Here is a 72,089-nt window from a genome sequence, read left to right on the forward strand (position 1 = left end):
TACAAAATGAAGGCAGACATTACAGTTACGATACAATTTGGTACAAGAGGAAACAGAGGGCCCTGCTCGTTAGATATGTTGCATTATTACCATCTCAATAACTAATAAAAAGCAAATTTTCAAAAACTAACTTTTTTTCAGCCTTCTGGACATGTCAGGGCCCACACTTAAAGTGATATTAAAGGCTATAATTTTTTTTGTTAAAGTAAAAAAAAGAGACAACCTTTAAAGCTCTCACCCCCAGAATTGCTCCATGGATTGAGCCTAACCATACTGTATCTTAAATCAAAGGAATAATATACGTTAGTTTGACTAATGTACCACGATATGATTGGTTTAACAGTAACTACTTAATAATTGACCCCCCCCCTTTTTTTTTTTCCTTCTCTCCCTCCCCTCTATGACATTATCTTTCCTATCTTTTCATCTGATGCTCCCTTCTCCTTTCTTTTCCTTCTTTCCTTCACACCTTTTTCTTACCCAACTGACTATATCTCTTATAAGGGATGGAGTGTCCTCTCGCATATAGGTGTGCATGTCCTTTATAAAAAAAAAAACCTACATTTTTTGGATACGGACACATACGATATGCACGCCTTTAGATGATATCGTTGTCCTATGCTTCATTGTCCTATTATGTGAGCACTCCCTACTCAATAGATCAGCATCCATCCTAATTTTCTAGACTACCATTTATAATCAATACTTTACTGGTTTATATCGTTCACCTGTTATAATGTGTTATTTTGCTTCAGAACGATTCACACTTCAAATGAATATCTGATAACCCGTCTGCGTTACGGGAGAATAGGCCAGATGTATATACGCGGACTGTGCTCCGTATCTGTATATGACCTGATATGCCTTTTACTTCAATAAATACCTTTTGGAATTAAAAAAAAAAAAAAAGAGGTTATACTTACCTGCTCTGTGCAATATTGTGGCTTTTATTTTAAGGTTTTATTTAAAAGGTCCCTTACCTCCTCTTTGGCAATTCCCTACTGGCACTGTCTGATCCTCCTGCTCCTCCTCTGGGTGCCTCCCCAGCAAGCCGGATGCTAAGAAGGCACCCATGTGTATGCGCTCCCAAGCCGAGCGGTGTGCATGCATAGATACACACAGCGCTGGTAAGCCATGCCCATGCTCCCTCCTTGCAGGAGTTTGACTGGCAGCAGAAGGAGCTCCCTTCTATCTGACACAAAAAAATGTTTGCTTTTAGTTATACTTTAATTCCAGAAATAAAGATTGCAGCACTTCGGTACTTAAGAGTATAGTAACAACTTCTGCTTACACCATGTTATCCTGGAGAAAGGGGCCCTAAAACATTTCCCAGTCCTTAGCTGCATAATGATGTGAGGAAGCATAACTTATCAGATAGAGAAGAGTCTGGGCCTTCTTCAATTTAAATTCTCAGACCACTGAGAACCATACAGAAGAAGTTGGACAGTTCCCCAATAACCCTTGAAGTCTTCATCTGTTATATTTCAGTTTCATACATGCGATATCACCTACAAATAATTTGTATTTATTCATTCTATGCAGGCAAAAACTGAAAGGTTATTTGCCCAGCGTAAACCTTGATTGGTATCATATAAAATAAAAATGGTGAAAAATAAGAAAAAAACTTGTACTCTTCAATGGGCTTTTGGCTACTGGCAACCATTAGAATTCATACACAAAGACCATTTTTATTTGTTAGTTGTATAGTTTTTTTATTTTGAATCTTTAGTAAAATCTGCATGGCGGCACCACGTAAGTTCACACGGTAGGTTCTGGCACTGTTCGCTCAGTTGGGCTACTGATGTCAGTGAATCTTGCTTCATTTTGCCTTTCAGTTCTGTATTGACTTTATATCCATGTACCTATGCTGTAAAAAAAAAAAAAAAAAAAAGAGAGAGAAAGTAAAAATATTCAACAGAGAAATACTATTTGCTATTTGTTTTTGCAGCACTACCTGTATATACCCAAGACAATCCAAACTATTGTGTTAGAAATTGTTAACTAAAGCTGACCGTAGACAGTTCCTCCAACTACACAAACGGGTTGGATGGAGGAATCCATCAACCCCTCCTACCCAACTGGGATATTGTATTCTGACAGTGGGGCCCGGCGCTGTCAGAATACACTAATTAGCAGCTGCAGCCAATTGACTGCAGCAGTTGATCATCAAAAGTTTTCCGGCTTGTTCATTTGACAGTCATCAATCTAAGGGAAGGTCTCACACTAATTGAAATTTGTCCGGTCCTTGCTGAACTGGTCAAATTTTGATCCATCTATGGCAAGCTTTAGTCTCCAGACTAAAAAACCCTGTATGATGACTATATAAAGTCTCCTGAGGAAAAGGACATCATGCTTATAAACTGCACATTCAGACCTATTTATCAGATAGGGACACAAAGGAAGAGGGGATATTTGCCTGCAGCCCAGCCTGGTTCATATCTTCTTACTGACATACATATGTATCTGCATCTTTACTGACCTGGGGCCCATTCTGCTTTGCATAGATCTCAGAGGATCCACATAAACCACCAATAGTCTAATGCATTTTATAAAGAAGATGTATACTATGTATGTATGTGTGGTTATATTGGTGCTGATATCACATTTTTATAGGCATTTTTGCACACTACATAAGCACTATTTAAAAGAGACAAAGGGTCAAATTTATATCCATATGTTGATTGGATGGCTGCATAGAATTTAACAAAACAATACAGTTTTTAGCACAAACAACACTTTCTTTTGATTATATTGTCTTGCAAAAAAATATTTTATTGTCTTTTAAATCCATAGAATATCTATCTATCCATTCAGTTGTATCCGACCCTTGGCAATTGCATGGACCATCACTCGCAAGCGACTTCTTCCATGAATTCTCTTAGCAATTATTGTACAGGGTAGGTTTCCAGGTCTTTCCCCAACCCCTACCATGCAGGAAATCCCGCATGGCCAGGGATAGAATATAAATAAATAAATATATATATATAAACTGTTTTGTTTTCTACTTTGAAAAGTATTTTTTTAAAACAACTAGTGTAGTAGATAAAAATGTCTACATTGTTCTTTGATTTGTCCAATTTATAACAACACTAAACTTACAATAATAGAACAAAGCATTGGTGGACCTACTTATAATCAAAATAAAAGTTTTTTTTTTTTTTCATTTGGAGCATTTTTAATGTGATAATAAAATAATTAGGGAAAAAAATTAATTCAATCATTAGAGAAATAGCTAAGGGGGGGGCGCAAGGGCCCAATCACAAGTGTGACCTTTGCGACCTTGGTAGTTCCGCCACTGGTGTCAGTAGTTTTCTTTATTGTTGTTGTTTTATTTTATTTATTATTCTTTTTACCATTTTTAAATTTTTTAAAATTATTTTTTACAATTTTGTTTTTAGGAGCTCTTTGGCTTTGGTGAGATATCAGGGGTCTAAACAGACCTCTGATGTTCCACCTTTGGGACAGAGAAATGAGATTAAGGAGACAGCCCTCAATCTCATTCTCTGCATCCTCAGCTGCACAGAATGAATGGACAGGAATAGGTCTGTACAGATGTCCCTGCCCATTCATAAACTGAAGCATAGTAAACACAGTTTACTGTGTTTCAGTTATGAATAGATAGAGTCAGTGATTGGTACTGATCACTAACTGTCTGTTGAGAAAATGAAAGGGCCGCTAAATGACAAAGCAGAAAGAAGCTGGATAGGAGGAGATAAGGGGGAAGCTGCATATAGAGGAAATGATCTCTCGATTTTCCTCCTGTAACCACTGAATTCCTGCGGTCGAAGCTGCCCTGCCTCTCCTCCTATCCAGGCGTACAATTGACCACATGGGCTCCCTGAAGCATGGGGCCAGGTCTCAGTTGCGACCCCTGTAGGTACACCTCTGGATACAGGCATGCCATAGAGTATAAAAGAGTGCCTGCCTCCCTGCATGTCTGTAGATAGATGGGCATTCCATTATACTCCACAGCAGAGAGTGCAATATTGCAGGAATGCATGCCACATTCAAGGTCCCATTCACAGTGCTATGTCACATTTGTCACCCATGTTTTTCTGTGCTTTTTCCGCAACAGAATATGGCAGTTTATTCATTTGAATGGGCTGCCCTATGGGGGACAAACGTGCCAAAAGAAGCTCTCGGACGTTTTCGGGCATTAAGTTTCGCACACGTTTTACCATGCCGCAAAACACGTGTTTGCTAGCCATATTTGGGGTACCATTAACAATTAATGGCAAAACAAGTGTGATGTGCATTTTTAACACATTTTTTGAGCATTTCAAGAATGCACATGGAGAGTTTCCGGAATGTGCGCCTTAAAGTGAATGTGCCGCTATAATAAAAAATTCCTGAAATTGGATTCAGTGCCCACTGGATAGGTAAGTACCGTGTTTCCCCGAAAATAAGACATACCCATAAAATAAGCCATAGCAGGATTTCTAAGCATTTGCGCAATATAAGCCATACCCCGAAAATAAGACAGTGATAGGCGTGGCTATGCAGTGTACGGGCGCGGAGCCGGGCAGCCCTTCTCATCTCCCCCATTGTGACAGCTGCTATCTCGGAGGTGAATGGAGAGGTTGCGGGCAGCCCCATGAACAAGGTCGGCTCCCAGTCATTCTGTGCGTGCTGCAAGCCAATTCATAGAGGGAGATGGTGAAGAGGTAGAAAGTGAAAGTAAAAGTCTTCTCAGTGAAGTGAGGATCAGGACGCTCTGCTTTAGGTACCATATTGTGTGGCCTCGGGGAAGAAGTAAAGCTGTGCCTGCTGTTTTACTCGGCACTGTGGGTCTCTCTCCCCCAGCACCAACCAGCAACAGTCTGTGGGTCTCTCTCACCCCCACAAACACCAGTAAAGCTGCTGCTCCCCAGCACTGACCAGCAACAGTCTGTGGGTCTCTCTCACCCCCACAAACACCAGTAAAGCTGCTGCTCCCCAGCACTGACCAACAACAGTCTGTGGGTCTCTCTCACCTCCCACAAACACCAGTAAAGCTGCTTCTCCCCAGCACCGACCAGCAACAGTGTCGGTCTCTCTCACCCCCACAAACACCAGTAAAGCTGCTGCTCCCCAGCACCGACCAGCAACAGTCTGTGGGTGTCTCTCACCCCCCACAAACCAGTAAAGCTGCTGCTCCCCAGCACCGACCAGCAACAGTCTGTGGGTCTCTCTCACCCCCCACAAACACCAGTAAAGCTGCTGCTCCCCAGCACCGACCAACAGTTTGTGGGTCTCTCTCACCTCCACAAACACCAGTAAAGCTGCTGCTCCCCAGCACCAACCAGCAAAAGTCTGTGGGTCTCTCTCACCCCCCACAAACACCAGTAAAGCTGCTGCTCCCCAGCACCGACCAACAGTTTGTGGGTCTCTCTCACCTCCACAAACACCAGTAAAGCTGTTGCTCCCCAGCACCGACCAGCAACAGTCTGTGGGTCTCTCTCAGCCCCCACAAACACCAGTAAAGCTGCTGCTCCCCAGCACCGACCAGCAACAGTCTGTGGGTCTCTCTCACCTCCACAAACACCAGTAAAGCTGCTGCTCCCCAGCAATGACCAGCAACAGTCTGTGGGTCTCTCTCACCCTCACAAACACCAGTAAAGCTGCTGCTCCCCAGCACCGACCAGCAACAGTCTGTGGGTCTCTCTCAACCCCACAAACACCAGTAAAGCTGCTGCTCCCCAGCACTGACCAGCAACAGTCTGTGGGTCTCTCTCACCCCCACAAACACCAGTAAAGCTGCTGCTCCCCAGCACCGACCAGCAACAGTCTGTGGGTCTCTCTCACCCCCCACAAACACCAGTAAAGCTGCTGCTCCCCAGCACCGACTAGCAACAGTCTGTGGGTCTCTCTCACCCCCCACAAACACCAGGGGATAGGGGAAAAGCTTCAGCTTAAGACAACTTAACTATATTTGAATAAATGTAGATTGCTGTACGATACTTAATAAAAATAAGACATCCCCTTAAAATAAGCCATAGTGTGTCTTCTTGAGGAAAAATAACTATAAGTCGGTGTCTTATTTTCGGGGAAACACAGTATTTAGCTTCTCAGTGTTCTTTCTCTTCCAGAGCTAGTGGCATCACTGTTTTTCAACACTTCCGGGTTTGTAGGTTAGTGTTTTCCCTGCCGTGTTCTGCAGTATCACCTATCTGCTCCTACACTACTTTAAGGTGCTGGAGTGACATAGTGACCAGCAGATGGAACCACAGAGTGCAGTGAGTACACACTATCTGACACACCCAGAAGTGTCAGATAGCAGCAGCACCCTTTAGCTCTGGAATAAAACAAATACTGGACTCTCTGCCCACCGGACAGGAAAGTATTCAGCTCCTTCTTTTACAGAGTACTTTGGGTTTATATCCTGGTATTACAACAGGGTCACTTTAAAGCTTGGAATTGCATTTGCTCTGCAACATATCATATGCACAATATTCTATCATCAGTAAGGGCAGATATGGCTCACAATTATGCCCTTTTGTGGGACATTGTTCTATATCACCAAAGAATACATGGGCAATGAATACACTTACACAGCTGGTTCCTGTTGCTTCTGGCATTCCCTACAGGTGCGCACACAGGACAGTCACGTCGTGTGCAATTCTTCCAATGAGAGATTATCTGCCTGGAGGAAGCGCAGTGGGGAACTAAGGGATGAAAAGGCACAATATTCTGTAAGTGCATACTGTAGGGTAAGATATAAATAAAAACTTTATTTCATTTAATGTGGCCCACCCACTACACGCTGCCTGCAAAATACAATAGGGGCAGATACAAGACTAGTCACCCTGCACAGGGAGAGAGATTAGCAGTGACCAGTCTTTATTAGGTCTTTATTCATAGCCATGGCTATGAATAATGTTTTTTTACCAAAATGTGTAAGCTGCTGTAACTTGCACACTGTACCCTTTATTAACCATTTCCCGTCCTGCTGTTGTATATAAACGGCTGGACGGTGGCAGTGCAGGGTGGAGTGGCCGTTTATAAACGGCCTCCCCGCACCCTGCTTGTGCGCGCTCCCTGGGAGCACGCAGCACCACGATCTGGAGCCCGCTGTGTCCTCCGGACACAGTGGAACACCGATCGTCAGATGGGACTGTCACGATCGCGGCGTCAGACCCCAGGCCTTCTCATTAAACTTGTGACCGAAGGACTAGCTGATCTAAAACCGCGATGTCACGTGCGTAACAATGCCACACCCAACTGCACCCTGCACAATGATTTTCCAGCTAATTGGACCACAATCGATGTACCGGCAGCCTGAGCGATTGTTACTGGGTCAGGTTAATTACGCAATTAACCCTTCACACTGCCACTACCTCCTTTTTGTACAGAGAAAGAGGAACCTCGGAAATCTCAGCAATAACACTATAATGGTTGAGGTAATCGTCTGCATAACACAGTTATACAGAGGATTAAACAAACAGCAGCATTTTCTTTAGAGGCAGGAATTCGTAAATTGCAATAAAAGCGCTATAGAAACAGTTCAACACTTTCAGAAGGAAAGATTTATTACTAAAAGGTCAAACGGGTGCAATAAAAATATTTACAGAAAAGAGGTAACTAAGATATATATATAAACATACAGAGACCAACAGCACAGCAAAGAGATATCAGAGAGAGGTGAAAGGGTTAAGGTACTTGCCAAAATCCTGGGTTAGCAGATCCAAGTTTCAGAGCAAAAGGGCACGGGTCTCCCCAGGTGGCATTGATGTTAAAATGGGAGACGTCTTCAACTCCCACTCTTAGGCCTGACAGCCTATTTTGTAGTCCCCAGCAGGGGGTGTCTCTGAAGTCAAGGACCAATACCCCGTGTAGGGCGTGGAGGTATGGGTGGATACCTCAACTAGAGCCAAAATCTCCCGTTACTCATATTTTGGCCCTTAACTTTCCATCTGCACAAGTGACATTCCACCCGCAGGTAGATTATTATGCAGACACGTCTGAGGATTGATTAGAGGTGAAATATGTAATTCTATACTGAACGGTTCACGAGATCTACTTTTCTGCTTTCCTGTGTATTCGAGACAAGGCAAGTAATCCAACAAACTGTTCGCCTTTTTGTAGCCAATCTGACGATATGTCAGGTTTTTATGTAAGTCTCTCATATTCCAAGATATGAGACATAGGGGGAAAATGGATTTTAACAATGGTTATCTGATTCTGTCACATACGCTGAGTTAGGTTTATTAGGTCGGAATCTCTTTCAACTCCTGGGAAAGCTTACCTTATCTCTTCTGAGGTGTTACAATTTTCAGGATCTTTGGACAGGGAGGCCCCGGCTCCCTTGGGGGGCTTTATAGCTCCTATGACCCTTCTGTGACACACATACACACTGGCCAAATGTCGCTGGGACTCTCAGAAAGGTAGGGGGGAAGAATGAGGGAGAAATATATTTGTCAGGATGGTTAATCCCTTTGCCAAGATGGAGGTTGAAGCCAAAATGGTTGAACTGCGTCCATTTCTGGGTATACGCTGTTACAGGGACCTCTGTGCGAGGTCCCGATCATGTGATCACTGATTGGCAAGAGTAGTAGGGAAGATGTCACTTCTGACATCACTGCTTACTACGTGTGAAATCTGTGAATGATCACAGAGGTCACATGGTACAAGGCTATTTACAACAGCTGTGACCAATCACAGCTCACACAGTAGTTCTCAATGGCTGCAAGAATGCAGCTACAGAGACAGAGAAATTATTGCTTTTACAGCCTTTATGGGTGTAAAAGCAATCAGTGTAAAAAAAAAAAAAATCTTCATCACCCCCCACAAGTAGTACAATGTCACCATGGTGACACTGTACTGCTAAGGTGACAGTATGTAAAAAAAACCGATAAAAAAGAATATAAAAAAATAAAAAAAATGTTTAAAAATTATAATTTTGGGTTATAAACTAATTTGGGTTATTTTTATTTTTTTACTAAAAAGATAACGGAATAAATTTTGGCCAAGATTTATGATGAAATACTATTTATTTGCAAAATTTTATAAGAAAAACACTTTTTTTCAAAATTTTTGGACATTTTCATTTACATAGCAAAAAAAAATAAAAATCCCAGTGGTGAATAAATACCACCAAAATAAAGCTTTATCTGTCTCAAAAATATGCTAAAAAATTCATATGGGTAAAGTGTTGCATGACCGCGCAATTGTTATTCAAAGTGTGACAGCACTGAAAGCTGAAAATTGGCCTGGACAGGAAGGGGGTAAAAGTGTGCGGACTGGAAGTGGTTAATAAAGTAGTTTTATCTGGAGAGCGATTGCTGGCTCTTCACCTTATACTCTCATGCTATTTAAAGTGCCAAGAAGACACTGTCCTTTGGAGCACCGTCGGTCTACCTCAAAGGGAGAATTCACTTAGACCTATATCTTCGTTTGTGAATCCCACAGGTTTATTTCAAAAGTTGAAGAAGAAGCCTACAATTCTTTAGACAAAGCTCTGTTATAAAATAAAACACTCTTAAAACATTCAGTTTTAGCCTACCTAAAAGCTTAAAATTGTTTCATCTCAAACGGGCAACCAAATCATAAGCAAGGTGGGCTATTTAATGTAGAATTGAAGAGTCAAATTTGGTTTCCAGCAGCAATTTTATGGAACCAAGAAATATACAGTAAAGACATCGAAAATGATTTAATAGCTGGCTCCTGAACGCTAAGATTTACATATTGGAATCCTATTCACATTCTGCATCTTTTTTCTTTTAATTTCATATTTTACAGGCACTATGATGTCACATTCAGAAGCTACAATGACTGAGCAGCCTGACAGTTTTTGCACTGAAGGCAATGGAAAAAAATATCTAAAAGTAGGGAGTCAAAGGTTGGGAATAGAGATGAGCGAATCGAACCAGGCGAACCGGAATTCGATACGAATTTCAGGAAAAATTTGATTCGCGGCGAATCCGAATATTTGCCTACTTCGGGTGCGCAAATCGGATTTTTCCCGATCAGCCGGCAAAAGTGTCCCTGCAGAGAGCTCCGCTATTTCTGACATTTCTCTGACAGTTCCTTCACATGTACAGCGGTTGAAACATTGTATCTATTAGTTTCCATTTAGGATACAGATGTTTTTATTTGGAAACAGATGTTTCAACCGCTGTACATGTGAAGGAGCTGTCAGAGAACTGTCAGAAATAGAGGAACTCTGCAGATACACTTTTTGCCGGTTTGGAATTCTTATTTTCATCCTACTTCTTCTTCTTCTTCTTCTTCTTCTTCTTCATCCTCATCCTCAGAAGAAGAAGAAGAGGATGAGGATGAGGATGAAGAAGAAGAAGAAGAAGTAGGATGAAAATAAGAATAATTCCAAGCCGGCAAAAAGTGTATCTGCAGAGCTCCTCTAAGTGTATCTGCAGAATAGAGGAGCTCTGCAGATACACTTTTTGCCGGCTTGGAATTATTCTTATTTTCATCCTACTTCTTCTTCTTCTTCTTCTTCCTCTTCATCCTCATCCTCTTCTTCTTCTTCTGAGGATGAGGATGAAGAAGAAGAAGAAGTAGGATGAAAATAAGAATAATTCCAAGCCGGCAAAAAGTGTATCTGCAGAGCTCCTCTATTCTGCAGATACACTTAGAGGAGCTCTGCAGATACACTTTTTGCCGGCTTGGAATTAATCTTATTTTCATCCTACTTCTTCTTCTTCTTCTTCTTCATCCTCATCCTCAGAAGAAGAAGAAGAGGATGAGGATGAGGATGAAGAAGAAGAAGAAGAAGAAGTAGGATGAAAATAAGAATAATTCCAAGCCGGCAAAAAGTGTATCTGCAGAGCTCTTCTAAGTATATCTGCAGAATAGAGGAGCTCTGCAGATACACTTTTTGCCGGCTTGGAATTCTTCTTATTTTCATCCTACTTCTTCTTCTTCCTCTTCATCCTCATCCTCATCCTCTTCTTCTTCTTCTGAGGATGAGGATGAAGAAGAAGAAGAAGTAGGATGAAAATAAGAATAATTCCAAGCCGGCAAAAAGTGTATCTGCAGAGCTCCTCTATTCTGCAGATACACTTAGAGGAGCTCTGCAGATACACTTTTTGCCGGCTTGGAATTATTCTTATTTTCATCCTACTTCTTCTTCTTCTTCTTCTTCATCCTCATCCTCAGAAGAAGAAGAAGAAGAGGATGAGGATGAGGATGAAGAAGAAGAAGAAGAAGAAGAAGTAGGATGAAAATAAGAATAATTCCAAGCCGGCAAAAAGTGTATCTGCAGAGCTCCTCTATTCTGCAGATACACTTAGAGGAGCTCTGCAGATACACTTTTTGCCGGCTTGGAATTAATCTTATTTTCATCCTACTTCTTCTTCTTCTTCATCCTCATCCTCAGAAGAAGAAGAGGATGAGGATGAAGAAGAAGAAGAAGAAGTAGGATGAAAATAAGAATAATTCCAAGCCGGCAAAAAGTGTATCTGCAGAGCTCCTCTAAGTGTATCTGCAGAATGTCATTTATGGAAACAAATAGATACAATGTTTCAACCGCTGTATGGAGTGAATGTCCCAGAACTGTCAGAAATAGGCTATTTCTGACAGTTCTGGGACATTCACTCCATACAGCGGTTGAAACATTGTATCTATTTGTTTCCATAAATGGATTCATTTATGGAAACAAATAGATACAATGTTTCAACCGCTGTATGGAGTGAATGTCCCAGAACTGTCAGAAATAGGCTATTTCTGACAGTTCTGTGACATTCCCTCCATACAGCGGTTGAAACCGCTGTATGGAGTGAATGTCACAGAACTGTTAGAAATAGACAGAAACTGTCACAGAACTGTCCTTCTTCTCATCCTTCTCCTTCTTCTCATCCTTCTTCTCATCCTTCTTCTCATCCTTCTCCTTCTTCTCATCCTTCTCCTTCTTCTCATCCTTCTCCTTCTCCTTCTTCTCATCCTTCTCCTTCTTCTCATCCTTCTTCTCATCCTTCTCCTTCTCATCCTTCTTCTCATCCTTCTCCTTCTTCTCATCCTTCTCCTTCTTCTCATCCTTCTCCTTCTTCTCATCCTTCTCCTTCATCTCATCCTTCTCCTTCTTCTCATCCTTCTCCTTCTTCTCATCCTTCTCCTTCTCCATCTTCTCATCCTTCTCCTTCTTCTCATCCTTCTCCTTCTCCTTCTCCTTCTTCTCATCCTTCTCCTTCTTCTCATCCTTCTCCTTCTCCTTCTTCTCATCCTTCTCCTTCTCCTTCTTCTCATCCTTCTCCTTCTCCTTCTCCTTCTCCTTCCTCATCTCCAAGGGCATTTAAATTAAAGGTACAGTGTTCTGCACTAATTTAAAGGCTCTCTGAAGCCTAGAAACCCTTTTTATAAGTTAACTTCGTAGCGAATAAATTCGCATCGAATCGAATTTCTTCCTGAAATTCGCCGAATCAGCCGAATCGAATTTTTGAATAATTCGCTCATCTCTAGTTGGGAACATGGTACAGTGAATACGGAGCAGCAGTAAAGGTTATTTTAACAACTTGGTACATTTGATAACAGCTTACCCTGGCAGGTTCTCCCAGCTTTACAATGTGGCATGTGATTCAGAACATTCTTCATGGTAAGACAATGGGGAAGACTGCATACATGCATGACACCACTGCCTTTCTGCTGTCGTTGACACTTGTGTGCATGTAGCAATAACACCAACTGCTGCTGGATAAGCTTGCAACGTTCTAGGCCAGTAAAGGTTCTGGTTCCCATTGAGGAAAGTGTACCTGTGCTGGTTTCAGTGGTAGGAGTTGTGGCTACCGGGTGAACCCAAGCCTGTAAAGGGGACTGGAGAATGGAAAGAAGACATCCAAACACTGTAAAGTACATACGCTAAAAATAAAGCATACTTTATTCAATCAATAAAGTGTATAAGCAATAAAGACATGGGGCAGACATAGAGAGAGCTGACAAAAACTTACCCACTTCAATCAAAAATTAATAAGTGCAGTCAGAAAAAACAAAAAACCTACAACAAAGTGTTAGCTTTATGCTCCAAGCATTGCCTTGAATCTGTCGGGGAAGGCTCTTGATTTAACTTAAATACAAAACAGTCTTCAATCATATCAAAGCAAACCAAGCCCTAGCAACCTGAAGGTTGCAGACTGATAGTGCTAAGCCACTATCTTCCAATTGACAGTGGCATTGTCAGTCTGCTGTGCAAGTTGCCTTAGTTGTCCATTTGGCTGCCTCTCTGACAAATCTGATAGGCAGCCCTATGGCCAACTGAACGAATTCACTCATCAGACTGGAAATGGTAACTGGAAACACAAGGGAAATGTGAAAAATATTCTGAGAATTACATGGGACGAAAGTGATCAAAAGGTGAAGATTAGGTGGCCAAAGGAATATTGTACAAGTAGGAAAGATGACAAGGTGAGTTATATGGGGTCATTGAAGGTTTATGAGGAGTTACCTGGAAATAGTGAGTGAGGTGTGGTCAGGCAACAAAGGGTTCATGAAATGGTGTTGGTCAATGTGATTTAGGTGTGGACAGCCAGCACAGGTTTCATGGAGAAGTTCTGTATCAGAAATAGAGGAGTGATGTGTAGTAAGGTAGTAAAGGGTTCATGGAAAGGTGTAGGACAGAGGTAAGCAAGGTGTGGTTGGGCAACAAAGGATTCCTGGAATAGAAACGGAGAGGTGAGTGACGTGGGGACACGAATCAGAGGGTTCACAAAGAGGTGTCGGGAAGAGGAGAGTAAGTTGTAGGCAGGCAGCGGAATGTTCACAGAGAACAGACAGGTAGAGATGAGTGAGGTGAGTGATGTGTGGACACAAAAATAAGAGTTCATGAAGAGGTGTCAGGTTGAGGTAAGCAAGGTGTGGGCAGGTAGGAAGAGGGCTCCTGAGAAATGTGAACGAGAAGTGGGCAAGCAATAGATTGAGATTAGAGAAGGAGAGTGGATGGCAAAAATGGAAACATGAGCAGAATGCTCTTAAAGTAAAAAATATAGGACATATAGGAAATTAATAAGGTGTAGTCAGGCAGCAGGGGTTCATGGAGAGGTGTTAGGGAGAAGTGGGTCAGTTGTGGTCAGGCAGCAGAGGGTTTATGGAGAAATGCAAGTGAGATGTGGACAAGGCATAAAATAGCTAGTATTGGGAGGTGTGGACAAGCAGCAAAGGGTTCATAGAAAGGAAACAAAGAGATGTGAGTGAGGTGTAGATGGCAAGCAGAGGGTTCATGAAGAGGTGTCAGGCAGAGGTAAGTAAGGTGTGGGCAGGCAGAGGGTTCATGGAGAGGAAACAGGGAGAGGTGAATGAAGTGTGGGCAGGAAGAAAGCGGGTGGGAGAGGTGAGAGGTGGGAACAAGTTGGAGAGGGTTCATAGGGAGATGTTGAGAAGAGGTGAGCGAGGTGGGGACAGGTAGCAGAGCACTGATTGAGATTACAGAAGGAGAGTGGAGGGCAAAAATGGAAACACAGGCAGAATACCCTTATGACAAATATATACAGAACAGAATTGGTAGCAGGGGTTCATGGAGAGGTGTTGGGCATTGGTAGATTACGTGTGGTCAGGGAGCAGAGGGTGTATGGAGAAGGGTTGTGTAGAGATGAACAAGTTGTGGACAGGAAACAGAGAATTCATGGATAGATGCAGGTGAGTTGCGAACAAGGTGTGGTATGCCAGAAATACAATCTAAGAAACAACAAGAAGCTATTTAAATTGGCCAGTGAGCTCCTAAATCACCAGCCTGGCATGTCCTCTTCATACATTGTGGGGGACATTTAACAATTTTATTGCACAGCAAGGTAGTGCTAAATAGGGATGAACTCTGGTGTGTTTGGATCCTAGTCTAAACTCTACTACTTACTCCGCATTATATTCACATCATCCTCTGCCTCGGAGCCTCTATACTGGAACACAAGACTAAGATTCCAATACTAGAATCTACTTATCTGAGACCAGGGTTCAGAATGAGAGCCCTGCTTAAAGTGGTTGTGGGGTTGCTAAAGCTGGAGAAACACTCCCTGAGCACAAAAGACAATAAAGACTTCCATGTGATCTCATACCAACAGACTTAAGGATACAAACACGGGAACAGAAAATGAAATAGAATACATACATGATACCCCGGTTTTCTCCTGTTCTCTCTGCATTGATCTGAAGTATTCCACTATATTACGTAGCTTCCTGTTCTTCTTCAGACAAGTCCTCTTTGGGTACTTTCCTCTGCATTCAGGACAGGTATAAGATCTACCCCCTTCCTGGGTGTCTAGTGCCTTCACTATGCAGTCATGGCAGAAGTAGTGACCACATCTCAATGATACGGGATCCATGTAAATTTCCAGACAGATACCACAAGTCAGTTCTTCTCTCATAGCAGCAGACGCCATACTAAACAGAGCAAAATGAAAGTGAAAGAAATCTCAGGAATAGGTGACTTCTCAAGGACTCCAGATGGTGTCAATACTGAGCCACTGGCCTGAAATAAGCAGAGAGGTAGAAAAAATGACAGCACCTGATCCGCATTCTTGTCTTGGGTTGGTGATTCTTTACTTCTGACCTTCAGCCAGCAGTAAACTTGTACAAATACGGGTAGATAAGCGTTGCCTTATTGGATATTCAAACGCATAAGTGCAACACAACGTGTAAACAAATATCACTATAAAAAGTCCATCATATCAAAAGTACATTAATATCAGTGCCAGTGTGCTGTTCTCCATACAATTAGTGGCAAATTCACATGCTGTGCTCCCCACCAATGATCCCACTCACTCACCGACTTCAGCGGACTCTTAGACTTGGACTCTAAAGCACTTAGTGGGAAATTCTGGCTCTGCTGGGGCTTGTAGTGCTCCTTGATTCAGACGATATCTTAGAATGTAAGCTCCAAGGAGCAGGGCCCCCCTAACCCTCTTGTATTGAACTGTATTGTTGCTGTATTGTCTCCCGTTATATTGTAAAGCGCTGAGCAAACTGTTGGCTATATAATAATAATAATATAATCTCCACATATTTATTTATTTCAGGTACTTATACAGCACCATCAATTTACACAGCACTTTACATATATATTGTACATTCACATCAGTCGCTAACCCTCAAGGGGCGTACAATCTAAGGTCCCTAACTCACATTCATACATACACACACTAGGGCCAATTTAGACAGGAACCAATTAACCTACCAGCATGAGTGGCGGACCAATGGACTGTAGAGCCTGTGCAAGAGTTTGGAGTGGAGAACTAAGAGAGGAGAAGGAATAAGGAGTTTGCCAGGAGGGATATACCACTGAGGTGGAAACAGCTCTGCGGCCCTGTGAGGGTCAAGGAGGGGAGGTGAGCAGGCATTGCTGCCATTTGGAGGATTCATTTTACACCTAGAAGTGGAGAACACGAGTGGTTTTAAAAGCACAGAGTCACATGCATGGACATTTTATCACCTATGATGTATATATAATGTGTGTAAATTAGGCACGATATTTTAGTGGTTAATTGATATATTATATGAGTTTTTATTCACTTGTATATTCACTCTTAATTTGATTTGTGGAGTCCTTTTGATTATATGCCCTGCAAAATAGTATCTTTCACAGTGTGTGTTAATTCACCAATTTAATAAGTTTGGTTGCACCATTTTTCTTCCTCCACTAGAGGGAGATATTAGCGTATATTATATAGAGTTGTCACATATTATTATATTTATTATAATTTTTGAAGGCACTTTTTATTTTATATTAATTTTTATGTAATGTAAGCGCTTCACTATTTTTCTTTATTTATTGTTGCTGTATTGTCTCCCGTTATATTGTAAAGCGCTGAGCAAACTGTTGGCGCTATATAAATCCTGTATAATAATAATAATATAATCTCCACATATTTATTTATTCCAGGTATTTATATAGTGCCATCAATTTACACAGCGCTTTACATATATATTGTACATTCACATCAGTCGCTAACCCTCAAGGGGCGTACAATCTAAGGTCCCTAACTCACATTCATACATACACATACTAGGGACAATTTAGTCAGGAGCCAATTAACCTACCAGCATGTCTTTGGAGTGTGGGAGGAAACCGGAGTACCCGGAGGAAACCCAAGCAGGCACAGGGAGAACATGCAAACTCCAGGCAAGTGGTGCTGTGGTTTGGATTTGAACCAACGACCCTGTACTGCCAGGTGGAAGTGCTAACATTTTAGCCACTGTGCTGCCCAACATATACCAGGATGTCCTGGTTTGCACAATCACAGGTAATGGATGCTCATGTATGGAAAATAAAGGATGGGGGCCATGTAGTGTAATTTATGAAAAGCGACATGTTTACTTACTTTCCCTCACCCCACCCACCTTGCTTAAAGTGGAACTCCACTTTCTCAACATTGATTATTTTAATTTTTTTGCTGCCAGCAAATGAGGTCATACATCCCAGGAGTCTTCGGGAGGGGAGGAGGGGTTTTCTCAGCTAAGCACACCTTCCTGCCTGTATCCCTGAGCTAAGGGCAGATAAATTCCAGGAAGTGAATGTTACATGAATCATCTGCCCTTACTCAAGATGGCAGCAGCCAGAAACGCTAGGGAGTTGTTTTTCAAAGTGATTTATAAAAGGACAATAAACCATGGAGACATGGCTTGATGGGGGAGTTTGCTTTGCATAATAAAAATGAATTAAATAGCGATCTTGGTTTGTGGTGCTCAAATGCAGTGTAGTTCCAGTTTAACTTAAAGGAATATTTTACTGAAATGAAACAGAATATAGACAGATAGCTAACACTTTGTCTGAGCCTACCTTGAAGAAGAATTTCATTAAAGTGCTTCTAAACGCAAAACCTTTTTTACCATTAAAGTTAAAAAAGTACTGCAATACCTGTCCTAGCCCCCCTGTCCCTAAACATCTAGCTGGCTCATCTCACCAATCCCGTGCTGTCTTGGCTGCAGCACTGCCCCTCCACTTCCTGGGTTCAAAGGCTCCTACTGCTGTCATCAAACTTCTGAGGAGGGAGCACAGATGTGGCTTACCAGTGATGTGTGTGTCTATGGATGCATACAGCCTTGCTCGGAACCGCTGCTGCACGGGTGCCCCCTTAGCACACGGCTTACTGAAGGGGCACCCAGAGGAAAGGGGAGCAGACAGCACTGGCAGGGGACCCCAAAAGAGGAGTTAAGGAGCCGCTCTGTGCAATATCACAGAATATCCTTCTACAGAGCAGGGAAGTATAACATCTTTTTTTATTTTAAAGCAAAAAAAGTATCCTTTAGTATTGGTTTAAAATAGTTACAAACTACACAGCAATGAGCAACTTTTGAGAAAATAAACACTTTATGCATAATTACTGTATGTAAAACATAACATAGCATATCAGGTCTATGTGACGCTCTAAACCAGTGGTTCTCAACCTGTGGGTCGCGCCCCCTTTGGGGGTCAAACGACCCTTTCACAGGGGTCCCCTAAGACCATCAGAAAACACATATTTCCGATGTGTAAAGAGCAGCTACTGTGCAGAAAGCAGCTGCTGTGTTGAAAGCAGCAGTATTGGAGGTAAAACGACACTCATGAATTATAATTACTGGATAAATAATTTTATGGTTGGGGGTCAACACAACATGAGGAACTGTATTAAAGGGTCACGGCATTAGGAAGGTTGAGAACCACTGCTCTAAACCGTATATAGAGCATAGCGGTCAGGACTATGCAATGTACATAGCAGTGCTGGAGAATGTACTTACATTTCTGGTCAATGGCAGAACAAATACCCCAGCATCAGTGGAAGGAAGAAGCCTCAGCAGCAGTGGTCAGTAGGGGAAAATGCCTTAGCTTCAGTGGTTAGAAACAAATACTTGTGGTTAGTGGGAGGCTGAATATCTGGCATCATTGTCTGGTGGAAGAAGAATGCCCTGACTTTGGTGGTCAGTAGGAAGAAGATTGCCCTGGCGAACATGAGCAAATTAGTTTTTTTTTCAAAGTGTAAAATCTTCAGATCCCCCTTTACATTGGTGGTCAGTATGAGGGCTTTCTACCCCGACCACCAATGTAATCTGAGCATTACAATGACCACCAATATAATGGAACATTTACATTAACCACCAATGTAATGGAGCAATTACGCTGACCACAGAAAAAAAATGGAGAGTTCTACATTGACTTAAAATTTAAAGACGATCCTACACTGCCCCGACCTCCTTTCATCCACTGATCACCTCTGCACCCCCTCCACCTGCTGGTCAATTCTTCCCCCACCTCCATCCTCTGGTTACCTCTCCACCTCTTTCCTTAATCCACTGGTCACCTCTTTACCCACCTCCCATCATCTACTGGTCACCTCTGCACCCCCTCCATCCACTGGTCATCTCTGCACCCTCTCCATCCGCTGGTCACTGCTGTACCTCCTTCCTTCTCTGCTTACCTTTGCACCCCTTTTCCATCCATTGGTCACCTCTACCCCCACCTCCATTCACCAGCAATCTCTGCATCCCTTACCTTCATACGTTGGTCATCTCTGCAACCCCCCCCTCTTCTATCCACTGGTCACCTCTGCATCCTTCCTCTATTGGTCATTTCTGTACCACCCTCCATCCACTGGTCACCACTGCACCCCCCATATCACCTCCATTGCTCACCTCTGCAGCCACTCCCTTCCTCTGTTCACCTCTACACCCCTCCCTCCATACACACTATATTGCCAAAAGTATTGAGACACCCCTCCAAATCATTGGATTTAGCTGTTCCAATCATTTCCATGGCCATAGGTGTATAAAATCAAGCACCTAGGCATGCAGACTGCTTCTACAAACATTTGTGAAAGAATGGGTCGCTCTCAGGAACTCAGTGAATTCAAGTGTGGTACCGTGATAGGTTGCCACCCGTGCAATAAGTCCATCCGTGACATTTCCTTGCTACTAAATATTCCACGGTCAACTGTTAGTGGTATTGTAACAAAGTGGTAACAACAGCAATTAAGCCATGTAAAATCACAGAGCGGGGTCAGTGCATGCTGAAGCGCACAGTGCGCAAAGTCACCAACTGTCTGCAGAGTCAATAGCTAAAGGCTGCCTTCATATTAGTTCAACAACAGTGTGTAGAGAGCTTCATGGAATGGGTTTCCATGGCTGAGCAGCTGCATCCAAGCTTTACATCACTAAGCGCAATGCAAAGCATCGGATACAGTGGTGTAAAGCATGCCGCCACTGAACTCTAGAGAAGTGAAGATGTGTTCTCTGGAGTGACCAATCACGCTTCTCTGTCTGGCAATCCGATGGGTTTGGCGGTTGCCATGAGACTGGTATTTGGCAAACTGCATTGTGCCAAGTGTAAAGTTTGGTGGAGGGGGGATTATGGTGTGAGGTTGTTTTTCACGGGTTTGGCTTGGCCCCTTAATTCCAGTGAAGGTAACTCTTAAGGCGTCAGCATACCAAGACATTTTGGACAATTTCCTGCTCCCAACTTTGTGGGAACAGTTTGTGGATGACCCCTTCCTGTTCCAACATGACTGCGCACCAGTGCACAAAGCAAGGTCCATAAAGACATGGATGAGTGAGTTTGGGGTGGAAGGTATTGACTGGCCTGCACAGAGTCTTGACCTTTGGGATGAATTAGAGCGGAGACTGTGAGCCAGGCCTTCTCGTTCGACATCAGTGCCTGATCTAACAAATGTGCTTCTGGCAGAATGGTCAAACATTCCCATAGACACCCTCCTAAATCTCGTGGACAGCAGAAGAGTTGAAGCTGTAAAGGTCGGGGCCAACTAAATATTGAACCCTATGGACTAAGACTGGGATGCCATTAAAGTTCATGTGCGTGTAAAGGCAGGCCGAACAATACTTTTGACAATATAGTGTATATGGGAGTGGCCTCATAATTATTTTGAGGGGTATTTTATGTGGTGGAGGGGAGGGAGGAGAGTGGACACACGTCCACTCTCCTCCCCTTCTTGCTGTGACCCAGAAAACTATGTGTATGACATCTTTTCCAGGTCACTTGTCACTTTCGTTGGCTAGCAGAGTCGGGAAGGAATGTATTGCAGTGCGATTTGCATTGCAGTACACTCAGTGAAGTACAGAGGAGACATCTTTTAGACTGAGAACCTGTCACCTAAAAATCATCAGCAGGTAAGTAACTTCAGTGCAGAAGAGACAAAGCATGTCTTTTCTGCATTAAACTTCCTGCCTGTTTGCCCATTTTTATTATTTTAGCTAAAGTACCACTTTATTGACTGTAGGCATGTGGCCCTTTCATATATGATGTGTGGCCCTCAGACCTTAGTGGTCTATAGTGGAAACATCGATTGGGGCAATAGAATTGATGTTTACTAGTTTCATGTAACGTGTTCCCTGTTTTCTATTGTCTTCAAAAGCACACCCCCAGCCCAAAATGTGGCACGTCTACACTCTCTAGCCCTCATTTTCATCTATTAAAGTCTGAAGTCTCCGACAGTCCACTCAAGCATTACATATATTGAACAGTATGTGCGGTCCTTTGGTGATGTCAGGGGCCACATTTGATGCCCCCTTTATCTCATACGTTGACAACCACTGATCTAAAGTGACTAGAGATGAGCGAATCGAAGTATCCGAAGTGGAATTCGAGTCGAATATCGGAAAAATTTCGATTCGTGCCGAATCCGAAAAACAGCCTAATTCGGACGCGCGAATCGAAATTTTTCCGAAAATGGCGGCTGACATGTGCGGCGACGGAGCGGGGATGTCGGGGAAGGCGCGCAGACAAGGCGCGCTGCCCCATAATGCATTCCTCAACGACATGTGATCGCATCAGCCAATCAGCAGCCAGCCAGCCAGCACTGTGTAATGGTCGAGGTATATATAGCGGCCATTTTGGAAATCTTCATTTGCCTGCAGTCATTGAACAGAGGCAGACCGCTCTGTACTAGGGACAGGGACAGAGTTAGGGCCACAGAAACGAGAATTGGGGACAGAGAGAAGTTACTTAGGGACAGAGAACCATTACTCAGGGACACAGTCTTGTTAATGAGGGCCACAGAATCGTTATTTAGGGACAAAGAAACGCTAGTTAGGGCCACAGAATTCATACTCAGGGACAGACAGAATTTTCACTCAGTGCCAGAGAATTGTTACTTAGGGCCACAGAAACGTTATTAGGGCCACAGAATTTTTACTCAGGGACAGACAGAATTGTTACTGAGTGCCGGAGAATTGTTACTCAGGGACAGACAGAATTGTTACTGAGTGCCAGAGAATTCTTACTCAGGGCCACAGAATTCATTCTCAGGGACAGACAGAATTGTTACTCAGGGACAGACAGAATTGTTACTGAGTGCCAGAGAATTGTTACTCAGGGACAGACAGAATTGTTACTGAGTGCCAGAGAATTGTTACTCAGGGACAGACAGAATTGTTACTGAGTGCCAGAGAATTGTTACTCAGGGACAGACAGAATTGTTACTGAGTGCCAGAGAATTGTTACTCGCACAGACACAAAATTGTTATTGCACAGACACAGAATTGTTACTCGCACAGACAGAATTGTTACTCAGGGCCACAGAATTCATACTCAGGGACAGACAGAATTGTTACTGAGTGCCAGAGAATTGTTACTCAGGGACAGACAGAATTGTTACTGAGTGCCAGAGAATTGTTACTCAGGGACAGACAGAATTGTTACTGAGTGCCAGAGAATTCTTACTCAGGGCCACAGAATTCATTCTCAGGGACAGACAGAATTGTTACTCAGGGACAGACAGAATTGTTACTGAGTGCCAGAGAATTGTTACTCAGGGACAGACAGAATTGTTACTGAGTGCCAGAGAATTGTTACTCAGGGACAGACAGAATTGTTACTGAGTGCCAGAGAATTGTTACTCAGGGACAGACAGAATTGTTACTGAGTGCCAGAGAATTGTTACTCGCACAGACACAAAATTGTTATTGCACAGACACAGAATTGTTACTCGCACAGACAGAATTGTTACTCAGGGCCACAGAATTCATACTCAGGGACAGACAGAATTGTTACTGAGTGCCAGAGAATTGTTACTCAGGGACAGACAGAATTGTTACTGAGTGCCAGAGAATTGTTACTCAGGGACAGACAGAATTGTTACTGAGTGCCAGAGAATTGTTACTCAGGGACAGACAGAATTGTTACTGAGTGCCAGAGAATTGTTACTCGCACAGACACAAAATTGTTACTTGCACAGACACAGAATTGTTACTCGCACAGACACAGAATTGTTACTCAGGGCCACAGAATTCATACTCAGGGACAGACAGAATTGTTACTGAGTGCCAGAGAATTGTTACTCAGGGACAGACAGAATTGTTACTGAGTGCCAGAGAATTGTTACTCAGGGACAGACAGAATTGTTACTGAGTGCCAGAGAATTGTTACTCGCACAGACACAAAATTGTTACTTGCACAGACACAGAATTGTTACTCGCACAGACACAGAATTATTACTCAGGGCCACAGAATTCATACTCAGGGACAGACAGAATTGTTACTGAGTGCCAGAGAATTGTTACTCAGGGACAGACAGAATTGTTACTGAGTGCCAGAGAATTGTTACTCAGGGACAGACAGAATTGTTACTGAGTGCCAGAGAATTGTTACTCGCACAGACACAAAATTGTTACTTGCACAGACACAGAATTGTTACTCGCACAGACACAGAATTGTTACTGAGTGCCAGAGAATTGTTACTCAGGGACAGACAGAATTGTTACTGAGTGCCAGAGAATTGTTACTCAGGGACAGACAGAATTGTTACTGAGTGCCAGAGAATTGTTACTCAGGGACAGACAGAATTGTTACTGAGTGCCAGAGAATTGTTACTCGCACAGACACAAAATTGTTACTTGCACAGACACAGAATTGTTACTCGCACAGACACAGAATTGTTACTCAGGGCCACAGAATTCATACTCAGGGACAGACAGAATTGTTACTGAGTGCCAGAGAATTGTTACTCAGGGACAGACAGAATTGTTACTGAGTGCCAGAGAATTGTTACTCAGGGACAGACAGAATTGTTACTGAGTGCCAGAGAATTGTTACTCGCACAGACACAAAATTGTTACTTGCACAGACACAGAATTGTTACTCGCACAGACACAGAATTGTTACTCAGGGCCACAGAATTCATACTCAGGGACAGACAGAATTGTTACTGAGTGCCAGAGAATTGTTACTTAGGGACAGACAGAATTGTTACTGAGTGCCAGAGAATTGTTACTCAGGGACAGACAGAATTGTTACTGAGTGCCAGAGAATTGTTACTCGCACAGACACAAAATTGTTACTTGCACAGACACAGAATTGTTACTCGCACAGACACAGAATTGTTACTCAGGGCCACAGAATTCATACTCAGGGACAGACAGAATTGTTACTGAGTGCCAGAGAATTGTTACTCAGGGACAGACAGAATTGTTACTGAGTGCCAGAGAATTGTTACTCAGGGACAGACAGAATTGTTACTGAGTGCCAGAGAATTGTTACTCGCACAGACACAAAATTGTTACTTGCACAGACACAGAATTGTTACTCGCACAGACACAGAATTGTTACTCGCACAGACACAGAATTGTTACTCAGGGCCACAGAATTCATACTCAGGGACAGACAGAATTGTTACTGAGTGCCAGAGAATTGTTACTCAGGGACACCTAATCGTTGAATTAAATAGTATGTCAGACAACATGCAGAGGAGTGGCAGAGGAGGCAATGTTTTAGGAGCGAGCAGACGTGGCAGCAGAGGAAGGGGTCGAGGCAGCAGTATTCGCAGCCAGAGGCCAGTGCTCCCGGTGTCATCCAGCGGTCGTGTCTCCACCGACAACCCTGCCGTCATTGATTGGTTGGCTCGGTCGTCTTCCTCTTCCCAGGTCACCTCTGACACCTACAGCCAACGGTCGGTGGGTACGTCAGACACAACCGTTAGTTGGCATGGCCCGGGAGCAAGCCCACTGAAATCACGTGTCCTCTACCTGCCCCTGTCCTTTGCTGTTCCCTCACCAAGCGAAGTATCGCATGCTGTGGGCTCAGCCCCACTGTACAGTGAGGAAGAGCTAACAGAGGGCGGTCAGGAACGGGGGGAGACATCGGCCTTTTCAGCAGCCAAGCGAACAAGTACTGGCGAGGAGAGTGGCTCGGTAGCCGGTCTAGAGACAGGTCTGTCTCCTGACCCAGACGCAGCCGAGGGGGCTAGTAGTGAGGCGGAGACCCTACTTGATGATGAGGAGGTTGATCGCACTTGGCAGCCTCGTCGTCATCAGGCAATTTCTTCCGCATCATCAGGAGAAGAGGGTGGCAGCTTGGCAGCGAGCAAAACAGTCGGTGGGTTGCCCAGGAGACAGCAGCAGGGTCGCATCAGTGTCAGTGGAGCCAAACGTCCACGGAGTAGAGCACCAGCTCCACTGCAGCCTACCACCACGGCCAGTAGTGGTGCCGGTGCGCACGGAGGAAGTAGCAGTCAGCCAGTGAAGAGTAGCGGGGGCAAAGTTTCCTACTCGGTGGTGTGGCAATTTTTCCTCAAGCCGCCCGAGGAAGTAAACGTAGCCGTATGTCGACTATGTGGCCAGAAATGCAAGCGTGGCCAGGGGGCCCATGTTGGGACTACAGCGTTGCGTCAGCATATGCAGCGTCACCATTCGGTGGCCTGGGAAAACCGTGATAAACATACGGCGGTTCTGCCTGCCCCAGCCCCCGCTCCATCACCCGCTCCGTTACTTGCTCCGTCACCCGACGTCGTCAATCGCCCTCTATCAGCCAGTCAAGGCTCCAACACCTCTGCTGAGGGGAGTTGTCGCTCGTTGGCATCTTCCGCTCGTTCAGATGCTCCTTCTCCTGCTACTCCTCTTCTCGGATTCCGTCAACAGTCTTTCTTGGAATCCGTATCCAAGAGACAACAGTTTGCGAGCACGCACCCGACGGTGCAAAAGCTGAACGTCCTCCTGTCCAAGTTGCTGGTGCTGCAGTCCCTCCCTTTCCAACTGGTGGACTCAGCACCTTTCCGAGAAATGATGGCTTGTGCCGCGCCGCGGTGGAGAGTGCCAAGCCGTCATTTCTTTGCCCAAAAGGCAGTGCCAGCCCTGCATTCACATGTAGAAGAGATGGTGGGCCAGTCTTTGAGCATGTCGGTCTCTGCCAAAGTGCACGGCAGCGCCGACGTGTGGAGCTGTAACTACGGTCAGGGACAGTACATGTCATTTACGGCCCACTGGGTGAACGTGGTGCCGGCACAGCCGCACCAGCAACTTGGACAGGTCACGACGCTTTTGCCTCCACGTTTGCACGTCCTTGGTCCAGCAAGCATGTCCGCCTCTACCACCTCTTTTTCCGCCGTGTCCTCAGCCGCCACCCCCGTGCCAAGTCCCATTACCCGACCGGCATATCACATGTGCAGGGCGCAACGGTGTCACGCTGTGCTGCACCTGGTATGCCTTGGCGAACGTAGTCACACAGGGGAGGAACTGCTGAGTGTAATGAACAGAGAAATCGACAGATGGCTGTCTCCGCGCAAACTAAAAATCGGAACCATGTTGACTGACAACGGAAAGAACATGGTGTCTGCTCTGCGTCAAGGAAGGTTGTGCCATGCGCCATGCATGGCTCACGTGTTCAATCTGGTTGTCAAGCGGTTCCTAAAATCCACCATCCCACTGCAAGACATCCTTAAAATGTCACGTAAACTGTGCATGCATTTCAGCCATTCCTACACCGCAAAGAACACCCTCATTGAGCTGCAGCGGCAGAACGGAATTCCACAGCATCGCCTGATCTGCGACGTTGCAACAAGGTGGAATTCAACCCTACACATGTTAGACCGCCTTTACGAGCAGCGAAAGGCCATCACCGATTTCCTGATGTTACAAGCGGATAAAGGTACTCCCCTGTGTAACTTAGATGTCAGCCATTGGCAGCTCATGCGTGACACCTGCCGCTTGCTCAGGCCCTTTGAGGAGGCCACGCTATTCGTGAGTCGGCAGGACTATGGGATGAACGACGTCATTCCTCTGTTGCACGTCCTGGAACAAATGCTGTTAACAATGGCTGGTCAGGGTGCGGTAGACGTGGCGCACAGATCTCAACGCCACATGACCCCTGTGGGGGCAGGACAGGAAGAAGAGGAGGAGGTAGAGGAGGACATTTGTGCTCAGGAATTATTGAGTGAAATGGGTGGTTTTTCCACTCAGCGGACAGGAGTGGAGGAGCAGGAGCATCTGGTAGAGGAGGAGGAGGAGGAGACAGAGGACCCAGACGCACCGTGGCAGTATGCTGTGGAGATGGAGGCAGGGAGTCCCTCGCATTCCTTGGCACAAATGGCCCATAGCATGCTCGGTTGCTTGCGTAGCGACAGCCGAATAATAACCATCAGACAGAGGGATGACTTTTGGCTGTCCACCTTGTTGGACCCTCGCTACCGGTCCAAAATGGTGGCCTTTTTCACACCTGCTGAGAGGGAGGCCAAAATTACGTACTATAAAAACCACCTATGTAGTCAGTTGGTCTCTGCCTTTGTGCGCCAACGTCCATCCTCAGACACTGTGGGCCCTGTGCGCTCGCGTTCCGCTGGCATGGCAGCAGGGGAGGGGTGGGGTGGTAGGAGCAGTGGCAGCTCCACCAGCAGCGGCTGCCTCAGTCTGCAGTCGATGATGAGTAGCTTTCTTCACCAGCGCAGTGAGGAAACTACTAACCAGCCGCAGCAGCAGCAGCAGCAGCATCAGGTGGACCTGGAGCAGGAGCTCAAACAACAGGCTTGGGCCTACTTGGACAGCACCCTGCCAACCGAGGTAGACAATCCCCTTGACTACTGGGCAACGAAACTTGACCTTTGGCCCCAACTAGCTGAATTTGCCCTTGAAAGGCTGTCATGCCCGGCCAGTAGCGTGGCATCGGAGCGCGTGTTTAGTGCGGCAGGAGGTATTGTAACTCCGCGGAGGACACGACTGTCCACCCAAAGTGTGGAGAGACTCACGTTTGTGAAAATGAATCAGGCGTGGATTAGTCTGGATTTCAAACCACCAGTTCCTGACACAACTGACTAAATCCGCCATGAATCATGCCTCAAACATGTGCCACTTTCAGGTCTCCTCACACTGCTGGTGTGTTTAATTTTTTGACATAGGGTGCTGGCAGATTACGGGCCTCCTATAGCTGCTGCCAGGCCCCTAATCTGCCATAGGCCCCTATATACCGCCTCCTCATGCTGCTGCTAGGTCCAGAGTCTCTCATGGGTCCCTGTACGGCCTCCCATTGCTGCTGTCTCCATCGCCACACTCTGCTGCCATGTGCCACTTTCAGGTCTCTTCACACTGCTGGTGTGTTTAATTTTTTGACATAGGGTGCAGGCAGATTACGGGCCTCACATAGCTGCTGCCAGGCCCCTAATCTGCCATGGGCCCCTATATACCGCCTCCTCATGCTGCTGCCAAGTCCAGAGTCTCTCATGGGTCCCTGTACGGCCTCCCATTGCTGCTGTCTCCATCGCCACACTCTGCTGCCATGTGCCACTTTCAGGTCTCTTCACACTGCTGGTGTGTTAAATTTTTTGACATAGGGTGCAGGCAGATTACGGGCCTCACATAGCTGCTGCCAGGCCCCTAATCTGCCATGGGCCCCTATAAACCGCCTCCTCATGCTGCTGCCAAGTCTAGAGTCTCTCATGGGTCCCTGTACGGCCTCCCATTGCTGCTGTCTCCATCGCCACACTCTGCTGCCATGTGCCACTTTCAGGTCTCTTCACACTGCTGGTGTGTTTAATTTTTTGACATAGGGTGCAGGCAGATTACGGGCCTCACATAGCTGCTGCCAGGCCCCTAATCTGCCATGGGCCCCTATATACCGCCTCCTCATGCTGCTGCCAAGTCTAGAGTCTCTCATGGGTCCCTGTACGGCCTCCCATTGCTGCTGTCTCCATCGCCACACTCTGCTGCCATGTGCCACTTTCAGGTCTCTTCACACTGCTGGTGTGTTTAATTTTTTGACATAGGGTGCAGGCAGATTACGGGCCTCACATAGCTGCTGCCAGGCCCCTAATCTGCCATGGGCCCCTATATACCGCCTCCTCATGCTGCTGCCAAGTCCAGAGTCTCTCATGGGTCCCTGTACGGCCTCCCATTGCTGCTGTCTCCATCGCCACACTCTGCTGCCATGTGCCACTTTCAGGTCTCTTCACACTGCTGGTGTGTTTAATTTTTTGACATAGGGTGCAGGCAGATTACGGGCCTCACATAGCTGCTGCCAGGCCCCTAATCTGCCATGGGCCCCTATATACCACCTCCTCATGCTGCTGCCAAGTCCAGAGTCTCTCATGGGTCCCTGTACGGCCTCCCATTGCTGCTGTCTCCATCGCCACACTCTGCTGCCATGTGCCACTTTCAGGTCTCTTCACACTGCTGGTGTGTTTAATTTTTTGACATAGGGTGCAGGCAGATTACGGGCCTCACATAGCTGCTGCCAGGCCCCTAATCTGCCATGGGCCCCTATATACCGCCTCCTCATGCTGCTGCCAAGTCCAGAGTCTCTCATGGGTCCCTGTACGGCCTCCCATTGCTGCTGTCTCCATCGCCACACTCTGCTGCCATGTGCCACTTTCAGGTCTCTTCACACTGCTGGTGTGTTAAATTTTTTGACATAGGGTGCTTGCAGATTACGGGCCTCCCATTGCTGCTGCCAGACATGTAATCTGCCATGGGCCCCCGTACCGACTCCTCATGCTGTGACGTTGCAACAAGGTGTAATTCAACCCTACATATGTTAGACCGCCTTTACGAACAGCTAAAGGCCATCACAGATTTCCTGATGTTAAAAGCGGATAAAGGTACTCCCTGTGTAACTTAGATGTCAGCCATTGTCAGCTCATGTGTGACACCTGCGCTTGCTCAGGCCCTTTGAGGAGGCCACGCTATTCGTGAGTCGGCAGGACTATGGGATGAATGAGGTCAAATCGGCCATGGGCCCCCGTACCGCCTGTTCACGCTGATGCTGGTCCCACAGTGTGACCTGGGTCCCTGTACGGCCTCCCATTGCTTCCACTCTGCCATGTACCTCTTTGAAATCTCCTCACACTCCTGCGGTTGTCCATTTTGTCATAGGTTGCTGGCAGATTAGCGGCCTTCCATAGGTGCCGCCAGGCCCCATATCGACCATGGGCCCCCGTACCTCCTGGTCACGCTGCTGCTGAGCCCACAGTGTGACCTGGGTCCCTGTACGGCCTCCCATTGCTTCCACTCTGCCATGTGCCACTTTGAAATCTCCTCACACTCCTGCGGTTGTCCATTTTGTCATAGGTTGCTGGCAGATTACAGGCCTTCCATAGGTGCCACCAAGCCCCATATCGGCCATGGGCCCCCGTACCGCCTGGTCACGCTGCTGCTGGGCCCACAGTGTGACCTGGGTCCCTGTACCGCCTCCCATTGCTCCCACTCTGCCATGTGCCACTTTCAGGTCTCCTCACGCTCCTGCTGGTTTCCATTTTGTCATAGGTTGCTGTATGGCCTCCCATTGCTGCTGCCTCCACCGCCACACTGTGGCTCCAAACACTGGTTTTGGCCCCGTGACTGGCCAAAGGAGTGAAGTGTGCAGTGATTCTAAGATCGACGGCACTCATCTGCATGTCATACTGACAGACAGTATTATTTCTCTTCCCCAGCAGACTCCAAGGGCATTTAAATTAAAGGTACAGTGTTCTGCACTAATATTAAGTCTCTCTGAAGCCTAGAAACACCCTTTTTTAAGTTAAATTCACAGCGAATTTATTCGACTCGAATCGAATATTGTCCACGAATTCGCCGAATCAGTCGAATCGAATTTTTCATTTCTTCGCTCATCTCTAAAAGTGACTATATATCTTTCCATAGGGTGCGAATGAGCCAGTCATTAAAACACACAGGCACATTTTCCTTACTGCAATGATTGGAAACATATTTTTATTATAAATACTTTACTGCCAAATAACAGTACAAAAGCACCAGTGATTATGTACTAGGAATTTAAGTCCAATACCAGTTCTGGATTGGTTGAGGTCATGAACAGCCAGATGCGTCGTGACAAATCAGGACCAATGCGCCTCTCTCTTGTCTGGTCTTGGTCATTAGACTGTGTGACATCTTCATCTGGATACTCCATATCATCTGTGGCACCTCCAGCACGTGGTACCCTCAGGTTACTGAGGAGAGATAGTCTCTCTTTATCAGTATTACATGCCACATATGCCTGGATAGAGAGAAAAGATACAGAATTTACTTTCTTTGAATAACATCAGCTTTATACACCGACTACTAGAATTAATACGGAACAGATGAAATGCGTACATGTGAGCTTATTTACCTGCTAAAGGATTTGTGTTTCTGTCCATCCGGTCTTACCATTTACACAGCTCTGCCTCACAGCACATCCCTGCCTGGAAGGGGAGGGGACTTGATTTGTCTCTGCTGTGGATTCATTTTTACTTACAGATCTATTTTCCACCCCACCCTGTGTCAGGGCAATGAAAGGAGAAGCAGCACACTGCGCTCATCCCTTCATCACTGCTCTTTTATCAGCATGCTCCTTTTGCACTGCAGCAACACCTGGCTGATTGTGCTTCCTCCTTTCTGAGCTCTGCTGTACAGGGGAATGCAGGCTGATACCAAGCCAAACATGGTGCTTACACTGCTGACACTGAAAAAAATACATTAATATGATGTAATAATGATTACAGAACAGCATCAATGTATGTTTCTATTAAACTAGTAAGGTAAAGTCTAAGAAATACTTGAAGCACTTACCTTTTAATACCTTCCAGACTAGTATGGTAAAGTCTAAGAAATACTTGAAGCACTTACCTTTTAATACCTTCCAGACTAGTATGGTAAAGTCTAAGAAATACTTGAAGCACTTACCTTTTAATACCTTCCAGACTAGTATGGTAAAGTCTAAGAAATACTTGAAGCACTTTCCTTTTAATACCTTCCAGACTAGTATGGTAAAGTCTAAGAAATACTTGAAGCACTTTCCTTTTAATATTTTCCAGATCCACCAGAGATCCCCATATTCTGGGGTGCTCGAATATGCAAATATTGCCTTAAAAGAGTAATGGTGAGGGTTGACACCCCCTCCCCCTCTCCTGGCTCCTGTGCCTCCCTATTGGCCACTGAGCTTACCTGTCAGTGGGGAATAGTAGATGAGAGGGGCTTTGGGAAAGATTGTAAAATTTCAAAACCATCTTATACAAGCAATTAAAAAACAAGGTCTATTTTTATATATACTGTACATCAGCTTGATGTAACTAAGTAAATGTCTTACTTCCAGTCAATTTCAGATATGTGCTTTTCTACGGCATGCCTTAGAACAGTGGTCTCCAAACTGTGGCCCGGGGACCAGATGTGGCCCTTTACTTGCTTTTATCTGGCCCTTGGGGAACTATTTCATCCAATGATACCAACAATGGGGCATAATTACCCTCACTGACACCAATGATGGGGCACTATTCCTGCCAATGACACCAAGGATGGGACACAATTTCTCCCAATGACACTAACAATAGGGCCATATGACATTAATGATGGGGTACAATTCATCTCAATGACACCAACGATGAGGCACAATTCCTCCCAATGACACCAAAGATGGGACAGAATTTATCTCACTGATACCAATGATGAGGCAAATTTCCTCCCAATGACACCAAAGATGGCGTCAATGACTTTTCCCCACTAACATCAGGGACTTTTTTTACTCCTAATCCAGCCCCCAGAAAGTCTAAAGGACATTACCCCTTGGCACCGGCGCCTCCTGGCACTTTAAGGGTTTCAGAAGTCGGGAGGCGGGGCAGGGTTTAGCGTCATGTGACCGCCGTGACACACTGTCACATGATCGGGAAAGGTCGCGATCGAAAGAGGAGATTGGGACCTTTCCATGAGTACTGGACATGTGTGCTGGGAGTGCGCAGGCGTGTGCTCTCAGCACATATGTTTTTTTAATAGAACGCAAATGTGCGGCCGCTCAGCGTCTAGGCCCAGACACCGGGAGGCCGCACATTTGCATGTGTCAAGAGGTTAAACTGGCCCTTTGTTTGGAAAGTTTGGAGACCCTGCCTTAGAAGATGGTCCATTGTTTTGATAGGAGTGACCAATGATCCCTATGGCTATACACTCCTCTGTCTAATATCTGCAGATGCTCAAGCTTTCCCTTTAGTGTGAAAAATAGTGGGGGAGATTTGCTAAAACTGGTGCACACAGAATCTGGTGCAGTTGTGCATGGTAGCCAATCAGCTTCTAGGTTTTATTGTCAAAGGATAACTGAACAAGCTGAAGATTGAAGCTGATTGGTTACTATGCACAGCTGCACCAGCTTTAGTAAATCTCCCCCATTGCATGTGGATCCTGGGCAGAAAACACATTACACAAAGACACTGACCTGCATAAGGAGTTGTGGAGAAGGATAGGCCTCTGTTATAGTTGCAGCCATTGCTGGACTGACTCTATTAAACTGCTGAATCTGTCTCTTCCAGGCCAATGGTAAGCCAGTGAGCGATCCTTTGGGTCCCCACCCTCGCCAGGTGCCTGCTGAGGTGCAGAAGGAGTAGCTCTGAGCCTCCCAGTGCAACCTGCAGACAGAGAGAGAACGTTGTTTACCACGGTCCACCTTGCTGCACCATCACTTATAGGTCATCTGACCTCAATGTTTGCTGCAAAGAAAAGAAAAATTGGGGGCATGCATGCGTGTGCCCACTGCTGACCCCCACTGAGACTGGACACTGTGCAATTTTGTCAGCAGGTTTCATCCAATGATTTATGGCTGACACCTGCTGATTGGCTGTATCCATTCACAGCACACAGCCCTGTGTTTACAAACACACAGGACTCTGTACACAGAACAGCGATCTGTCTGTTTCTTCTCCCTGAAAAGCAGGGAAAAAAAACAGCCAGATCTCTTGGGCCCCTTTCACATAGACGTTCTGATCGGGTCCATCTGCCCGTTTTTCAGGTGGACCCATTGAAACCTCTATTCTCCTCTATGGAGCGGCGGGTGTAAATGGACATGTGTCTGTTTACACCCAACGACATCCAATCCGATTTGATCCGTCGAAAAGAGATGGATGGGGATTCCCCTTCTGTCCACCGGATCGGATGGGATGGCAGTTGGATGGAAACACACAGGCGGTTGTTTTCCATTCGACCGCTCATAGAAGACAGTTGATCCGCTGACTGGTCCACCCCGTCTGAAAGGGGCCTTAGTAAAAGCAGCACATATTACACATACAACACTTGTTAGGCACACAGTTAACCCCTTGACTGCCCCTTGATGTGAACCCTTTCCAAGCCAGTGTAATTAGTACAGGGACAGTGTAAAGTATTATATCTGATCACTGTATTAGTGATGTCAGTGTCATTTAATTTACCTCCCAGTGACGGTCTGTTAGCACTAGATTGCCCACCACACTATCACAGTCCAACTGTAAGTCACTGATCACCAGCACAGCGTTAAAGCTGCGTAAATTCCAGTATATATACACCATAGTTTTTAGATGCTATAACTTTCAAACAAACCAATTATTATACACTTAGTGGGATTTTTCCTTTACCAAAGACATGTAGCAGCATTTTGGCCTAAATTTATGAAGAAATTAGATTTTTTACATTTCTTTATTTTTTATAACAGAAAGTAGAAAATATTGTGTTTTATTTCCCCAAACTTTTTTGGGTTTTTTTTTGTTTATATAATAAAAAATAACACCAAAAGAAGACTCAAATTTCACTTGGGTACAGTGTTGTATGACTGAGCAATTGCCAGTTAAAGTAGCACAGTGGTGAATATAAAAAAAATTCCCTGGTCATGAAGGGGGTAAAACCTTCGAGAGGTCAAATGATTAAACAGAGGCTAAGAAAATAGCTTCCTTGGCTGTAAAGGGCAAGAGGGTTTAGCTCTGCTCTAAGTGTATGTTATTTCAAGATGTTGCAGTTTGGTTATTGGCGTACACCTAAAACGGAAATAATTTAGTAGGCATTCAGTGGATTCAAAATAGACAATTCATTTTAAATGTAAATTCTTTTTCCTTTATACCACCTGAAAATGCTGATTTGCTGAAAAACAGAAATCTAAATAATCCATTAAAGCAGGGCAATGATTATAAGGCTGCTCATGTCACTTGTATAACCTTTCACTCACAAGGAATTTACATTGTCCAGTCACTTTTTTGTGAACTCACCGGAACGGGCGCTGAGCTATACTCTTGGTCACAGCACACACATGTTGCCCCAGTTCTCTCCATGTATCCAAGAATAAGACTTCGGTCTCATGGTACAGCTGTAGAAAGATAAGTGCCTACCTCCACAGAGGAGGATAACAGTTATCAAAGAAGGTGACATCACAGAGAAAACTTTATTAGAATATACATAATGCTTTCACATTAAAATTTAGATTTGACAGCATGCCTAACAGTGATAATAAACTAGAGAAAAATCAGAGTTAAAGGGCAACTCCATCTTTTTGCACCATGTTACGCCCATATTTAGGTGCTGCCCCAATCTAAAAGGATCTTGTAAAGAGATGCAAAGGTCGCTCCTTTTCTTACAAAATAATTTTACATTCATGACTACAAAAAGTAAAAAAAAAAACAAAAGAAAAAAAAACACCTAAGCCGGGGCCACTGATGCAGAGAAGGTCTGAGATTCTTATTACAGCTCTGAAACTGATCAGAAAGAGGGCTGATCTTGCCACTTGGCAGTAAGTTTGCAAAAAGTTTTGACAATAACTCAGTTTCTACTGTAAATTACACAGGAAGGTTAAATAAAGTGACAAATCTTTAGTAAATTCTCCCCAGAAGCTAGTTTGAAAAATATATTATGGCTTCAACATAAAAGCCTCATTGCTCACTGGGTGTTTAGCCCCCCGTGCCTGAAATTCTGGCATTTTGGTGCAAATGAAAAGTTCACCATCCAGCCCCACTGCTGACAGTCTGAAAAAATCTATGAGAGGCTGAAAGCTGCTGCGGATGGATGGGACTGGATGGTGCGCAGAGTGGTACTAACATTTAGGGCAGTATGTTCCCAGGAACGAATACCCAGAATACATGCAGTGTGCACTCCCAGCATTCATCCTTGGCCACATACTGCCCAGGGGCGGACTGACCATTTGGAAACTCGGGCACTGCCCGAGGGCCCGGGGTCAGTAGGGGGCCCCATGAGATGCCCCTGGTACCTTTTTCATAGGCTTTTTTGAGTTTGGACAAGGACACAGGGGCCCCATAATCCCCTATTGCCCGGGGGCCCCATGAGTTGTCAGTCCACCCCTGATACTGCCACAAACATTAGGAACACTCAGTGCAACATCCAGGCCTGTCCAGCCGCAGCAGCTTTCAGCCTCTCATAGAGTTTTACAAGTTGCCGACAGTGAGGCTGGATGGTGCAACCTTTGCCTTCCGCCCGCATCAAGATGCTGGGATCTCATGCTTCGTTGCTAAATGTCTAGTGTGCATGGGACCTGAGGTGTCTGGAACATGTAAACTTAAAGTGGAACTAAATGTAAAATAGAAACATTTGTGAACAGGCAGTCTTTTTATTGCAGAAAAAAAATGCAATGTTACACTTTCCTGCCTATTTGCAGTCCTCTGTAGAATGTACACTGAACTGCACAAACTGGCAAACTCCCAGCGTGCCCGGATGACTGCACTCCTGCACATGTATGGGAGTGATGTCATCCCACATCAGCCAATCAAAACAAACAAAAACCAGGGTCCAAAAGAACCCAGGGAGAAGAGAACAGCGCCGAGCAGGGACTTTATGGGTGTCAGATTGTTGGAACTAGAACTAAGGTAAGTACGTGTGCCTTTAGCTCCACTTTAAGACAAAAATGTATTGCATAAGCTCACTGGGTCACATAGTCCCCCCCCCCCCTTTAGGACACAATGCAGCAAAGTAAAAGAACTATGTAGCAAAACAAAATTCATTTTAGGCTCTTGCTTAAAACAAAAAATTGTATTCAAAATTTAGTTTCCAAAACTAATCCTAGAAGATGATACTAAAGAAGATGATGTATGGAGAAGTCTTTAACCGAGGACTGGTATTTAAATGTAGATTAGCTACCAACCTCATCTATATGTCGCCTGGTCACTTGGCTTTCTGGCTGTTCATCATAGCAAAGGCTTGGCTCTAGAGAGTGTCTCTCCATCTTACGCGATAGTCTTTGACATCTGGTGGTCAAAAAAACATTTACTATTAAAGCTCAGTCAGTTCACTTATACCATCTCAGTGTTTTCCGTCTTCAAGCATAAAAAGAGAACCCCAAATAAATAAATAAAAAAGTGAGTGCTTTCAACGTCAGCAGCTATGCACTAAAGGTAACCAAATAAAACTTCAGTCAAAACAGTAAGTAAAGTGCAGCGCTATAAATAATTAAATAAATGATAATAATGTCCGTATAAAATGAATATTCTTATGGTGACAATCCGTGTGTAGAGTGCCCACTATGGCGGTACTTCAGTGCTTGTGTTTTTAAAAGTGGGGTAAGAATACGCACTCACCAGATGTGTAAAGAAATTACGCATTTAAATCAATCATCAGAGGTCCCCTTTAAGGAAGCGGATTAAGCCATGTATAGAGATATCCTCCCTCTGTATGGGTGGTATGTCAGGCACTTCTGGGTGGTATATGGATCCAGTAAACCAGAGGTCCCCTTTAAGGGATGAGTGGGTGTAGCAACCTGTGTAGCAGGAACTCCCTCCTCTGTGTAATAAGGTAGATCTTGATTCAGGGGTGAGCTCTAGGAAATCAATGACTCCACTTCATTAAAGGGGACCTCCGATCATTGATCTATATGCGTAATTTATTTACGCATCTGGTGAGTGCGTATTCTTACCCCACTTTTAAAAGCACAAGCACTGAAGTACCGCCATAGTGGGTACTCTACACACGGATTGTCACCATAAGAATATTCATTTATACGGACATTATTATAATTTATTTACTTATTTATAGTGCTGCACTTTACTTACTATAAAAAGAGAACCCACCTCTTTGTTACGTTAGCTTTTGGAACCAGAAGTCTGGTGTTGTTAGTGCACGGTTTTTAGCAAAAAACTGAGGACTTGGGGTAAATAATGCAGGTGCCTGTGAACTACACCCACTATGCACTGATTACACTTGCAATGCTCTGCAGGACTGAATGCATATATTTAAAAGAGAAGCATTGCCAATCGTCTCCTATGGATCATAGGTGTGCAGCTTGTTCTGCACTCCTGTGATCCATTTTCTGACCTCACAGAGCCAGTCCAGGCTCCGAAAGATCCTAACCACATGGTTGGAATCCACCCAGAATCCTGGACCGGCAACTGACTCAGCTTCTCAGCAATCCACTGATATCCTGAGCCAGCCACTCCCACCCCCGCCTATCACTCCAGTGAGTGCTGGAGGGGCAGAGCAGAGAGCCAGTCACTGACAATCACTGCTCCCTTCTCAGAGTGGAGGGGAGAACTGAGCGATCAGCAGTGTCTGATCACTTAATTCTCAGTGGATAGCCGGTGGGGGACAGATGCAGCATCAGATTGATGCTGCATCAACCTAGGTGAGTAGAAGATTTTCTCTTTGTATAGCCCATACTTCTCTTTTAATAAATGCACATTTTTGATTTTATTAATGTGTGTGCAACCTCACCTTCAACACTTAACCTTTAAGCAGAAATCGGGGCAAAATGTTTTTTGAACCATTCAGTGGTGCTGTGCCCATACTGCACGGGCCATCTGCTCGTTTTTGTCTAGGGGTCATAAGAGTGAAAATATACTTACCGAATCAGATGATCCTCAGAGCGCAACACTGGTCCTTGCCGCTTCCCCCCCCCCCCCCCCGCATACTAGCGGTCTTGTCAATGGACTGTTCCTGACGTCATCATGCCAACAGACCGTCTCAGAGCCTGAGGATGGCAGGAACAGTCCACCGCTGGACTTGGGGGAGCGTGGTTTTCCGGAGGATCGGAGGACGGGATATATATAGCTTTTCCACTAAACCCCTGGACAAAACGAGCAGTTTTCCCATGCAGCGCACAGCCCCACTGCATGGGAAAGTAAAATTTTACATGGAGTTCTGCTTTAAATTTCAATCTGTAAACCAGACTTGCATCTTAAAATCAGACTGACTATTGAACACTGTAGCTTTGAACAGAAAGTTTTTTGGACAAAAAAATGTAAATAAAAATGTTTAACTTGAATCAGACTAATGGTATTATTTCAAAAGTGAAAGGTCCTCTTTAACCACTAGCCGACCGCGCATAGCCGAATGACGGCTGCACCGCGGCCGGCCAGTTCTGAGTGGACGTCATATGACGTCCTCCCAGAACGCGCTCTCCTGCGCGCCCCAGGGGGCGCGCACCCGGCGATCTCCGTGATCGCTGTGTCCTACGGACACAGCTGATCAGGAGATGTGGTGAAAGGCCGAGCCCACCGGCCTTTTACCACGTGATCAGCGGTGTCCAATGACACGCTGATCACAGGAAAATGCAAGTGCCGGTTCTCGGCTGCACTTTCCTCACGCTGTCAGATCGTGAGGAAAGTACTGCCGAGAACCGGCAGTTGCCACAGCGGGGATCGGCACCGATCATCAGGGCACTGATGATCAGTGCCCTGATGATCGGTGCCCAGCAGTGACCCCCGCATTTCCGGTCAGCAGTGCGCCCACTAGCCCCGCCCACCCATTCCCAGCAGTGCCCCCACCTGTGCCCAGCAGTGCCCCCACCTGTGCCCAGCAGTGCCCCCACCTGTGCCACTCTGCAGTGCCACCTACCTGTGCCCAGAAGTGCCACCTACATGTGCCCAGAAGTGCCACCCACCTGTGCCCACCCACCTGTGCCCACCAGTGCCACCCACCTGTGCCCACCAGTGCCACCCACATGTGCCCACCCACCAGTGCTGTCCACCAGTGCCACCCACCAGTGCCACCCACCAGTGCTGCCAGTCAGTGCCACCAGTCAGTGCCCAGGAGTTGTGCCAGTCAGTGCCGCCAGTCAGTGCCCAGAAGTGATGCCAGTCAGTGCCGTCTATCAGTACCCATCATCAGTGTCACCTATCAGTGCCGCCTATCAGTGCTGCATATCAGTGCCGCCTATCCGTGACCCCTAATTAGTGCTGTCTATCAGTGCCGCCTATCCATGCCACCTCATTAGTACTGCCTATCAGTGCCCTTTAGTGCTGCCTATCAGTGCCCATCAGTGCCGCCTATCAGTGCCCATCAGTGCCGCCTCATCAACGCAAATCAGTGAAGGAGAAAAAATACCTGTTTGAAAAATTTTATAAAAGAAACAAATAAACTTTTTTTTTTTTTCAAATTTTTTGCACTTTTTTTAATTTATAGCGCAAAAAGTAAAGCGCCCAGTGGCGATTAAATACCACCAAAAGAAAGCTCTATTTGTGAGAAAAAAATGATCAAAATTTCATATGGGTACAATGTTGCATGACCGCGCAATTGTCAATCAAAGTGCGGCAGCGCTGAAAGCTGAAAATTGGCCTGGTAAGGAAGGGGGTATAAGTGCCCGGTAGGCAAGTGGTTAATGAAAGTTGCAGTCTGTAATCCAACTTACCTTCTATAATCATGTAGCCCCAAAACAGCCAACTTGATCTTCTTTCCAGAACACTTCCTATCTATTCCAAACACAGAGGTCGGAGTCATGGCGTTTTCAGGAGCCAGGAATGGAGAGGGATCAGCTACTTTAGATCTTACAAGGCTGTTATTAACTTTTTCACTGCTGGGCCCGATGTCCATTTTTTCACCTCACATACCCAGACCACTTTGGCAATGTTTTCACTGGTTATGATCGGCAGCTGCTGATTGTGGCCCTTCATGAATTAGGAGAGTCTCAGGTACCACTCTGCCATAAGTTCATGATCAGCGTAGTGGCTATTAGCTTATAGACTAAGGCAGTGGTCTCCAAACTGTGTCCCGGGGGCCAGATGCAGGCCTTTGCTTGTTTTTTCCAGTGAAAGGATTAAACACAACCTCCACCCCGATCATGCCATGCTTTTAATACCAATGAAAGCGGATCTATCATTACAAATTAGAAAGCACATGAATCAATATGGGAACATTTTACCATGACATTCTTTTGAGTAAAAAAAGTACCTTTTTGTTGTTATTAAAAAAAATGGCTGCTCAGGTGATCTAAAGCCTGAGTGGAAGAAAATGTGGGTTCAGTTCGCATCACTCCCTTGTTTTCCCCTTTGTTCTATCTGTATACTTCATATCTTTTCTATATCCATCTACAGTACATGCCTTTTCTTACATATTCCTTTGTAATTAAACTACTTCCACGTATAATCTCCCAAAATGAAAACAACTGAAATATACATAGACATTTAGCAACATTTTACTACTTCAAGTCTCTCTAAGGTAAGATTCACACTACTGTTGGTTGTGAACAAAATTGTGCGCTTTCCTGACGCAAAACATCCTGTACAACAAACACTTTACTCCTGCGCTAGGAAAGGACTCAGTAGACCTAATAAGAATGTTCTGGAATTTTCTGGAATATGCACTGCTTGCTGCCCTCAACAGACCGGGGTGGTCCGAATACACTGGATACAAATGGAGAAACAGAAAAAGGGCGCACCGACCTAGTGCATTATCGTTTAAAATAATGTATTAAAGAAACAAAAATAGGTATCATACTCACAATGGACATAATAACACAGGTATGTCAAACTGAACAAGGTGTATGATCCAAACAACATCTGAGTCCATACGATGGAACCCTGGATGACCAACTGGCTAATGCGTTTCGAGGACACAACCTCTTCTTTCAGAGCCAACACTACAGGAGTCTGTACTTCTCTTTATATAAGTTACTAAATGGTAACAAAAGGGCTGTCCTTTGGCAGACACGTGGCAGTGCCAATATTTCTGAATTAATTAATTATTATTATTAGTAGTAGTAGTATTTATCAACTCCTAATGGCACTCCCATGCGTCTGTTTTCACACATACTGAAATGCAGGGTACGTTTTGATGCGGCATAATTTTTAACAGGGGTCAGGGGCTTCTTTACCATGATTCCTACATGTAGGGAAGCCCACTGAAATTAATAAACTGATCCACACATAACTCACAGGAACTTGATAAAAACGCAGCTAAACGCACAGATGTAAACTGAGCCTTAAGGCGGAGCTCCTCCCAAAAGGTGAAGTTCCGCTTTAAGGACTGCTCCCCCGCTCCCCATTAAGGACTGGCACCTTTGGGTGCCCAAATTTGACAGGTACCTGCTCCCATTTCCGGTCTGATTGCCTAGGCGATTGGAAACAGAAGTTGTCCTCCCTCCCTCTCTGTAGTCTTTTGGGACACGTGACAGGTCCCAGAAGACTACAGGAAGTGCAGCACTACTCGCGCATGTGCAGTGGGTACCCGGCTGTGAAGCCGCAAGCTATCACAGCTGGGTGCCCACACTGAAGATGCCGGCCTCCTGGAATACATGACGGCCTGCTGGCCTCCTGGAATCCAGGACGGCCAGTGAAACGGGCTGCGGGAGACACACCACAGGACCGAGGGACAGGTAAATGGCTGTTTTTTAAAAGTCAGCAGTTTTTGTAGCTAATGAGTTATTTTTTGACAAGTGAGTAGAACTCCACTTTAAAGTGTTACTAAACCCTGGACCCTGCATTAACTATATCTGGCCTCCCACAGTACATAGAACATGGAAATATAATTATTTTAGTAAATATAAACTGCTAAGTACCTTTTATTTTATCAGCGGGTAGAGCAGTCTTGAGACTTCTATCAATGTCCAGCAGAGTACTGGATAAAGATGGTAGGAGGAGTTTTCATTCTCCCGACTGACTTATGAGGCTGCATGACCCCTAAACCTCTGTCTGGACAGTGCTTATTGACCCTGTGCTGGATATATGCACTCTCCCAAGAAAATAAAAAAAGGTCTCTAGCAATACACACCAAACTGTGCATGTGCAGCTTGTCTCCAAGGCTCTGTTCTATCAGCAGATGGATTGGGGACAGCAGTAGAAGGGGAGGATCAGAGAAGTCTGGATCAAACATAATTTTTACACAGTGCAGAGGATTAACCCCTTAGGTTCCACAGTGAGTATAACAAGCATGATTTACTGCATATACAGACTGATTTTACTGTTGTGGGTTTAGTAACACTTTAAGCACAAAAAAATAAAAAATCTAGGACACATACTGTAAACCTTTTTTTACATCTATTATAATTGACCTCAGCAAATGCAATTATTGTACATATGGCACATGGATATTGAGCTATATGCCCCATGGGTCCCTATATTATTATTAGTATATTATTATACAGGATTTATATAGCGCCAACAGTTTGCTCAGCGTTTTACAATATAACGGGAGACAATACAGCAACAATACAAGAGGGATAGGAGGGCCTTGCTCCTTGGAGCTTACAATCTAAGAGGGAGGGGCTAGTGGTTCAAAAGTTAGTAACTGTGGGGGATGGACTGGTAGGAGGAGTAGAAGATTCCATTATTAGCTGAGGGCAGGATAGGCTTTCCTGAAGAGATAGGTTTTCAGAGATCACCTAAAAGTGAGCAGAGTAGGCGATATTCTGATAAATTGGGGTAGAGAGTTCCAGAGCATGGGGGAAGCTCTGGAGAAGTCCTGGAGATGAGCATGGGAGGAGGAGACAAGGGAGCTAGAGAGTAGAAGGTCGTGCAAGGAGCGGAGAGTACGGTTTGGATGATATTTGGAGACAAGATTGGTGATGTAATTTGGGGCAGAGTTATAAATGGCTTTATATGTTATTGTTAATGTTTTGAATTTTATCCGTTGGGCAATGGGAAGCCAGTGGAGGGATTGGCAGAGAGGGGTGGCAGATACAGAATATATATAAATCTGCATGTTCTTCACCTTTCCAAATTTTACCTGAATGTAATAGAAGACACTCTTGAGAAATTCTCTAGGCTCCACCAGAATCAGCATTTGCTCTTCTTTCCCTTTACATAGATCCAGACCATCCTGGAATATAAAAACAGCGATTGGAAAATCCATAAATATTTTTGTGTTAGCTGAATGAAAAGAGTTCGGAACTTAATTTCTGTGTTTCTCGTGTGTAGAGCAGTCCATGGAAATGAACAGGCTGCCATTCATGCCACACATGGAAATGCACCTGCATTTGGTTGCATCTGCAGGTGTGAACCAAATCTAAGAGGAAGAGAGGACACCCCAAGATAGCAGCTCTCAATAGCTGGCATTATATCACCATTCTGAGTAAATATTTGTAGTAGGTCTTATGTGCACTCCTTATCCCCCCCCCCCCCCCCCCACACACACACACACACATACTTCTTTTTGCCTCATAACATATTATTATTACAGTGCTAGTGTTACTGTTTGTGTTCTTGTTGTATAATTTTGCTGTTGTTTTGGTAAAAATTCTCTTCTTTGGTCCCGGTAGAGTAACAATTTTCTTACTTAATCCCCCAATACCAGGGTGGATTTGATTTAAATCAAACTGATTTAAATTACGATTTAAATCACTAGTCAGTAAGGCTTGATTTAAATCAGAGTTTTCTACATAAAGACTAATTCTTGCTGGTATATCTTTAATATGCAAGTAGATGAAGATTTTTAGAATAACAACTTTTCATATTAGTTTTTTTATCCCCAGTTTAATAGGTTAATCATTCATATTTGGACAACTTTTCTGTTGTACTTAGGAAGGAGAAAAATAATCATTACCTTAATAATAACAATTTAAATAGATTTATTCAACTGAAACAATAACATTCCAGCATATGTTATTTGCTTAAACAAACATCCATGTTTATTTACTAATTTGGCTAAACAAAATATATATATTTTAAGAAACTTAGACTGTCAGCCCCTTCCTCCTCACACTTAGTTTCACTTTTTTCTTGTGCAGATCTATTCCACTCCAAACAATCAGAAAAATATTGTTTCTATTCTATTCACTGAACTTCTTGAAACTTAGCAGTGAAGGGGTTGATTCTGTATTCATAGGTTTGTAGAAGTTAGGATGAAGGTCTTTTTCTTAACTCTGTTCATGTTAAAACATTTTTGCTGTGAAGAAGAGGCATGTGATCTCCGCTGAGTCAAATTCAGTTTTGAGAACTGCAAAAGTAAACCAAGCATCTGTGATAATATCTTGTAGGCAGAGAAACTGCCCAATAATCTTACAAAAACCTCTGGAAGAGCAAGACATTGTGAATGGATTCATGGAATTTATTTACCCAAAAAATTAAACATATACAGCCTTATTCTACATAATTAAAAAACTAATCTTTATTTCATGATGGAATAACCTTTGGATGGTAATATATTTTCCTCAAAAAGCATTTTATTAAAAAAAAATCCGATTTAAATAAAAAAATCAGATTTTTTAAAAAAAGCATTGATTTTTATCCACCCTGCCCAATACTGATGATCTCATCCCTCTGATTCCCACCCTTGGAGGCTGCTCCCAGTGTTAGCCATGATAAGCTCAGAATACCTCTCTCAGTCTTAGTGCCCCCTGTGCAGGCTGATATCAAGTCAGAGGATTTTCAAAGTCCCCCCAAAAAATTAAAAGTCAGCAGCTACAAATACTGTAGCTACTGACTTTCATTATAAGGATATTTAGATATCCATGGATCAAGTGCCGCCCTCACCTGGGCTGGTTACTCACTGGTCTTTGGCAGCCCGGTGCAAGCATGTTTATTAATTGAAGTGCGCAGTGAGCCCTAACAGCTTCACAGCCAGCTACCTACTGCGCATGCACAAGTTGAGCTGCACTTTGTGAATGGTCTTGCAGCTTTCTGGGACTTGTGATGTGTCCCAAAATGTTGCGGGTTAAGAGGGGGGTGGGGGTGAAGTTTCTCTTGGATCGCCTGGGCGAAGTTTCACTCGGATTGCCTAAGCGATCCAAGTGGAAGTGGGAGCAGATACCTGTCAAAACTAGATACCCGCTCGACCCCCCCCCCCAGTATGACCGTAACGTAACAACGTATGACCAAACATGTTGGGGGGTGAGTTGGCGGCAAAAAAAAAGAACTCCCTCTTTTGTGTGAAATTCCACTTTAACACTGTATGCTAGTTTTATGATACATTGATTATAGTTTACTGAATACTTACCAGATTACATGATGACATTATATACATGCTTAGCATTTGGCATTCAGGTTTAAAAAATGTATTCTGCATATAGGTAAAAGGAATTACAGAAAACAGTGTGTGAGAATTACATTGTGTGCAGTGGCTTGCTGTTTGTGCACAAAGGTGGTGCCATAAAAAGAATACAATGGAAACCTTTTCTCATAAAATATGAATTATTAGAATGTATTATTCTCTTTTTAACATAATAACATAAAGGAAACCAGTACTGACACAGCCTGGATGCCTTCATTACTGACCTTCCCCTGAAAATGTTTGTTGTTTGGCTATTTTTGGCATCAATAAATTCAGAGCTTCCAACTAGAGATGAGCGAATTATTCAAAAATTCAATTTGGCTGATTCGCCGAATTTGCGGGAGAAATTTGATTCAATGCGAATTTATTCGCTGCGAATTTAACTTATTAAAAGGGTTTCTAGGCTTCAGAGAGCCTTTATATTAGTGCAGAACACTGTACCTTTAATTTAAATGCCCTTGGAGTCTGCTGGGGAAGAGAAATAATACTGTCAGTCAGTATGACATGCAGATGAGTGCCGTCGATCTTAGAATCACCGCACACTTCACTCATTTGGGCAGTCACGGGGCACAACGAAGAAGAAGAAGAAGAAGAATGAAAAGAAGAAGAATGAAAAGAAGAAGAAGAAGAATGAAAAGAAGAATGAAAAGAAGAATGAGAAGAATGAAAAGAAGAAGAAGAAGAATGAAAAGAAGAATGAAAAGAAGAAGAAGAAGAATGAAAAGAAGAATGAAAAGAAGAAGAAGAAGAATGAAAAGAAGAAGAAGAAGAATGAAAAGAAGAATGAAAAGAAGAAGAAGAAGAATGAAAAGAAGAAGAAGAAGAATGAAAAGAAGAAGAAGAAGAAGAATGAAAAGAAGAAGAAGAAGAATGAAAAGAAGAAGAAGAATGAAAAGAAGAATGAAAAGAAGAATGAGAAGAATGAAAAGAAGAAGAAGAAGAATGAAAAGAAGAAGAATGAAAAGAAGAAGAAGAAGAAGAATGAAAAGAAGAATGAGAAGAATGAAAAGAAGAATGAAAAGAAGAAGAATGAAAAGAAGAATGAGAAGAAGAATGAAAAGAAGAATGAAAAGAAGAATGAGAAGAATGAAAAGAAGAATGAAAAGAAGAAGTATTCCAGTACAGCAAAAAGTGTATCTGCAGAGAGCTCCGCTATTTCTGACAGTTCTCTGACAGTTCCTTCACATTTACAGCGGTTGAAACATTGTATCTGTTTCCGAATAAAAACATCTGTATCCTAAATGGAAACAAATAGATACAATGTTTCAACCGCTGTAAATGTGAAGGAACTGTCAGAGAACTGTCAGAAATAGTGGAGCTCTCTGCAGGGACACTTTTTGCCGGCTGATCGGGAAAAATTCGATTCGTGCATCCGAAGTTGGCTAATATTCGGATTCGGCACGAATCGAATTTTTCCTGAAATTCGAAACGAATTCCACTTCGCCTGGTTCGATTCGCTCATCTCTACTTCCAACCTAGGGCAAGAATTTAGCTAATGAACCCAGAGAAAAATCAGAACGGCTCATCTAATCTGAGTTATTGACTCAAAGTACTGAAAGCCTTTGGGTTAGCATAATAGTCCAGCAACTAGAATTTCCAAAAGAGACTTTAGTACTGACAGCTCCTATTTGCTCTTACCAATTGTTCAGTGTCTGCCACCCCTCTCTGCCAATCCCTCCACTGGCCTCCATTCAGTGTCCTCCACCCCTCTCTGCCAATCCCTCCACTGGCTTCCATTCAGTGTCCTCCACCCCTCTCTGCCAATCCCTCCACTGGCTTCCATTCAGTGTCCTCCACCCCTCTCTGCCAATCCCTCCACTGGCATCCATTCAGTGTTCTCCATCCCTCTCTGCCAATCCCTCCACTGGCTTCCATTCAGTGTTCTCCACCCCTCTCTGCCAATCCCTCCACTGGCTTCCATTCAGTGTCCTCCACCCCTCTCTGCCAATCCCTCCACTGACTTCCATTCAGTGTCCTCCACCGCTCTCTGCCAATCCCTCCACTGGCCCCCATTCAGTGTCCTCCACCCCTCTCTGCCAATCCCTCCACTGGCTTCCATTCAGTGTCCTCCACCCCTCTCTGCCAATCCCTCCACTGGCTTCCATTCAGTGTCCTCCACCCCTCTCTGACAATCCCTCTACTGGCTTCCATTCAGTGTCCTCCACCCCTCTCTGACAATACCTCCACTGGCTTCCGCTTACTCAACTAATTAAATTCAAGGTACTTACAACAACTTCTAAAGCCATCCACAACTCAGCCCCCAGCTACATCACTAACCTAGTCTCAAAATTCCAGTCTTCCAGTTCTTTTCCTTCCTCCCAAGACCTCCTGCTCTCCAGCTCCTTTGTTACCTCCTCTTATTCTTGCCTTCAGTACTTTTCCAAAGGTACTCCCATCCTCTGAAACTCCCTTCCCCAATGTGTCCGACTATCTCCTACCCTGTCCACTTTTAGACAATCCCTAAAAACCTCATCTCTTAAGAGAGGCTTATCCTGCCCCCTCCTAGCAACGGTACATGTATTTTTCTCTATCAGCCCATCCCCCGCAGTTATTACTTTTTGTATCAATTGACCCTCCCTCTTAGATTGTAAGCTCTACTGAGCAGGGCCCTCTGATCCCTCCTGTATTAATTTGTATTGTAACTGTACTGTCATCCTTTGTGCAAACTGCTGGCGCTATATAAATCCTGCATAATAATAATAGTACAGATTTCCTCAAATAGGACTAACCCTCTCAGATGGATATTTTATTGCAGGTGACGTCTGGCAGACTGAGACTGCCCCAGGTTTCTTTCTTAGATCTTGATTGCTCTTACAGGGAGATCTTCCTGCTATAATCCATGACTGTTCCTGGCCACCTTTGCTCTGGCTATGTTTTCCGCAGTCTAGAATAAATATGAAAACCCAATAGAGAGAATGGGACATCTCATAATGGCCACATCAGTTGTGAAAACCTGTGATGCTCAACAAAGATCTCAATAAGAGAATCCCCAGGAGATATAAAGAACTAACAGGCATTTTATCTCAGCAGCACCTACAAAGAACTAAAATATCAGTTTGGAGTTGACTGATCCTTCCACTTTAAATATAAGCGGCTCTAATACAAAAACGTGTTGTCTGTTCCAATCACAACTTACTACACATGTCCAGTCAGCAGGCATCTCTCTTCTCCAGGTAATGCTCCATGGCACAGAGTGTGGCTCTAAGGAGTAAGTATACCCAGCTGAACTCAGAGCTTCCAGCATACCTTCTGACCCTGCATCTTGGAGAAGACCTGCGCAATAAGAGATCAATCAACAACGCAATGTAGACATATATGTGTGATTTGCAATGATGCAAATAGTTGATCTGTAATGTTAGCAAGCACCAAAAGACAATTTATATAGTGCCAACTCTCAATGAGTCAAATTTGCTTGTAAACTCTACATGTAAGAACACAAGGCCTAACCTTGCAGATACCCTCTTCTGGTCCTCCAAAAAAGCTGCCAAACACTAATCTGAAATGGTAGCTTGCGCCAAAAGACTATATATATATATATATATATATATATATATATATATATATAGCCAGTTCTCAATGTGCCCCATTTGTTTGTAAACCCTGCATGTAAGAACATAGAGGTGACCAAGAAGTCCTGGCTGGAGCAATTCGATGAGCCTTGCTACTGGAATATTACTAAGGTCAAAGTGGATTACAGAGCTGAGGTGAGGGAGAGTTCAGAAGATCATGACCGCCGTCCTGCAAAATTGAGAGGGTAGAAAGTGGCGCTGACAATCTTAGCCAGAATACACACCATGGTATTTAAGCTCATCAGACTCTAAGGACTGATTCACACTAGGAATCGCACCGGTATGCGCTGCACGTTCCTGTACGATTCATATGCAGTTATGTGCAGTACGATTTCAGCCTATTCATTTTAAATGGGCTGAAATTGTACTGCACTGCACCTAAATTAGTGCATGCACTACTTTTGTAAACGCACTACAACTGGATTGCATGGTACTTTTGTACCATGCAATGTGGTGTGGGCCAATGCACTCTGTTTACTGTGTCAGTAATATTGCACTGACACCCACTGCAGGTCGCAAGGGCAGCGCATTCAGAATGCGGTGCACGAAACCCGCGCAGCATTCTAGTGTGAATCAGCCCTTAAGGATACTGCACACATGGACATGGTAGACAAGACAGCACACTTGCTTGCCTGCCTTACGTCTTCTGCATGTTGTGTTCATTTTTGTGGGCTAGAAGCCAAGGTGGGGTCATGTGTAATATGGGGCTGTGGTGATGCCATGGGAACCTCATTTCATTTTTTTTTTCCCTCCTGGTGCATCAAGGGAGGGAGGCCTTGGGGTACTTTACAATGCCACGTCATCAGGGGGCTTGCTGAGGCTCTGGTTCTTGCAGCCAGCCCCCTGATGAAGTGAAACATGCATGCCATCATGAGGCCAGCTACAAGAACCCAAAATAGATAGTTCCCCCTTGATGTTGTAAGTAAATGAGATGGTGGAGCAAGACCTGGAATGCTGCAGTGGATCGGTGGTTTGACCCAGGACAACACTATATCAGCTGGATGTGTAAGTATGTATTTTGAAGGTAACCCTGCTAACAAGATAGGAGGGGAACAAAAATAGAACACAGGGATGGTAAAGGGTCATTGAGGTTGCTCTTTTAATAATACATAGAACCTTCCTAGATCTATTGCCATAATTTTCCCTACAGTTCTACATATCACTATTCTTATAGTAAATTATTTATTGTATGGTGACATAGGTTCAGATGTAACAAATACTCCAGTACAGGGTGGATTTGATTTAAATCAAACTGAGTTAAATCACAATTTAAATCACTAGTCAGTAAGGCTTGATTTAAATCCTAGTTTTCTACATAAAGACTGATTCTTGCTGGTATATCTTTAATATGCAAGTAGATGAAGATTTTTAGAATAACAACTTTTCATATTAGTTTTTTTATCCCCAGTTTAATAGGTTAATCATTCATATTTGGACAACTTTTCTGTTGTACTTAGGAAGGAGAAAAATAATCATTACCTTAATAATAACAATTTAAATAGATTTATTCAACTGAAACAATAACATTCCAGCATATGTGATTTCCTTAAACAAACATCCATGTTTGGTAACTAATTTGGCTAAACAAAATATATATATTTTAAGAAACTTAGACTGTCAGCCCCTTCCTCCTCACACTTAGTTTCACTTTCTTCTTGTGCAGATCTATTCCACTCCAAACAATCAGAAAAATATTGTTTCTATTCTATTCACTGAACTTCTTGAAACTTAGCAGTGAAGGGGTTGATTCTGTATTCATAGGTTTGTAGAAGTTAGGATTAAGGTCTTTTTCTTAACTCTGTTCATGTTATAACATTTTTGCTGTGAAGAAGAGGCATGTGATCTCCGCTGAGTAAAATTCAGTTTTGAGAACTGCAAAAGTAAACCAAGCATCTGTGATAATATCTTGTAGGCAGAGAAACTGCCCAATAATCTTACAAAAACCTCTGGAAGAGCATGACATTGTGAATGTAGTCATGGAATTTATTTACCAAAAAAAATTAAACATATACAGCCTTATTCTACATAATTAAAAAACTAATCTTTATTTCATGATGGAATAACCTTTGGATGGTAATATATTTTTCTCAAAAAGCATTTTATTCAAAAAAATCCGATTTTAAATAAAAAAAATCAGATTTAAATAAAAACAAATCAGATTTTTTTTTAAAAAATCATTGATTTTTATCCACCCTGCTCCAGTATATACACTATATTGCCAAAAGTATTGGGACACCCCTCTAAATCATTGGATTCAGGGGTTCCAATCATTTTCATGGCCACAGGTGTATAAAATCATCACCTAGGCATGCAGACTCCTTCTACAAACATTTGTGAAAGAATGGGTCACTCTCAGGAGCTCAGTGTATTGAAGTGTGGTCCTGTGATAGGTTGCCACCTGTGCAGTAAGTCCATCCGTGACATTTCCTTACTACGAAATATTCCATGGTCAACTGTTAGTGGTATTATAACAAACTGGGAAGAACAGCAACTCAGCCACAAAGTGGTAGGCCACGTAAAATGACAGAGTGGGGTCAGCGAATGCTGAATCGCACAGTGTACAGATGTCGCCAACTGTCTGCAGAGTAAGTAGCTAAAGGCCTCCATACTTTGTGTGGCCTTTAGATTAGCACAACAACAGTGTGTAGAGAGCTTCATGGAATGGGTTTCCATGGCCAAGCAGCTGCATCCGGGCATTACATCACCAAGTACAATCCAAAGCATTGAATGCAGTAGTGTAAAGCATGCCACCACTGGACTCTAGAGCAGTGGAGATGTTTCTCTGTCTGGTAATCCAGTGGACGTGTCTGGGTTTGGCGGTTGCCAGTAAAACGGTACTTGCCTGACTGCATTGTGCCAAGTGTAAAGTTTGGTGGAGGGGGGATTACGGTGTGGGGTTGTTTTTCAGGGGTTGGGCTTGGCTCCTTAGTTCCAGTGAAGGGAACTCTTAAGGCATCAGCATACCAAGATATTTTGGACAATTTCATGCTCCCAACTTTGTGGGAACAGTTTGGGTATGTTCCCTTCTTGTTCCAACATGATTGTGCACCAGTGCACAAAAGAAGGTCCATAAAGACATGGATGATTGAGTTTGGGGTGGAGGAACTTGACTGGCCTGCACAGAGTCCTGACCTCAACCCCATAGAACACCTTTGGGATGAACTAGAGCGGAGACTGTGAGCCAGGCCTTCTCATCCAACATTCGTGCCTGACCTGACAAATGTGCTTCTGGAAGAATGATCAAACCTTCCCATAGACACCCTCCTAAACCTTGTGGACGGCCTTCCCAGAAGAGTTGAAGCTGTTATAGCTGCAAAGGGCGGGGCCAACTCAATATTGAACCCTACGGACTAAGACTGAGATGCTATTAAAGTTCATGTGTGTGTAAAGGCAGGTGTCCCAATACTTTTGGCAATATAGTGTATGTTTAGATAGCACAAACTGAGAGCTGTTGATTTCATGATAGATGTACCAGCTACATCTTGCAGAACTTTAGTTAAACCTCCAGTGTATACTTATGATAGGGACAGATTATAATTTAGAGTTGTTATTGAAAGACTGTCAGCTAAGAGCACGCACACATAAAGAGGTTTAAGGGGTGTTTTCTTTGATGTACTCCAGTGAAGATAGCTGCAGGATTCTAGAATACCACTGAAGAACTCTGAAGACCTAAGGTGACCGAAGGAGGATGGATAAATTTGAAAGGTTATGTTTGCCAACTTGCTTGATTTTCCTAAATAATATATGAAACTAGCTAGGTTTTGTTAACAGTGTGCTCATTCTTTAATCTTAATTTACATATTTTAACTTGTGTTTGTGTCTTCCAGAACATGGACCATGGGCAAGCCTGGGGTTATTTAACATATCGCGGTAGGTCCTGGTACATTAAATGTCATTACAAATTTAAAAAAAAAGCAACAGACCAAAAACATACTGTAAAAAGTTTAATAGAAATCCATGTTAATATTTTAGTTCAACGAAATTATTAAGGGAAAGTTAATGTGTATTAAGGTAAAAAAAACCTTCTGCATGTAGCTTCCCCTTGTACTCACCTGAGCCCAATCTCAATCCAGCAGTGTGCACAGGAGCAGCCGTTCTCTTGGCTCTCTCCCTCCTCATTGGTTCCCACTGCTGTCAATCAGAGCCAGGGAGGAGCCGCGCTCTGTGCGTCTATGGACACACAGAGCCAGCTCGGAAGCAAGCATGCTTGCTATGAGGGCACTCGGTGGGGGCAAAGAGCCAGGAGTGCCAGCAGGGGAACTCACGGAGAGGAGAATTGGGGCTGCTCTGTGCAAAACCATTGCACACAGCAGTTAAGTATAACATGTTTGTTATTTAACCACTTCAAGTCCGGACACTTTTACCCCCTTCCTGTCCAGGCCAATTTTCAGCTTTCAGTGCTATCACACTTTGAATGACAATTGCGCGGTCATGCATCACTGTACCCATATGAATTTTTTAGCATTTTTTTTAAACAGATAAAGCTTTATTTTGGTGGTATTTATTCACCACTGAGATTTTTTTTTGCTATGTAAATGAAAAAGTCCCAAAATTTTGAAAAAAAGTGTTTTTCTTACAAAAGTTTGCAAATAATATTTCATCGTAAATCTTGGCCAAAATTTATTCCGTTTATCTTTTTAGTAAAAAAAATAAATAAATAACCCAAATTAGTTTATAACCAAAATTATAATTTTTAAACATTTGTTTGTACATTTTTATTTAATTTTTTTATTATTATTATTATTATTATTTTAACATACTGTCGCCCTAGCAGTACAGTGTCACCATGGTGACACTACTACTTGTGGGGGGTGATGAAGATTTTTTTTTTTTTTTTTTTTTTTACACTGATTGCTTTTACACCCATAAAGGCTATAAAAGCAATCATTGCTCCTTCTCTCTGGCTGCATTCTTGTAGCCATTGAGAACTACTGTGTGAGCTGTGATTGGTCACAGCTTGTCACATGGTACAAGGCTGTTGTGAATAGCTTTGTACCATGTGACCTCTGTGATCATTCACAGATTTCACACGTAGTAAGCAATGATGTCAGAAGTAACATCTTGCTTAATACTCTGCATGTGATCACTGATTGGCCAATCAGTGATTACATGATCGGTACCTTGCACAGAGGTCCCATACGACGATCGGTGTTCCACTGTGTCCGGAGGACACAGCGGGCACTAGATCACAGTGCTCCCAGGGAGTGCGCACAAGCAGGGGGCGGGGAGGCTGTTTATAAATGTTTACCCGACCCTGTACTGCCACCGTCTGGCCGTTTATATACAACAGCTGGACAGGAAGTGGTTAAAAAAAAATAAAAAGCAATCCTTTACAATTAGTTTAATAATTAAGGTTGGTGGTAAAAATGTCTGGATGACATCTAAAATACTGTTTTCTATAAAGGAAGGGGTGTGGGAGTTTGCTTAAAACCGTGCGTACATGCTCTCTGATGATCCCGTCCAGCTAGTCTTGAGGGAACATATCAATGTAGAGGAATCTTGGGGATGCATTTTGTTATATAATTCTGTTTTCATAGATCCTGTTGTCTGCAGATGACTTTATTGAAGAAAAAAAAAAAAAGCAAGTCTTTCTGGCAGGACTGCTTAGAACCCAGTGCAGCCTTCAAATGATAGCATCTGAAAGGGAGTATGCCATAAAATTTGATTGCAACATCCGACCTTTTACTCATAGGCAAGCAACACAAACTGAAGCCACAGCAAATGAGGGGTTATGAAATGTGAAAAAAAAAAATAATTGGCCAAACTAACTCATTATATTAATTTTCCAAATTCTAGTATACATTCTTACACATATACATAGGAATAGATTTACTAAAACTGGAGCGTTCAGGATCTGGTGCAGCTGTGCATGGTAGCCAATCAGCTTCTAACTTCAGCTTGTTCAATTAAGCTTTGACAAAACCTGGAAGCTGATTGGTTTCTATGCAGAGCTGCACCAGCTTTTGCACCCTCCAGTTTAAGTAGATAACCCCTATTGTTTCCTTTTAATTCTTTGTAGAGTTTGCAGTGAATAGTTTGGTAAACAGTGTAGAAAAGTAATTGATGAACTAAGCTGTTTAACCACTTGCCTACCAGGCACTTATACCCCCTTATTTACCAGGCCAATTTTCAGCTTTCAGCGCTGCCGCACTTTGATTGACAATTGCACGGTCATGCAACATTGTACCCATATGAAATTTTGATAATTTTTTTCTCACAAATAGAGCTTTCTTTTGGTGGTATTTAATCGCCACTGGGCGCTTTACTTTTTGCGCTATAAATAAAAAAGTGCAAAAAAATTGAAAAAAAAAAAAGTTTCTTTGTTTCTATTATAAAATTTTTCAAACAGGCATTTTTTTCTCCTTCACTGATGTGCGTTAATGAGGCAGCACTGATGGGCACTAATAGGCGGCCCTGATGGGCACTGATAGGCAGCACTAAAGGGCACTGATAGGCAGTACTAATGAGGTGGCACGGATAGGCGGCACTGATAGACAGCACTAATGAGGTGTCACGGATAGGCGGCACTAATATGCAGCACTGATAGGTGGCACTGATAGGTGACACTGATGATGGGTACTGATAGACGGCACTGACTGGCATCACTGCTGGGCACTGACTGGCAGCACTGACTGGCACAACCCCTGGGCACTGACTGGTGGCACTGACTGGCAGCACTGCTGGGCTGCACTGGTGGGTGGCACTGGTGGGTGGGCACAGGTGGGTGGCACTGGTGGGCACAGGTGGGTGGGCACAGGTGGGTGGCACTGTTGGGCACATGTAGGTGGCACTTCTGGGCACAGGTAGGTGGCACTGCAGAGTGGCACAGGTGGATGCACTGCTGGGCACAGGTGGGTGATCTGCTGGGCACAGGTGGGCGGAGCTAGTGGGCGCACTGCTGGGCACAGGTGGGCGGAACTTGCGGGTGGCACTGCTGGGCACCGATCATCAGGGCACTGATCATCAGTGCCCTGATGATCGGTGCCGATCCCCGCTCTGACAACTGCAGGTTCTCGGCAGTACTTTCCTCACGATCTGACAGCGTGAGGAAAGTGCAGCCGAGAACCGGCACTTGCATTTCCCTCTGATCAGCGTGTCATTGGACACCGCTGATCAGGTGGTAAAAGGCGCTGTGATTGGCCTTTTACCACATCACGTGATCAGCTGTGTCTGTAGGACACAGCGATCACGGAGATCGCCGGGTGCGCGCCCCCTGGGGCGCGCAGGAGAGCGCGTTCTGGGGGGACGTCATATGACGTCCACTCAGAACTGGCCGGCCGCAGTGAAGCCGTCATTCGGCTATCTGCGGTCGGCAGGTAGTTAAGAAAGAGAGTGAAGTACACTATATGGTTAACGATTTGCGGACATTTATTGACCATCAAACCCATATGAGTTTGTTGGACATCTCAGGTTAATTAAGGGTATTCGTATTGAACAATTGCCACCAGATTGTAATTGTCTGAATGTCTTTAGGAACAATCGAGTATTGTCCATGATACTTTTTTTATTTGCACTAAAGCCTGGTACACACTGAATGAGAAAAAAAACGGACAGCTCAGGAGGAGCCACTGTACTAATTATTATTGTTATATAGGATTTTTATAGCGCCAATGGTTTGCTCAGCGCTTTACATTATAGTGGGAGACAATACAGTAACAATACAGTTCAATACAAGAGGGAATTGAGGGCCCTGATCCTTGGAGCTTACAATCTAGGAGGGAGGGGTGAGTGGTACAATAGGTAAAACTGTGGGGGATGGAGTGGTTGGAAGCATAGAGGATTCCAGTATTAGCAGAGGGCGGGATAGGCTTCCCTGAAGAGAGAGATTTTAATGATCGCCTAAAGGTAAGTAGAGTAGGTGATAGTCTGATAGATTTGGGTAGGGAGTTCCAGAGAATGGGTGATGCCTTGGAGAAGTCTTGGAGATGAGCATGGGAGGAGGAGATAAGGGAGCTAGAGAGTAGGAGGTCTTGCGAGGAGCAAAGAGTACGGTTTGGGTGATAGAGATAAGATCAGATATGTAAATTGGGGCAGTGTTGTGGATGGCTTTGTATGTCATAGTATACTAATGATCCGATATTGGTACAGCGAGCTCCCCTGCTGTGCTATTGGGTTCTGACAGGGATGCCCCCCATCCCGGACAGAACACTTCGGTCAACACTGTCAGCCATTGGCTGAGAGCACTGATCAGGAGCTGATCAGCAGACCTTCTTCAATCATGCCTCTTTGACAGAAGCCGACCGAACGTCTGGCTTCTGACAGACCGGCTACCACATCGGGCCAAATATCCAATAAAAATTGGAAGATGCCAAAATACCGCTCGACATTTGGCCCGTGTGTAGTAGGCTTGACATCCAAATCTAAATGTCTTTGTATGCTAGAGAATTGTAGAATGAACAGTACCCTTCACTAAAACACATTCACTCAATTATTTGGAGTGGGGTCCTTGTAGCTTTGGCCATATAGCGTATTTCTCATCCAGGATCATAAGCAGAGCCTATCTTAGGTAGTGTGACTTGATGATCTTATATTGATGGTCATCTTCTTCATTCACCCAGGTAAAACTGTGCCTGAAGAGCAGGAGATCAGCAAAGTCATGTACCATGACTGGCGTCTTATACCACGGCATGAAGAAGAGAACTTCAAGCAATTTATCCCTCTGCCGGAGCCAGAACCTGTCCGCTATGTGCCATACCCACCACTACTGAGGGCTATTGCTCTGGCTCAGTTGCAGAAAGAAGGAAAGCCTTTAACAGAGCCCATGCTGGACATTGGGAGATTACGGGAATCTGATCATGAGCTCCAAAAGGAGCTTAAAGTGAGGAGAGCCAAAACAGGGACACCAGTGTGATAAGGCCATGGACTTCTGCTACTTCCTAGAAACATGGATTCATGTACAGTTTATTGTCAGCAGCGTGACCTTCAAACCAAAATGGCAACAAAGTGCCATGGTAATTGGGGTTGTGGGCTCTGCTCTTTGTTGAGGGTTGTTTTCAGTTATAGACCATACTGAGTAAAGACTACACAACACCTTCCGTAATTGAAAATTGTCATTTTTACTCAATGACACCATAAGTAACTGTTGGACTTTCCTATTTGATGTTTACTGGGCTGTAATAAAACTTTATATAAAATCACACCATTATGTGCTACTGAGAATTTAAAGGCATTCCATATATGCAGTGCTCAGCATAAATGAGTACACCCCTTTTGAAAAGTAAGATTTTATTCAACATCTCAACACAAGAACAATTTCCAAAATGTTGGCAAAACTGAGTTTTATGTAACATTTGTTTTGCTCATTACATGAAAGTAAGGTTAATAGTATAACGTAGATTACAAAATCTTCAGTTTTACTCCAATTAGTTGATGCAAAAATGAATACACCCCACAACAAAAACTACTATATCTAGTATTTTGTATGACCTCCATGATTTGTAAGGACAGCACCAAGTCTTCTAAGCTTGGAATGAACAAGTTGGCAACATTGCAACATCTACATTTTTCCATTCTTCGAGAACAACCTCTTAGAGCCTGGATGCTGGATGGAAAGTGATGCTCAACTTGTCTTTTAAGATTTCCCCATAGGTGTTCGATTGGGTTCAGATCAGGAGACATACTTGGCCACTGAATCACTTTCACCTTGTTCTTCAGAAATGCAACAGTGGCCTTAGATGTGTGTTTTGGATCATTGTCATGTTGGAAAAGTGCACAACTTCTCTTTCAATACAGAGCAGTACATCAGTGAATTCATGATACCATGAATTAAATTCAGCTCCCCGACACCAGCAGCACTCATGCGGCAGCACAGAAGGACATTGCCACCACTATGTTTCACTGTAGGCACCATGCATTTTTCTTTGTACTCCTCACCTTTGCAACACCGTACAGTTTTGAAGCCATCAGTTCCAAAAACATTTATCTTGGTCTCATCACTCCAGAGTACAGAGTCCCAGTAGTCTTCTTTTTGAGTATGCTCCCTGGCAAATTCTAGGCAGGATTTTTTGTGCATGGGAGAGGTTTCCTATGTGGATGACACCCATGCATGCCATTCCTATGCATGCCATTGCAGTATACGCCATATTGCGTCATAGGAAACAATTGCCCCAGTTTTTGCTTTCTATTTTAGACAACTGCAATGAACTTGCATGGAGATTTTCTTTAACCCCTCTCATCAGAAGACGCTCTTGTCGAGGTGTCAACTTCCGTGGACAGCCTGGAAGTCTCTGTGAGATGGTTGCAGTTCCATATTTTTTAAATTTTTGTATCACTTTTGATACAGAATTCTGACTGATAAGTAAAGTGTTGCTGATCTTCTTGTAGCCTTCACCTTTCTTGTGTAAAGAAATTATTTTCTTTCTCAGGCCTTGTGACATTTCTCTTCCATGTGGTGCCATTGCTGACAGCATGAAATGGGAGGGGTTTTCTTTGTTAAGTAATGCCCTTTTATAATCAACTGCTGTACACCTGTTTAATGAATATTTAGACTCACCTGTAGTTGAATTCTTGTTAATTAGGATTTTATTGTCTAAAACTTAGCTTTGCGTCTAAGACTTTCATTGAGGTGTATTCATTTTTGCAATATGGTCTTGAATGAATTTGTTAGGAAAAATATTTTCTTGAATATTACTGAATAAGTTTAAACTAGGTGGAAACTGAACCCACATCAGAGGGAAGCAACTCTGCCCATGGTATCGCAGGACACTAGCACATCGAGGGGAGGGGATATATGAGCCGTGGCATATAGTGTGGCCCCTCTCGGAAGCCACGTAGGCCGTGAACCTCCAGCTCTACGGATGGGGGTCAAACAGAACCCGATTCCCCGCTCCAGGCAGCGGAGCAGGTCTACAGGGATCCCCAATGTCGGCAGGATCCCATTATCCCCAGGATGGAGACAGATGCTGTAAGGTGCTTTTTATGGTGGTATTTATTCACCACTGAGTTTTTTTTTGCTAAATAAACAAAAAAACACAAACTTTTGAAAAAAAAACCACGCATTTTTCTTTGTTTCTGTTATAAAATGTTTTAAATAAATAACCTTTTTTCACAAATTCAGGTCAAAATGTATTCTGCTACATTTCTTTAGTGAAAATAACCCAAATTATTGTATATTATTAGTCTGTAGGAAAGTTATAGAGTCCACAAACCATGGTATATACAGTGGGGATCGAAAGTTTGGGCACCCCAGCTAAATATTTGTATTAATGTGCATAAAGAAGCCAAGGAAAGATGGAAAAATCTCCAAAAGGCATCAAATTACAGATTAGACATTCTTATAATATGTCAACAAAAGTTAGATTTTATTTCCATCATTTACACTTTCAAAATAACAGAAAACAAAAAAATGGCATCTGCAAAAGTTTGGGCACCCTGCAGAGTTAATATCTTGTACTGCCCCCTTTGGCAAGTATCACAGCTTGTAAACGCTTTTTGTAGCTGAAAGGAATTGACTCTCGTTCCTCTCGAGCCACTGACCCCCGTCAGTCCCTGGCCTTGATCAGTGTCTGTCCTCAGGCCCGGAGCCCCCTCTGAGACACAGGAAATGCACACAGACACAAGGTGGTATCTCAGAAGGAACTGAATTTATTCTTCCGTGTTTAAACTTATATATGAAACTTAAAACAATGCATGGAAATAGAAGAACCAATCAATTGTCAGATATGCATAAACCAATCAGAATATTACATACGTCAGTCATGCCCAATCATTTGGCATTTATGTAAATTATTATTAAGTGCGTCAAACATGAAATTTTGCTCAGTATAGAAAGTAGACAATTTCCCTATTTAACATTGGCTATAATTATTAATAATCTTGCAACAGGATATATCCAACCGCAGACTTTCAGTCTTGTGCTAGCTAAAAGAAAAAGGGAAGTTACACCTGAAGGGAAAAGAGGAACCTTAGGCTCTTATCGAAAGTAAAAAACAGTCTTAAAACACAAATTCATCTTTAAGTACTGACTAAGTTTTAAAATGGATACTTATCTTAAAATGGCAGAGCTTAGGCTAAGAGACAAAATGGCGGTATGGTAATGCTGAGAGGCTGATTCCTTCAAACCCCCTCTTAGGTCACGCACGTGACCTTACACCTTTTTTACAGGTTGGTACCTGGGGCCCTTAGTAGGTCCTTTATCAAGATACTGATTCCACATGGTTCTAGTAATGGTGGCGTCAATAAGTTTCTGCATTAAACCTCGGATGCAGGGGATACAATAGCAACCACACAGAGTTAATACTGCAGCAGCCATTACTATGGAAATCAGCATAGTTTTCATCAGGGTTCCCCATTTACCAAACCAATTTTCAAATAAACCAGCTAGTGGATTTTCTACTCCTGAGTTTTCAGCCAATTCTTCAGACAACATTTGGAGGCCTTGAAGGGCTCTAGTAATGCTTCCATCAGGAGCGGTGTTATTGGGGATAAAAGTACAGCAGTAGGAACCAAACATTTTACATACCCCTCCTTTCTCAGCTAATAACATATCAAGAGCAATGCGGTTTTGCCAAGCAGTAAGGGATGTTGCATCAAGTTGGGCAGAGACCCCCTTTAGGGCATCTCTAGTATAGTTAACAAACCTTTGTTGATTATAATAAATGTAAATAATCCAATCCACATTTTTGTTAGGCTGTACCCATATAGCAATAGAGGCAAACCCTGCAGCAATCTGGTCCTGAGCTTTAAATTCATCAGGGACTCCTCTTGGTACACCTATAGCATCTATGTAAACTCTATTGTCAAAGGAACCACTGGGTGCATTTCTTTTATACCTTCTAGATCTGGATTTTTCCAAGATGGGCAAGCTTCTTATCCCATCTTCTACTTTGATCATAAAGAAAGGCATGAGAAGATGGGTCAGAGCGCAGCTTCCCTTCCATCTGCTGGGGAGTCTGGCTCTGAGTCTCATATCTCCACACAGCCACCACACATCTGACAGTTGCTGCCGGTGGTCCTGAAACCATTCCTTCCGGTAGCCTTCTGCGGAGGTGCGGTTGGTCTTAATACAGTAATTAGGTGGAAATGTACCTAAATCTTTACCCTTAGCATCATCATGTTCAAAGCAGGTGAAATTTCCTGGTACCGGTTTAGAGGCCAAAGGTAAATTTCGTAATCCGGTAACAGGGAACTTCTTAACAAAATCAGAACATTCCTTCTCAGTGATGTTATCTTTATACATTCTAATTAGGCAGGACATATTAGTTTCTTCTTCTAACAAAGGAACTGTGGCAAGTAGGGGGCGGGGATTGGCACATGAAACACAGTCTCCCTGTCCCTTGCTCTTAGTGGTCCATCTCACCCATTCAATCCATTCATTTTTGTCAGAGTAACCAGTTTCAATGCTTAATCTGTCTTCTGATTGCATCACTACTCCTGTCACCTCATTATCCAGTCGATCCCTAACTTTGGGGAATGAATTGTCTATGGTATTGACATGGACTCTTGGGGAGGGTTTTACCTGTAATATGAGGTTGGCCCAGGGGTCTGTTCCTGACACAGTTATTCCCAACCTATATTCCCCACTATCTCTGACCTGTGGGTTCCTTATTGTGAAAATGATATTCCCTTGGCCTTTTGCTATAGAGATTCTTTGATAGGTGCCTATGTCCTCTAGGGGAATTCTAGCTGATTGGGTCTCCCATTTATGAGGGTCTGTTGTCCACCATATATTCTCCCAGTAACCACAGGGCTTATTCCTCCCACACATGTACACATTATAAGGTCCAATATCATAAGTAACTTTAGTCGGGTCAAACACCTGGTTTTTAGTCAGAGTAAACACTATGGTCTGATTTACATCCTCAGTAGTCAAGACTGGTGTTTCCTGTAACCCCCATCCCTTATCTTGTATTGACATTCTTCTCATCCTTCTCTTAGTGCGGGTTAGACCTCGTTTCTTTCTGACACTAGAATGTTGTGTACTATGGTTTTGTGTGTGCACTGGTTCTGCATTATCTGGGTCATTAGCTTGGATGGGGGTATTACATATACTCTTAATCACTCCATAATCATCTGGGTGATAAATACAGTTAGTTATTGTCCATACTGGGAGGAACACAGTCAGGGTTGCTAGTATGAGGAAGCAAAATGTCTGCCCAGAGTTCTGTGAGAGCATCAGAAAGGTCATCTTCTTCAAAGACTTTTACACCGGCTTCACTTCCTTTTTCTTCTTCTGTATCTGTGTCTTTGTCTTGCTTCTTAGGGGCTTGGTTCACCCTTTTTACACGACTGGCATGGATCCAGGCCTTGGAATCCTCAGTCAGGACAGCGGTCCTGGTGACAGCGATCACAGAAGTAGGGGGCCCAAAGGGATACTCTTGCTTCCGATTCCTATGGAGGGCTTGTATCACCACACGGTCCCCGACTTGGAAAGAGTGAGTTGGTTCCTGTGAAGAAAGAGGAAAGGTGCGAGCAACATTTCTTTCAACCTTGTCCAAAGTTTCAATACGTTTTCTCACATATTCCTCCTGAATCAATTCCAAATCCCCTCTTTCTACCATGAGTGGCTGTCTGGCCCAGGGAGTGGGACATTCCTGACATACCTTGGCCACAAATGCTGGACCGTTGTCAGAATTAATCTGGAGTGGACATCCCCACCTGGGAATAATTTCCCGTGTGAGGATCCTCACTACAGTTTGGGCATCTTCTTTTGTGGTTACAAAGTTTTCTACCCAGCGGCTAAACATGTCCACAATTACCAAAAGATATTCTTGTCTTTTTTGCTACCTTTGGCATGTGTGTAAAGTCTACTTGTAGGTGGGTAAAAGGTGTTGATGGGTATGTCAGGTGTTCATGTCTTGCCTTGTGACTTGTGAGGATTGTTTGGGTTATTCCTTATGCATGTAATGCATCTAGACACATAAGATTTTACCAAAGAGGGAAGGCCAGGAATGAAAAAATCATTATCCAGCAGTTCACATGTAACCTGCCATCCCCTGTGACCTACTCCATGATACTGTGAGATGAACAGAGGTGCACTAGCCTTTGGAATGCATGGTCTCCCCTCTGTGACACAAAGTCCAGTTTATGGATCTTTGGTCACACCAGCTGCATTCCACTGCTTAATATCTTCTGAGGTAGCATATGTCTGTAAATCCTGCAATGTTTGATCCAACAGTGGCATTTCAGGGGTGAGCATTGGCATCTGGATCATGGCAGGCTGGGTAAGGGCCGCCTCTTTTGCTACTTTGTCAGCTAGAGCATTTCCCTTTGCAATATCAGTTTGTTCATTTGTGTGTGCCCTACAGTGTAGGATAGCAAGGGATCTTGGCAGTTGTATGGCTTTGAGTAAAGCCTTCACCAGAGATGAATGTGAGATGGATTTTCCTCTCTTTTCCCAAATTATTCCAAAATCGTGGCACACGCCAAACGCATATCTGGAATCTGTGTAAATATTTACATCCTGTCCCTCAAAAAGCTGACATGCTCTTGTAAGGGCTATCAGCTCAGCGGCCTGAGCTGACTGGTATGGGATGGGTTTTGCTTCAAGTACTTTATCTGGCAACTGCACCACCGCATATCCTGCATGGTAAACAGTATCAGTGGGTCTCGAGCAAGAGCCATCTACAAAAACATTCTGTGCCTCTGGAAGAGCCACAGAAGACATATCCTGTCTTGGGGAGGTGTCCTGATGAATCAATTCCAGGCAATCATGCTGTGGAACAACTTCATCCTGCTCTCCCTTTAAGCCTAATAAGGCATTCAAAATTGGAGCTGGACCTGAAGTGGGAGAGGTATATTTTATTCTCAACTTAGGGTTTGACAACAGTATAACCTCATATCCACTAAGTCTCTGGGCTGACATGTGTTGGGTATGTATATTCTTGAGTAGAATAGACACATTGTGGGTGGTATGTAAGGTGGTCTCATGTCCCAGAGTGAGTGACGTAGCCATTTGGACCACCATAGCGCATGATGCTAGTGCTCTGAGACACGCAGGCATGCCTTGGACCTGTACTGGAACCATTTTTGAGAAAAAAGCAACAGGGCGGAGTTTTCCTCCATGCTCCTGGGCCAGGATCCCTGCCATAGTTTTACAATTTTCCCTAGCATACAGATGAAACATTTGATCATATGCGGGCAGACCAAGACCAGGGGCTATTACCATAGCATTTTTCAGATACACAAAAGCATTGCACATATCATCTGACCATTTCACAAGATCTGACATTTCTGAACCTGTGGCTTGTCTCAAAATGTTGTCATAGTAGGAACAGTCAGGTATCCATTGGCGGCAGTAACCAATCATACCAAGAAAGGTGAGCATGTCTTTCTTGGTCAATGGGCGGGGCAGACCCATAAGAGCCGCAGCTCTTTTGTGGCTGACTTTCCTTTCACCTTTTGTGAGAACAAAACCAAGGTATTCAACAGTTTTCTGACACCATTGTAGCTTTTTCTTAGACACTTTATGACCACATTCATATAACCAGTTCATGAGATCTACACTATCCCCCTGGCTGGCTGCCCGATTAACACTACAGAGAAGCAAATCATCTGCGTATTGAACCAAAACTGAACCATGGCGAGGAGTCCATGGCTTTAAGGTAGCCTGGAGGACGACAGAGTAGACCACAGGCAAATCTACATACCCTTGCGGTAACTTACACCAAGCAAGGGTCTTTCTCCTGTAATGAAACGCAAAAATTGGGCGTGTCTCCTTGGCAACAGGGATTGAAAAAAATGCATTTGTCAGATCAATCACTGTGAAAAACTCAGCATCAGCTGGGATGGAGGAAATGAGTGTTGGTACATCAGGCACTATTGGGGCAATGGGAATCACAAGATCATTAATGGCCCTCAGGTCCTGCACAAATCTGTAAGAGCCGTCCGGCTTCTTAACTGGATTTATTGGGCTGTTGTATGGTGAAATCACCTCTTCAAGAACTCCTTCCTTGAGAAAGTGTTCCACCATGGGCGTTATTCCTTCCTCCTTTTCTTTTGACAAAGGGTATTGTTTGTGAAACACAGGTTGAGCCCATGGTTTCAGTGTGGCCTTATATGGAGTGCAGGAAATGGATCCCACATCCAAGGCACTTTTTGCCCAAACTTTGTCATTAATTATTCCAGCAGGAAATGAGGGGTCTTCTTTAGTAATCATTGTCATGGCAGGGATGATTGGCATTTTGGCAGAGTGAGCCACAATACCACCTCTCTTTGTGGATTTCAAGTTGATGTTCAACTCTCCCAGGAGGTCTCTCCCTAACAAATTAACTGTACAATTGGGTATGATTCTGAATGAGTGATCTAGCAGAGTGATTCCCTGTATGGGGTCAAAAATTGGAAGAGGCGGTGTTTTATAAGTCTTGGTCAGTATCCCATTTATTCCCATGGAAGGTTCAGCATTCATTACCTCTCCCTTATAATAATCCTCACTCAGACTCGAACGAGTGGCCCCGGAGTCCAACAAAAATGGGATTAATTTGCCCTGTATATGTAAGGATACAAGGGGTTGTTCCTTATAAGAATGAGAGGCAAGCGGGAATGCTGGGATACCACCTTCTGGGCACCTTCATTTATTTTGTGATTGTGTCTGCCAAGAGATAGGAAACCTCACATTCTGCTGTGGGAGGTCCCTTTGTGGTTGGCCTGGGGAGGGGCTATGCTGGGCGTGGTCCTGAGTTTCATATGGACATTGATTTCTCCAATGATCCTCAGCCCCACAGTTGAAACAACCCGTGTCCCGTCCCCTATTATTCCTCCCTCTTCCCCTAAACCGGCCTCTGCCTCGGTTATTGAAACCCCCCCTTCTCTTGTACGGCGGGTTTGTGTGGGGAAAAGGATCTTCCTGAAAATGAGTGGCCACCGCCTTGGGTATCTCTAGACATCCGGCAGCATCTTTCTCAGTCAATTTTAATTGAAATTGTTCTCTGGTACAAGTGGGCCATTCAGAAATCATCTGTTTTACAGTTAACATGACACTGGGTTTTAGATTGGACAGGAAAGTCTGAATCAGTAGACTATGCATGGTGTCTTGCAATGTCAATCCTGCCTCTTGTGTCCATGTCTCATTAAATCTTTTCCAAAAATCTAACACAGTTTCTCCTGACTTTTGCTTGCAGGCTACTGCGGTAGGGAGGGAGGATCTAGATTGGAAAGCTCATTCCATTTCTTCTGAGACCTCTCTCCACATATTGTCCCTATCATCTTCTGTGTTTAATTTATAATTTGTGGCAGTAATGTTGCCTGCTTCTAAGATGGATATGGTCCCAACATTACCCCAATTCCAAGGGGAAGTTTGTCCCAATATTCCATCGAGGATAAGGCGCATATCCTCTTGTGTGTAATTTCTACCTTTACATGCTTTCTTCAAATAGCTCACAGTAGCCGTTGAAGAAACAGTGGGTCTTGGACAATGTTTGACAATCCTATTTATGTCTTCTATCTCAATGGGTTTATTTAATAGATTGTCTCCTATTGTCATGAAGGGCATCTGTTGTGTATTGGAATCAATACCATATTGGGTATTATGGCGTGTGTGTGATGGACTTAGCATGTCCACTATACCTAGACTATTAGCTGCTCTGAACAGCAGAGAGCCTGAACTAGCGGAATCATCAACAAGTGAGTCATCTGCTTCAGTAGTTGAAGAAACAGCTATTCCCCCTGTCACTCCCTGTGTGGTAGGAATTTGAACCACACCCTGGGAGTGCGCGGGAGTTTGAACTGTACTAGGCTGTGTGGTACAAATGTAAACAGCACTAGGTATTTGAGGGGTCTGTGGAAGTGTTGGTGCTGGAGGTGCAGTGGGGTGCTGGACTGCATAATGTCTGGCTAAAAAATCAATATCTTCTTAGAGATGGATAAAGTTTTGTGGGCTGTGGGACAGGTGGGACATATGGGGGAGGGAATGGCATGAGAGGGTGTGTGGGTCTGTCTATTTCTGACTCTAATGCATGTCTTTTAGTGGCATCTACATTTCTAGCTTTGGCTTTATTTTGTTTCCCAGTTTGTCTATGAAACCAGAGAGGGGCAAATTCTAACCAATTTTGTCCTCCTCTGGCCATATATTTCTGATCCCACGCAGGATCTCCCTCATACCATGGAAAAGCCTGTTTATCCCCCAGACAGAGACCCCTAATCATATCCATATGAAAAGTATCATTACTCCCATCACGGGGAAACGGGTCAACACTTCCCATGAATTCACTCCAGTCTGCTAATTTATCCACCCAGGGGTTAACTAGATAGTAATCTGTCCCACAGATACGGGCTACATAATCTTTACATATCTCACCAACATTTGGGGGGGGGAGTTTATCCTTACTTCGACCACTTCCCATTTTTTACACTTACAAAGGTCTGTGTTACAAATCTGTCCTATAGGCTGTCCCAAAAGACAGGGGTCAACTTCCAAATGACAATTTACTTTATAAAAATGTCTGGACTTAAGATATTGATTGGGTCTTTCTCTAGTGGTTGACCAAAAGTGGAGATTATAACCTGGATATACAATACTTCTAATAATATCCTGACTCTGACTACCTCCCACTTTTTCTAACAATAAGCCTACAACACAATTTGAACAAGACATTTACATAGGCACCCAACTCAGTGTTGCCACGCAATCACCCCATCCAGATCATCAACCAATAAGGTTTAGCTGAAGGGGTGGGGCATGTCACACTGAAATTGACAATACCTTCAGTAACCGCTGGTCCATACACTTACCACCTGGACACTTGTGTCACACAAACAAATTATCTTATACTTCTATGCGATAGGAAGAAAAGCAAAGAGTTGCAGGACAGAACTGATCAACCCCGGACTTTTTCTGGTTTCTTCTCAAAGAAACTCTTTTCAGTCCCTTCTCTTAAGAGACTTGCAGTTCCCAAAACTGCTCCGGTCTTTCCAGAGTGCTTCCCACAGCACTCTGCGCCTGGCCACTGGCGTCTTATGACGTGAGGTCCAGTGCTACAATAGGGCATGAAATTTTTATCAGAGCCTTAACGGCAAGAGACTTATTTGGCAGAATGACAAAAAATCTTACTTACCGAAGGGTGATTATCTCATCCCGGACACGAGCCCCCAATTGAAAGGAATTGACTGTCGTTCCTCTCGAGCCACTGACCCCCGTCAGTCCCTGGCCTTGATCAGTGTCTGTCCTCAGGCCTGGAGCCCCCTCTGAGACACAGGAAATGCACACAGACACAAGGTGGTATCTCAGAAGGAACTGAATTTATTCTTCCGTGTTTAAACTTATATATGAAACTTAAAACAATGCATGGAAATAGAAGAACCAATCAATTGTCAGATATGCATAAACCAATCAGAATATTACATACGTCAGTCATGCCCAATCATTTGGCATTTATGTAAATTATTATTAAGTGCGTCAAACATGACCTTTTGTTCAGTATAGAAAGTAGACAATTTCCCTATTTAACATTGGCTATAATTATTAATAATCTTGCAACAGGATATATCCAACCGCAGACTTTCAGTCTTGTGCTAGCTAAAAGAAAAAGGGAAGTTATACCTGAAGGGAAAAGAGGAACCTTAGGCTCTTATCGAAAGTAAAAAACAGTCTTAAAACACAAATTCATCTTTAAGTACTAAGTTTTAAAATGGATACTTATCTTAAAATGGCAGAGCTTAGGCTAAGAGACAAAATGGCGGTATGGTAATGCTGAAAGGCTGATTCCTTCAGTAGCCAGCCAAGAGTCTTTCAATTCTTGTTTGAGGTATCTTTGCCCATTCTTCCTTACAAAAGTCTTCCAGTTCTTTGAGATTTCTGGGCTGTCTGTCACGCACTGCTCTTTTAAGGTCTATCCATAGATTTTCAATTATGTTGAGGTCAGGAGATTGTGAAGGCCATGGCAAAACCTTCCGTTTACGCCTCTTGATGTAATCCCCCATGGATTTTGAGGTGTGTTTAGGATCATTATCCATTTGTAGAAGCCATCCTCTCTTTAACTTCAGCTTTTTCACAGATGGCATCAAGTTACCATCCAAAATTTGCTGAAATTTTATTGAATCCATTTTTCCTTCTACTCGTGAGATGTTCCCTGTGCCACTGGCTGCAACACAACCCCAAAGCATGATTGATCCAACCCCATGCTTAACAGTTGGACAGAGGTTCTTTTCATTAAATTCTGTGCCCCTTCTTCTCCAAACGTACCTTTGCTCATTCCGGCCAAAAAGTTCAATTTTAACCTCATCGGTCCACAGAACTTGTTTCCAAAATGCATCAGGCTTGTCTATATGTTCATTTGCAAAGTTCAAACGATGATTTTTGTGGTGAGGATGTAGAAGAGGTTTTCTTCTGATGACTCTTCCATGAAGACCATATTTGTACAAGTATCTCTTTATAGTGGAATAGTGTACCACAGCTCCAGTGTCTGCCAGATCTTTCTGGAGGGATTGTGCAGTCAAACGTGGGTTTTGAATTGTTTTTCTCACAATCCTGTGAGCTGTTCTGTCTGATATTTTTCTTGGTCTTCCAGATGTTGCTTTAACTTCCACTGTTCCTGATGATTGCCATTTCTTAATTACATTTCGAACAGAGGATATTGACATCTGAAAATGCTTTGCTATCTTCTTATAGCTTTCTCCAGCTTTGTGAGCGTCAACGATTTTCAGTTTCAGTTTTCTAGACAACTGCTTAGAAGAACCCATGGTGCTGATTGTTGGGGCAAGGTCAGATGAGTCTGGGCATTTAAAACCTTTGAGCTTGACATCACCTGGTCTTCCCAGACGATGATTGAGAACAATCCATGACAATGGCAGGTCTCAGATTTGCAAAGGGGGCAGTGCATGCTATAAATTCTGCAGGGTGCCCAAACTTTTGCAGATGCCATTTTTTTGTTTTCTGTTATTTTGAAAGTGTAAATGATGGAAATAAAATCTAACTTTTGTTGACATATTATAATAATGTCTAATCTGTAATTTGATGCCTTTTGGAGATTTTTCCATCTTTCCTTGGCTTCTTTATGCACATTAATACAAATTTTTAGCTGGGGTGCCCAAACTTTTGATCCCCACTGTATATTTACCAATCAATCAATTCTAATGTACTGATGGCCAATCTCAATTCTTGAGGCCCAAAAATGCCAGGACAGTACCAATAACCCCAAATGACCCATTTTTGGAAAATAGACAGCCAAAGTTATTTAGTAAGAGGCACGGCAAGTTTTTTGAAGTTGTAAATAAATATATATATATATATATATTTTTTTTTTTTTTAACATATTGTCACCAGTCCAGTCCAGTATTATCATATAAGTGGTGTGGTGGTGATTAGGGACACTGACCTGGTGACAGTATGTAAAAATAAATAATAATTTAATTATTTTTTTCAGTTTTTTTATTACTTTTTTATTTTATTACCATTTTCAACACATGGTGCCCAAAGCAATACAATGTTACCATAGTAATATTGTACTACTCTGGGCAAGGATTTTTTTTTTTTTTTGCATTTCATTGGTTTTAGCAACCATTGTTACTGAATGAAACTGAAATAGTCTGGGGGAAGGGTTCGATTTTTGTCTTTTTCTTTTTTTCTATTGGTGTCCCCATCTGGGGAGATTC

General features: G+C 43.6%; 2 protein-coding genes across 2 annotated transcripts; one reads left to right on the forward strand and one right to left on the reverse strand.

Annotated features, from left to right (window-relative positions):
- Window positions 1-30,859: 30,859 nt before the first annotated feature.
- On the reverse strand, window positions 30,860-49,602 carry LOC149473103 (structure-specific endonuclease subunit EME2-like). The gene is made up of 9 exons (XM_089683933.1): window positions 49,596-49,602; window positions 49,133-49,269; window positions 43,735-43,827; window positions 41,824-41,911; window positions 40,424-40,547; window positions 36,947-37,049; window positions 35,067-35,182; window positions 33,275-33,464; window positions 30,860-31,090 (listed from the first exon to the last, which is right to left on the reverse strand). Exons 1-9 carry the CDS (start codon window positions 49,600-49,602, stop codon window positions 30,860-30,862), a joined length of 1,089 nt encoding a protein of 362 aa, XP_089540059.1.
- LOC149473104 (small ribosomal subunit protein mS34-like) lies at window positions 49,602-58,416 on the forward strand (the record flags this gene model as incomplete). Its single annotated transcript, XM_089683935.1, has 3 exons — window positions 49,602-49,700; window positions 53,393-53,435; window positions 58,124-58,416. Coding segments are annotated over 3 exons (435 nt in total), but the record flags the coding sequence as incomplete, so codon positions are not given.
- Window positions 58,417-72,089: the final 13,673 nt, after the last annotated feature.

Source organism: Staurois parvus, unplaced genomic scaffold, assembly GCF_062004578.1.
Source record: "Staurois parvus isolate SC_StPar_1 unplaced genomic scaffold, SC_StPar_1.0 ptg000018l, whole genome shotgun sequence".
NCBI lineage: Eukaryota > Metazoa > Chordata > Amphibia > Anura > Ranidae > Staurois > Staurois parvus.

Bases quoted from the DNA above. Each gene is read 5' to 3' on its own strand.
- LOC149473103 (XM_089683933.1), bottom strand. The intron at 40,548-41,823 runs GTATGTGTGAAA...GATCTAAAGTAG, and splicing joins AAAACGTACCCTGCATTTCA to CTGATCCCTCTCCATTCCTG. The intron at 33,465-35,066 runs GTGAGTTCACAA...CTCTGTCTGCAG, and splicing joins ATAGCTCAGCGCCCGTTCCG to GTTGCACTGGGAGGCTCAGA.